Source organism: Cibotium barometz, chromosome 34 (assembly GCF_041138505.1).
Source record: "Cibotium barometz isolate CiBa-2024 chromosome 34, ASM4113850v1, whole genome shotgun sequence".
Classification (NCBI taxonomy): Eukaryota; Viridiplantae; Streptophyta; class Polypodiopsida; order Cyatheales; family Cibotiaceae; genus Cibotium; species Cibotium barometz.
Window position 1 is genome coordinate 42,682,433 of NC_141079.1, and position 72,089 is coordinate 42,754,521.

The following is a 72,089-nucleotide window of genomic DNA, read 5'->3' on the forward strand; positions in this document are numbered from 1 at the left end:
TTAATGGGTTCAAGGGTCAATTTACCCACCTGATTCCATGTCCCAACAACCACCCAACTTTTTGGGTTAACTTCATTGGTTAAGTATGTTTGTGAGGGCAATGCAAGATTGGCTACACAAAGAGGCTTGCAAATCAACATCAAAGTGTTTATTGGTCTGCACAGAGATTGTTAATGATCAAGGATAAAAATATCTCATGGTTAAGTTCTATGTATTAGAACAAGGAGAATGAATGTAAATCTTTGGCAAATATTGTTCATAGTGAACAGGTTCAGAATGTAGAACTTTCAAAGAAGGTGCAAGAAGTAGAGGCCAAAAACAAAAGGCTATCAATGATGTTAGAGAAGACGGTGAAATATGGAACAACTACAGCTTTGGAAGCACGTGAATAAAGAAGGCCTAGGAAATCTCTCATTGAATTAGGAAAAACAGGAGGGCAATACAGACCCCATGTTTATGCAGAGAACCATCGGATGAAAGAAATCCAAGCCAATAGGGGAGATGATATAACTGCAAAAATCCTCACAAAAGATACCATAAGGTATTTGCAAATTGCAAGAGGCGATGGTGAAATTTTACAACATGTTGATTATTGAATGCAGAGGCAAGTTGAATTTTTTCCTTAAGACCTAATCATCTAGATTATATTAGTGTACAAAGTGAAAATGAAATCTAGTGGCTTGCAGCATTTGAGGTTCCCAAGGAGAACCATGAAATCTTGAAGGCCTTGTTCAACTTAACAAACATTCCAAAAGTTGTGCGCAGTCAAAACGTAGGGGAAGTTCTACACATGGACAGTTTTGGTACAATGTGGAGTGGCATCTTGCGGGTGACCTAAATACTTTAAAGTGTATGTTTGGTGTATCCAATTCAGCAAATGCAGAGTTTCCTTGTTTGTATTGCATGTGTTCAAGAACCAGAGGTATGGATGTAAGAAAGGTGTGAAACTTGCTAACAACTCGAGATCAGTTTGTAAGTCGAGGAGGAGCAAAGGTAAGAGTAAATCCCTCCTGGGATGCTATTCTTGACATACCCTTAACGAGGGTGCATATTTGTGCTTTACATGCCTTTGTAAGGATTGCCAAGAAATTAGTATTGAGACGAGTGTCCCCCTTTCATGCATGGGTCCTTAAAAAACTTCCTCAACTTTAACCTCATTGTAAGGCCTTATCAAAAGAGGTGGCAACTCAAGGATCCTCTTCATTTCTGGGTCTCGAATAGGAAAAATATCAAGGACCTAATCGTAACTATACCAAATCTGCCTTAAGTGTTATGTGCACATCATATGATGATGCATATACTAGGAGGCTAACCCACCCTAGGCATGTGAGCATGGGAGCATGGGAACATGCTCTAGTGGGACAAGGGTTCGACCTAACCTTGGGTTGGGGTTAGGGTTAAGCAACCAAGGGTCACACATGGAAATGGAGAGTCAAGAGTCACTTGAGAGTTCTCCTATATAATAGAAGCATGGGGCACTTTCACGGGATATTCTCTTGTGTAGAGCACAGTATCTTATCTCTTGCCATTTCATACTAGAGCTACATGCTGCTAGATTGAAGACATACTTCTTGGTGGTATGGGACACCAAGGTTAGGTATGTGGTTCCTCATTACTTTGATGTGTGCACCCTTGGGCTCGGGGGTGGTCGGGTGGATGAGTATACACATAGATTATGTGTGTTTATGCATAGTGATTAGCTAGAGAGATCTATGGGGTTTTAACAGTGGTATCAAAGTGGTCTTTTTTCATGTTTTTTCTCCTCTTAATTCTCTCATTATACCAAATTTTTAGCATTTTTAAAGTAAATTTTAACGTTTACTAAGCAAAAAATGTTATTTTCTAGTTTGTTTTCGTGGTCTACACATTGGGAACGTCAATATGGCGGTCGAAATGTGATGCTTCTTGACTTGGATGGATGTATCGATGATACGGGGAAATTCCATGAGTGAAAATGATATTTTTCTCTATTTTTATGGTAAAATAAGCATTTTACAGATTTTTGTACCAAAATACCGCACATGCTATTGTGGGTATTTTTTGGTAGGAAGGATTCCCTACATCTCTAAAATTTTTAGGAGTTTTTCCTAATCATTTAGGACCTTTTTAGAGCATTTTTATGGTAATTTCATTTTTTTAACGCTTTTTTGTGGGTTTCTAGCTACAATCTTTGGTTTTCTATTGGAAATTAGCAAAGATGCATTGAACCAATCCGTCAGGATCTCTCCCATATGCGCAGAGGTGTCTCTCTCACTCTTCTTCAAATTTTTCTCTTATTCCCCTTCTCCTGTGTGTGAACACCTCTTAGCGGGGTGGAAAATTAATCATTTTTTTAACACTATGGGTGGTGGTGGGGACGGAGATGAGGAAGTTGGGGGAGAGGCTTAGGACCTCCCCAAGTCTTAGCATCGACCACGGGCACAACCAAGGGGGAGGGGGGGTTTCCAGCCTGCACCCCCCATGATGATTTGATTTTTTTAAAAAGCTTTACATAAGCTTTAATCAAAGCTTTTTTTTAATCATCATTTTAATGATTTTTTTTTAAATCTTGAATCTTTTGTCCTTTCAGGTCCCTTTTTCTTTTACCATTCGCATTCTGAGAGTTGCATGTCTTGGGACCTCCCCCAGTCTCAGCATCGGTCGCGCACACAACCGGGGGGGGGGGGGTCTAGCCTACGCCCCCCCACGATAATTTGAAATTTTTTTAAAAGCTTTACATAAGCTTTAATCAAAGCTTTTTTTTAAATCATCATTTTCATGATTTTTTTAAAAAAAATCTTGAATCTTTTGGCCTTTCGGGTCCCTTTTTTTTACCATTCACATTCCGGGAGTTGCATGTCTTTTCATTTTCCACGACCGTTGGCTGTTCGCATTCCGGGATGACTGTTCGAGTTCCGAAATTTGTGTCTGTTCATATTCTAGTGCGTTCAGGGTATAATTAAATTTTTAAAAAATTCCTAAAATTTTGTAAAAAATTAGACAAAGGATTTTTCTAATTTTTGGAATATCCGGGTTTGTCATCCAGCATGTGGCGTGTCCATTCGAGCTCCTATGACTGTTTGATTTCCTATAAAAATCTATTTTTTTCCAGAAAATTAGAAATTCTATCAAAGTTATAGATTTTAATTGGATTTGAGGATTGTCTAGTGGAATTAAAAAAATTTGTGATTGATGGAATTCTTGGGATAATTTTTTCATAATTACCAGACTTAGGAAAATTTCTAAAAAATTATTTTAGAAATCCTAGAAATTAGTAATTTTTTGTATACCAATTGTATTTTGGCACTAAAATTTTTTGAAAAAAAATAGATTTGGAGTGCCATAAGATAGGATTTAGTGGAGTTCAAAATTAGTAAATTTTGAGACCCTAGAAAAATATAAAAATTAGAAAAAAAAACATGATAATTCTTTTTTCTTGAGAATTTAATATTTTCAGGGGGTTATTTAGTGTTGAAGTACGTTTTCACATGCTGACATTAGATAGATGCGAATTATTCGAATATAATTAATGCGAGTGTGCCTCGTATTAGTAGTTTTTTCTGTTTTAATTCTGGACGGTGTTTTCTTGATTTTTTTACCATTGCTTAGCCACCAAATGCTAATTAAAGCATTTTTTCTTATGTGCACTCAATTCTAGTGAACTAATTTACTAGATCAATTTGGTCAAGGGTGGTGAAGTGAAGTTGGTTTGAGTGAATCGTGATTTTCAGAGAACCTTATTACCATGGCTCACATTGATTTCTCGATCAATGATAATGTCGACGAGATGTGTGATCATCCCAACTCATGAGGGAAGATCTTAAATTCCAAGTTGTTGAAGAAGAGGAGGCTATTGGAAAGAGCGAATTTATGGAAATGATAGAGCGTTTGGAAGCAACTATTGCCAAATGCCATAACGAGATGAAGTCATTGAAGGTGTAGATCTTGACTCTGCAGAGCAAAAGGCTTTTTTGGTGACGCCCCCTTCTCCCACCAAAACAGTTGCTCCGTCATTTGTACCAAAGGTGTACGACAGTGAGAAAAAAGGAGAAGACTCAAGAATGCGTAGATGGTTGGCTCAACACGTGGACTACACACTTTACCTTTCATCCATTTACTGATGCGCAAAAGCTACAAATGGCACAGGGGTTATTGAAAGGGAAGGCATTGACTTGGTGGAAGGATCTCAAATAAGATTTCATTCTTATCACTTGGCAAAATTTCGAAGAACCTTTCAAAAAGAGTTCGTCCAACCAGAGGATAAATTCGAGATAATTGCCAAGCTTGTTAAAAATAGCATGGGGAATCAATCATTTGACAATTATGTGCAAAAGTTTAGACAATTGGCTACCAAAGCCAAATCAGATGATCATACCTCATGTGGGAGGATTTTCATCAACGGTCTAGCTTGTGACTATCAGTATGAGGTTAAAAAAATGCGAAGTCAAAAACGACTGAGGATGTTGTTCAGGGAGCTTAGGTTTTTCATAAGACAATGGTCGGCCGCGCCAACACTTCAAAACCATCGTCTAATGAAGAGAAATCCACGTTCACTTTTATGAAGAGTGGAAAAAAAGGAAGATGGTTTTTACACCAAAACCAAAAAATTTCGACAATGCTAGCAAGAAGACAAAATTTGTGAGTAGGGATAATCTCACATGTTTCAAATGCAAAGAAAAGGGACACACAAAGAAATTTTGTCCTTTGAATGGAGCTGCAACACCTTCGGCACTTGGGCAAAAGGCAACACCGAAGAAGTTTATACCAAATAAATGTGTGCACATTACAGAACTTCAAGGTAAATTTTTTGGAGTTAATATTACGCATCTTGAAGAAAGACAATGTCCAGATTGTACTTTCATTAAAGAAGTTTTTGGTCCAAACGAATTATTTTATATTTATGGAACAATAAATGGACATCAAGTTCATATATTGTTTGATCCCAGTAGTACTCACAATTTTATTAACAACATTTGGGTACAGAGGATGAAGCTGGAAACCACTCAGAATGATCACATGTACAAGGTCAGGATGGCTGGAGGACAAGTCCAATTCTGGGACAAGAAGATGTCAAAGATGCCGCCACTAGACATCCAGTTATACTCAGAAAGACTTTATTTTCATGTCATGAGCTTGGATCATATAGACATCATTTTAGGGACGGAATGGTTTCATCGAAAAAATAAAGATTTTTTTATTGGCTGGGTCAAACATTTGATGTCTTTCCATGACAATGAAAACCTTGTTACTCTTAAGGGAAACATTATGTACCCAAGGAAACTTTCATTAATGAGCTTGAGTTAATGGAAAACCTTTTTAACTATGAACTTTTCCAATTGGTTATGGATCCAGTGTCATCATGTGTTCATTTTGATGTCAACACTATTTCTTTATATGTTTGGGAAAGTGAAGTGTTAAATTCCATTAAGAGCAAATTTCAAGATGTATTTCCTAATGAGTTACCTGAAGGATTACCTCCTAAACAAAAGGTGGACCATAAAATTGAGCTAGTACTGGGTGCAGTACCTGTTAGTATTCCTCTGTAGTATCGGCTTATCCACACTGAGGAAGATGAGGTAGCCAAACAACTAGCTAAATACTTGAGGATGGGTCAGATTAGACCAAGTAAGTCACCTTGGGGTGCACCAGTTCTCCTGGTTAGGAAAAAAGATCAAGGTACCTGGCGGATGTGTATTGATTACAAACGTCTTAACAAGGTTACATTTAACAACAAATACCCATTGCCTAGATAAGACGATCTTATTAATAGGTTTCAAGGAGGAAAGTATTTCACAAAGCTTGATTTACGAACCAGTTATCATCAGATCCGTATTGCAAAAGAAGATGTTCCTAAAACTACCTTTAGGACATGTTAACGGTGGCCATTACAAATTTTTTGTGTTACCCTTTGGTCTCACTAATGCACCAGCAACTTTCCAAAGGATGATGAATGATTTATCTCAGGATCTATTATGAAAATGCGTGGTCATTTTCTTAGATGACATTTTGATATACAGTAAAACTTTGGCTAAGCATGAGGATCATCTTAAAGTGGTTCTAGGAAAGCTAAGGAAGGAGAAACTGTATTGTAAATTATCTAAGTGTGATTTCTTCAAGAAGGAATTGTTATACTTGGGTCATAAATCTCTCGAGATGACTTAAGTATAGATTTGGATCGAATCCAAAAAGTTTTGGAATAGCCAGTTCCGCGTACGGTCAAGCAGTTAAGATCTTTCTTAGGTTTCATGGTGTTCTTCAAAAATTTGTCAAGGATTATTCAAAGTTGACAGTGCCTTTTACCAATCTTCTTAAGGTTAAAAATAAGAAGTCTAATTCTCCGATTGAGTGGAATGAGAAGCTACAGGGAACTTTTGATACTTTAAAAAATAAAGTTTAAGATGCTCCTGTGTTAGCCTTGCCGGATCCTAGCAGGCCTTACATCGTTGAGACTGATGCTAGTGATTTTGCGATTGGTGCAGCTTTGTTCCAAAATGGGAATCCTGTGGCCTTCGAGAGTAAGAAACTCAACGATGCATAGACTAGGTACCTAGTTCTAGAGAAAGAGTTGTATGCGATCATTTATGCTTTAAAGACATGGAGACATTATCTCTACGGGTCTCAGTTTATGGTCTTGATGCAAGACTTTGATTTCATGACAAAGATGGCTAGGTTTTTTATCCACAAAGACAATAGCCAAAGCATCGAGAATTGGCTTATCAATTTGGCGAGCAGCTATTTAGATTGTATGGTCTACCTTCTGATATTGTGAGCGATCGGGACTCTAAGTTCATGGCTCATTTTTGGCAAGACGCTTTCAAGAAATTGGAAACTACTTTGAGTATGAGTTCCTCTGATTACCCACAGTATGATGGGCAAAAAGAGCATGTGAATCAGATTTTAGAGGATATGCTTCGTGCATATATCTCTGGAAAACCATCGAGTTGGGAAAAGTATCTTCCAATGATGGAATTTGCCTATAACAATTCTAAGCATACAGCTACTGGTTATAGTCTGTACATACTTATGTATGGGTATCAACCCAGGGCACCTGTTGATGTCGGTCTCTTAAGGACATTGAGCTTGATGCATCGAGGGATTTTTTGCATGATATGCAAGAAATGCTAACCCAAGCTCAGGATTCTATCAGGAGTGCTCGGGATAGAGCACGGTTTTATGCTATTAGGGGACACTCACCTCGGTCTTTTGAGCTAGGAGCGCTGGTTTATTTGAAAGTTCCTAAAGATTCTCAAACTTTATCAACAGGAAAGTGCTCAAAATTATCTCCTAGATATTGTGGTCCATTCCAAGTTATACGTCGGATTGGCACGGCTCTGCGTATGAGCTAAAACTACCTCTACATGTCAGAGTTCATCCAGTCTTCTCCATGTCAGCAGACTGAAAGAGAAGCTGGGAGGTGAGGATAACATAGTTACTCAACACAAACTCATTGAGGTCAAGGATTTATCCTATCTTTCACATAATCTTGAAAAGGTACTTGAATTCAGGGAAAGAAAACTTTGTAATCGCTTAATCCCTGAGGTTAAAATTAAGTGGAAAGATAGGGAAATCGAGGTGCAATGTTTTGAGAGAGGGGAAGTATGTTATGTGCACGATGTGTGCACCCTTGGGCTCGGGGGTGGTCGGGTGGATGAGTATATGCATGGATTATGTGTGATTATGCATAGTGATTAGCTAGAGATATCTATGGGGTTTTAACATTAGGGACCTTAAGTCCCTATCAAAAATAGTCACACAGTGTGCATGTGTTGCCATATAAGCACAGTCTTAAAAAAACTTGACAAAAACGTCTTCAGTCTCGTAGACTAAAGGCATCCCAATGCCAACACCTGCCATTGTTCTCACAGATTTGTCTCACAGCCCTCTAGAATGACAATTTTGCAATCGCCAATTGCATATACTTATGTGCTTGCAGCATGAGGGGGCACACCCTCCCCCCACGAGAGAGGGTGCCCCTTCATGCAGTGGTGAGTTGGGCAGGTTCCCCCTCACGTTGTGTGGTGAGTTGGGTGTTGTTTGTGTTATCTTTTGCAGTTAGGATTATTCTTCCTTGCTACTTTTGTTTCAGATGGAGAAGTGTGGGAAGAGCAAAGCAACCGGTGTGCAAACATGCTCTCATCATTCCTCGGCAGACTACACCTTCAGAGAGAAAGGAGTCCAACATTGCAACAATGTTCAACTATGATTTTCTTCTCAATGACATTATTGCATCGGCACAGGAGGAAAATTATTGAGAAAGAGTAGGAATTTCGGAATCTCACTTCATCGAGCAAAGTGATTATTGATTCTACGAAGTTTGTACATATCAGTGATTTCAAAATATCTGACTCCCTTGGTTTTAGTCAGAAGATTAATAGGGGTCTTCTTAAGGTGCTAGATACTTTCAAGATGGTGAATAGGATTTGCCCCATCCATGGGTACAAGTGTTGATTTGTCAAGTATGAAAATTGTCTGCTCTGCTTCCTACATGTTGTGTGGGATGATGATTTGATAAAGATGTGCTGATGAGGTCGAGAAAGAAGAAGTTGAGGTTGAAAAAGATGAAGATGAACCTATCAAAGTAGAGGAAGAAATTGATGAGGCCGAGGAGGACAGGGAGAGCCAAATGTTTGATATTGACCACCTCGAGTGTGAAACTTTACCAGTTTCTCAAGAAGAGTGCAATGTGTTTGTCACCAAGGAAGGGGACCATGCCCCCACTCCAGCTCTTCCATCGATTCCTATAGGAGGCTGCCATTATGTTTTGGTATCTGATCTTCAAGAACTTTTTGATCTTAGGGAAGACTCTTATCTTGCAAACATTGCCCAAAATCTTGAACATGAGGTAGATTTTGTTGTGTTGATGAAGAGGATGATAAATATTCATCCCTTGACCTCCATAGCGATGATAAATTTCATTCAGCCTCAGATGCATTGTTTAATGATATTTCAAGATGCTGCTAGCTATGAGAAGCGAGTCTTCCCACAGAAGAAGAATTTCAAAAGATTCAAGAGAGACTCAACATTTCAAACATAGGAAGGAATTTGGAGCAAGGAGAGTCCTCTAGGGGGAAGAGACGGCAACTAGCATCAATCTCTGGCACAATAATCTACTACTAGTGATGAAAATGAGAAGATGAGTGTTCATCATCCCTATCCCTAGCACATAATTTTTTTGTATATCCTTTCAAGGTGACTCTAAACTCTCTGAAGTCCTTTTTTTTGCAGTTGTTTGCCTTTGAGGATGATTTTCTCTATCATGGTGAAGGTAAACGTACTGGTGGGTTTGGAAAGGACTTTGCAATCACCGAGAAGATAAAGTGGTTCAAGTATCCACAGGTTGTTATTTTCCATAAGAAGTTCTCCAAAGACAACACGGCTTTTCCTTTGTTTGCAAATCAAGAACTTGTCAAGATATCTTGGGGGCTATCCAGTTAGATGAAATAGTGAAAAACAATGTTATTAGAGAAACAAAGAGCTCTGAGAATCTTTGGCCAAGGACCACCGACATGCACTGAGAAGTTAGTACTACTACTTGTCATTCGCAGAGCGTATGCATAGCTTGTCAAGGATCCTAGGGTGCTAACAGATTATGGAAAGCACGAGTTGCTTAGAAATGGAAGGAAAAGGTTTGATCCAAGGAAGCAACTTGAGGGCAATGGAGATGATCATCCTTCTTCAAAAAGCATTAATCTTGACAACGATGATACTACAAAGGAACACAATAGTCTTTAAACTTTTGAAAGTTAATGTCAATCCTTTGCATTGTAATACATTCGTAATAGAATTTTCCATTTGTTTGGCAACTGTTGTTAATTTTTTTACGATTGTAATGCTATCTTTTCTTGGATGTTTCATTGGTATATTGATAGATCTTTACACTTGCCTCAAATTTTGGTGTTACATTAGTGAAGCAAACCTTGTTTTTGAAACAAAGTCTAAATAGAAACTGTAATTTGTATTGAAAGAGGTGCAATTACAATCATTCCACTATCTCAAGGACGTGTAGCTCTTTACAATCATGGCATGTCTTACAACTTTCATTTCTAGTTCTAACCTTTCTACCATCTAGCTTAAAGTAAAAATTTTGAGGGGGATTGTTACACATCATTTAAATCTCTTGTCTAAGGAAACTCATTAACCAATGGCTCTCTACATTGATGATGATTAGGTCATGACCCTACCCGATGAATTGCTACATCTAGAGATAGAAGAATGCTCTCGATCTTGCATATCTTGATCCATGCTTAGCCAGCCTCCCTTCCATAGTCATCACCTTCTATATTTATAACGTATGCACAACGTTTGCCTTGCAATGAAGTACCTATTTCAAAATAATTACAAATTTAGTTCTTAGTGTAAGATTCCTCCCTCCATCTTTTTGAGGTGTGCAGGTGTAAGAACCTCCTCTTCTAATCTTATGATTATTTCCCTCTCTGAAATAAAAGAAAGATTTTGTTTTACCTTGTTTTGACCTAGAGAGAGAAAATATCTAGAGAGAGGTAGTCTAAAATTGAGAAATTTTTGGATATAAAAATCCTCCTAGTGTCTAAAATGAATTCCCTTGAAACAGAAATTCAAAAAGAACTTTCCAATGTGCAATTGGAATTAATTGGAAATGGGTATAAAGGACCTTAGCCTAAGGGTCTAGATTTTCAGAAATTTTTGGATTATGGTCCAATTAAGGTTCCTATGGGCCAATAAGATCAATCCATGTGTGGGGAGGAGATAAATCCAATTTGTAAAAGAAAAATACCCAAAAATGAGTAAATTTCCACATAAGATGAAGAGTTGACTATGTACAAGGTTTATTAGTAAAAAACTATGAGTATTACTAAAAAAATGAGATATTTTGGGTATAATGATTCCATTTTGACACATGTGTAAGGAAAGGGGATCCCTTCAAGGAGGCGCCTACTTCACATGCTTGAATGAGTTTTAAACTCAAAAATAATGTGATAGTTTTATCTCTCCTCTCTCTTGGTTCAAACCGAATCAAAAAGGAACCGAACTAGGTCCAAATCTGGTCCAAATTCAACCAAACTAAAATCTAGAAAATTCTAGAAATCAGTTGGTCTTGGTTAGAGCCTCCCTCTCCTATAAATAGAACCTGAGCCTTTGTAAAAAAATAGGAGAATTTTACTATACCAAAATTATGCTGAAATAATGATAATTTTTACTATTCTCTAAAATTCTCTCCAAATTGAAGAAATTGGAGCTTCCCTCTTTCTTCAATCTCCATTGGTGGCTCCATCAACATACCAAACCAATTGATTGGCTGGGGGCCTCTACCGTGATCAAAGAATCAAGCGATTTGTAAGGTAAAGTGTGAATTTTGATCTTTTTTCATAATTTCTCAATGTTTCTCTCTTCTCAACCCCTCTCAAGCTTGAGAATCTTAATTGGAATGGCTTTTGAATGCTATTGAAGTTAATTGATGAATGGTAGTAAAGGAATACATAAATTTCCATTTATGCTTAATTTTAATAATTTTTATGTAATTTCTCTCTCTCACTCAAAGAATAGTCATTCCCATGACCGATTCTCAATCCAAATGAAGCTTCTCATGAAGCTTTTCCCTAATCCAAGAATAAATTCTATGCTTGTTTAATTGGAGGCCAAATTAATGGCTTTTTTATGCTTTTAAGTTAGTTATTTCATGATAATTTATGATTCAATCCATAATGGGTTAATGATCCAATTAGGGATCATTCTAATCATATCTATAATGTTAAAGTTCATTCTTTTAAAATAAATTGAGATTTATCAGTAATAGCAGCGGAGCTATGGCAAAAATTTTGTAAAATTTACACATAAAATATTTTCATTCAAAGTATGAAAAGAGGACTTCCTACCATATTCTAGGAATTATCATCCTAGATTAATTGAAAGATTTTCATAGTAATCATGGATTAATTGAAAGATTTTCATAGTAATCATAGTAATAATTAATTGAAAGATTTTCATAGTAATCATGCAGAAATTGATTTTTATGTTTATGCATAATTATTAAATTAAGAAAAAGAGAAATTTCTAGTAATTAAATTTTATATTAAAAGAGTAATCCCCATGACCTTGGAAATCCATGTATTCCATTGATTTAGAGAAAAGAATTAGAAGGCTAAGATTGTGTATAATTTATGTTTAAAAAAATATCTTTTTGTATAGATAAATTTTTAATGTTAAAAGAGGAATTCCCATTACATTTGGAATTCCATGAATAGATGAGAAAAGAGAATTTCTTATCATATAGGAATTATGGGATAATTTATTTAATTTCAATGATGAAATTTTTAGATAAATTTATTTATCTATGAGAAATATTTAAATGTCAAAAGAGGAATTCGTACGACAATTGGAATTCCCTCATTTAGTTGGGCAACGAGAAATTTCTAACATATTGAAATAATGGATATTTTAATTTAGATGAATTTATTATATGAGAAATACTTGATGGGAAAAGAGGAACATTGGAATGTAATTAATTAAACGCAAAAAGAGGAATTCCCTTGGTAATTGGAAACGTAGAAATTAAAAAGAAGAGGAAATTTTAGTATAAATTCGATTTATGGTTATTTTTACCAAATGAAGAAATATGGGAAGAATTGATTTCTATAAATCCCATGAATTCCTTTATTCAAAAGAAGAATATGAAATAAAATTCAATTGAAGAATTGAGAAACAATATGGAAATAGTCGTCAGAAAAGAATCTTTAATTTAAACCAAGCAAGTGACTGAAGATTAGAAAAAAAAAGTCCTATTATCGGTATCAATCTAGAAAAAAGCTATTAAATAGTAATAACATGTAATAGTGATGTGATAAGATCTGTATCTGATGTGATAAGATGTGTATCGGATGTGATAAGATGTGTAACGGATGTGATAAGATGTGTATCTGATGTGATAAGATGTGTACGGCATGTGATTGGATGAGATGATGCGATAAGATGTGTATGAGATGTGATAGGATGTGATAAGATGTGTATGGGATGTGATAAGATGTGTATGGGATGTGATAGGATGTGATAAGATGTGTTTGGGATGAGGTAAGAAGAAGTGTATCTGATGTGATAAGATGTGTATGGGCTGTGATAGGATGAGAATGGTTGTGTTATAAAAGAATAGATGTGAAGGTGTATGTGAATGTATGAATGTGAATGTAGAAATGGGATGTATGGAATGTGGATGAGGATGTTTATGAATGTGAATGTAAATGTGAATGTGAATGTGAATGTGAGTATGGATGTATAGATCTAGATGTATGGATGTCGGTGTGGATGTATGAATGAGAATGTGGAATTGGATGTGCGAATGAGGATGTGGATGTGGACGTATGAATGTGAATGTGGATGTGGATGTGCGAATGAGGATGTGGATGTGGATGTATGAATGTGAATGTAGATGTGGATGTGCGAATGAGGATGTGGATGTGGATGTATGAATGTGAATGTGGATGTGGATGTGCGAATGAGATGTGGATGTGGATGTATGAATGTGGATGATGTGGATGTATGAATGTGAATGTGGATGTGGATGTGCGAATGAGATGTGGATGTGGATGTATGAATGTGAATGTGGATGTATGGATGTGAATGTGGATGTGGATATGGATGTATGTATGTGGATGTGGATGTATGAATGAGGATGTGAAAATGGATGTATGGATGTAGATGTGGATGTATGGATGTGGATGTGGATGTGTGAATGTGGATATGGATGTATGTATGTGAATGTGGATGTGTGGATATGGATGTATGTATGTGGATGTGGATGTATGAATGAGGATGTGAAAATGGATGTATGGATGTAGATGTGGATGTATGGATGTGGATGTGGATGTATGAATGAGGATGTGAAAATGGATGTATGAATGTGAATGTGGATGTGGATGTATGAATGTGGAATGTGGATGTGGAAGTATGAATGTGAAACGTGGATATGGATGTATGGATGTGAATGTGAATGTGGATGTATGGATGTGGGTATAGATGTGGATGTATAGATGTAGATTTGGAATGTGGATGTGGATGTATGAATGTGGATGTGAAAGTGGATGTATGCATGTGGTGTGGATGTGGAAATGGATGTATGGATGTGGATGTGGATGTGGATATGGATGTATGAATGAGGATGTGGATGTATGGATGTGGATATGGATGTGTATATATGAATGCGGATGTGGAATTGGATGTATGATGTGGATGTAGGAATGTGGATGTGTATGTAGAATAATGAATGTGAATGTGTATGTGAAATGATGTGTCGTCGATATGAGTGAATGGATGAGATGTGATGACATGTGAATTGGGATGTGAATATATGATATGTGATGTGAATGAATCTGAGGTGATGAGATGGAAAATGATGTGATTGGATGAGAATGAGTACACATATGAATGGAATGTGGAATAAGTAATGTGGACTAATGAGGGATAATGTGGAAAGACGAGAGTTCAATATAGAAACTGTATTTGTGACCTGTTTGTAAATGACTGTTTTATGTCAAGAATGCTGGGGAAGCATTTTGACCGTCTTGTGATTAAGGTCGTGGAGACCTAACTGTTAAAGTTGCAACTGCTGAGACGGAGAGTCAATGGAGGACGTCTCGCGTAGCAAGGTCGGCCAAGGTCTTGACCAGCCTCAGTTCAATTTAAATGGTGAGCTTCCGATACGGTGGATGAGGGACCAAGGAAGCAGCCTATGAGTGAAGCGCTAGGTGACCTGCGAAGGATCCTAGAGGGTGCTGACCATATGGTGCTCGGGCTCTGGGTCATCGAAGATACCCACACGTGCATCGTGGAAGATATTGGAACAAGGAGTAAGAGTTATTTTCTGGAACCGGGCATGGATCTGGTTGATTGACCTTGCTGGTCCTCAACAAATGAGTCCATGGCTCTTTTATATGCATCTGTTGGTTGATCTTACTAATCTTCAACGGCGATTCTATATTGATTTTTATAGGTGATTATATTGCTGGGTACTATGAGCTAGGAACTATTGAAAAGGCCCCTAAGTGGACAGGTGGTGAGCGTTCTGGTTGCCAATGATGCCATAGATACTCCGACGAAGGAATGATTGGAAATTAAGATTCAACCGGATATTTTGGAGGATTGTGATCAGTGATACTATGGTTTCATTAAATGATTGTTTTAAAGATGGCTGAATCTGTGAAAAAGGCAATTTCATATTGGGTGTGTAAGTGGCATGACTGGTGTTAAATTTGCATTAATATCCGGCTAGGGGGCCTGGGAACTCTTTTCCCTGGTACCCGGGACAAAACCTAACCAAATTCTAAATTGGATCCCATCACTACAGTGGTTGGTGGGCGGTTGGCTAACCCATGGGACTGGATGGGGTTAGGCTGGACTAATGGATCCGTAAAATGAGACTCCTTTCTATTATTACGATAGATGAAGTAAATCCTGGATAGTAATTGTTCTATGGATAGGAATCAACGGCTGTGCCTCTTGATGGGGAAAAAAGCGTTGATCTCTATGATCCAAGCACAAGTTTCTTCCTTGATATGGCCGAGTATCTTTATAGGTGCGGTCGGATCAATTTGGTCAGTAATGATCTTGACTACGTTAGAGTAAAATTTTATCCTGGAGGAATCGCCTGTGCTTTCCAGGCAAGAGAAGTTTTTCCGAGTTCGATTTTGGAAGAACCGAGGAATTAGTCACCTGTCCGGATATCCGTGGGCGAGGCCCCGAGTGTAGGACCCTGCCCCGCACTAGATGTACTACTTCCACTGTTAGCACCCCAAATCCGCCGTTGCGCGGTGGGGGATAGGGATCTTACACTTAGAATCAGTGAACCAAAATCTTTAGCTATTTAACATATTGCTTCCCACTAGGTACCTAAAAGTAACATCCGATGTTGTAATTCTACACTCAATAACATTGGCACCTTGAGTCATCTCGAGAAGGGAAATGAATTCATTTTCTCAAACTCCCATTACCTCAAAATTCTCAATTTAGTGACGAGAAGTGTGTTTTCAATCATGATGGTATTTTATTAATGTTTTGACACAAATATTATAATGCTTATACTTGATCTTGCGATTTTGGGTGGCAGATCTGACAAAAAGATTCATGTTACATGAATCTTGCATACTTGCATTCTCATTGGTTCAGCCTTTCTTTGTTTAAGATTTAGTTGGAGGGCCCATTTAAGAGTCTGAATTTCTCCTAATGTAAGGAGGCTCAAGGGTTCAAAACCAACATCTAGCTACTACTCCAAGCCAAAAGCTAAGATTTGAGTAAGTTCATTACAGACACCTACGCCTTTGCACATTTTCTCAAAAACTTCCAAGTGGTCATGTGCTATCATACTTCTTCATCAATCTTTGAACTTGTTAAGCTTTTGACCTATGTTGTTCTTCCCAAGGTTCTCTAGGAGCAACGGGTGTGGTCCTTGTCCTCAAACCTTGACCCATAGCTTCTGCAAAAGCTAGCATTTTTTAAGGGATTCTTGAAGCGAATGCTAGTCCAAAAGGAGACATTGGTGACACAAGAGGCACTATGGGGTTTAACAAAATTTTGGGCACGAGATGGAGCAAATACAGGTCTTGGTTGAGATAGGATAGCCATTCTTGGTGGAACAACCATACTAGTCATGGGTATACCAATAGATGCTCTAGTGGTCCAATTTGAGAGTGTAGAATCCCTAAAACTCCCAAGGGTTTATCCCATAATAGATGGATCCATAGAGAGGTTTCTTAAGAAGTCTAAAGTCTCATCATTTGATTGAGAAGTGTGGGGATGTGTTGAACTCACTTGAATGTTAGCAAGTCCTAGCATCGTGGCTTTAAAGATGTCAAAAACAATTCCCTTCACACAAGGAAACTTGAATTTCCCTCTACACACCGAAAAAAAATACATGAAATACCTGTTTCACGGCATGAGACTCCCTGACTTTCATGGTGTAAAAAAGTCCACGTGAAAAAAAACGTGAAGTACCCACTTTCACATCATGAACCAACTTTCATGTTGTGAAAGTTCCCAGCGCGTGCAAAAAAAAAAAAAAAAACAAATGCCCACTTTCACGTCATGAACCAACTTTTACGTCCTAAACTTTCACGTCATGAAAGTTTCCCGTGCGCAAAAAATAAAATTTCCATGAAACCCCTTTCATGCATGAAATGCATTTCACAGCGTGAAAGGATCATGCACTTTCATGGCATGAAAAGGGTCCCGAGGAGGGGGGGGAGGAGTATAGAAAATAGCCCTGTTTGGAGGCTCATATCCCCTAAACCGTGAGGCCGATGAACGCGTGCTAGTGCTCATCGGAAAGCTTGCATCGAGCTCTTCGAAATTGGTCTTTGCATCCGAGAGGGTAAAATCCATCGTTTTGGCCTCCGACCAACATCCTCAAAATTCAACCCAAAAATCGAGGCAAAACGAGCATTGAAGCACTAAAAATTGACTAAAATAGCCTGAAAAAGATCGAGTATCATATTGGGGCTACTTTTTGAGTGTCTAAACGACAAAATCACGAAAAAGTAAGAGAGACAAAGTTGTAGTACTCCAAAAATACTACAACTCTCTCATACAGTGTTTTTCTAAATTCCTTTTTAAAAACGGGCTGTAAAACAAGAAAAATCTTTCTTTAAAAAATTCATCTTGAGACACTAGTGGAAAATAGGTTTTGATACCTCCTCTTCTATCTAGGATGCTACCCACATGCACTTTTTTCAAAAAAGTTCATCCTAAGGGCATTCACATGCGCTTTTAAGACCTCGACTACCATCTGAGACATCAGTGGCACACACTTTTTTCAAAAACATATATCTAAGGTCGTTCACATGCGTAGCGCCTAAGCAAATTAAGGCAAACAAACCGTCATTTGACCCAAAGAAGGGTGCACCAGGCCTCCTGAGGCTAACGGGCTATAAGAAAACCTAAAAAGCCAAAAAAAAAACCACGTGTACGCTTACTCATTAAGGAGCAATTGGCAACGTCAAGATATGGCAATGATAGAGGCAGTACGTGGATCCACACCCAAGCAGAACCCAATGGTTGAAATCTTCAAGCGATTTAGATGCATGCCCCAAATGCACCTCCCAATACTATTTACCATGCCAACAACAAGTGTGTCATCGGGTTTTACATCCCCTGTCACATCAATCCCTCCAGGATTTAGTCCCTTGCCTAGCACTACCACAAGACCTAAACCCTTAGAAGGGCCCAACCCTTTGCAACCCCTAAATGCCCAAACCTTGGACATATTGACTAATCTAGGAAGGGGGGTTGCCCAAGGACTAAATGAGGTCTTAACCACAAGAGCCCCCACACACGGCCTCAGTGATATCCAAAAAAAGAGAAGAAGAAGCAAGTGCATGCAAGGGTCGAATCTGGTGATTTACACTTGGCCAACCCTATTAGGGTTAACTCCCCGATGTGAGGCCACTAAGCTATGGAGATCTCAACCTCTACCTCATGCCAATCGTATATGCAAACAAGACAAGATGGAGAGCAATGCGAAGGCAGTGAAGGAGAGAAGAAAGAGCAACACCATTCCTATTCACATACACCAACAATCATAAGAAAGGAAGCATCACAAGCAAGCAAGCCACCATAAGCTCAAAAGAGAGAGAGAGGGAGAGAAGACAAAACTCCATTGAGAATGGGATTGTCCCTTTTCATATCTCATAAAATGTCTTGTATACATGAGCTTATATTTACAATGTCCGACCGCCCAATTACAAATGGGGGCCCAAAACTAGTCTTCCTAGTTTATGTAGCTTTATGTACATCAATTCCGTATGACTGGAATTACACAAGCCGTAAGCTCGATCATCCCATGTCTTATTTACAATTGGCACTTAGTGCGGTTACAAAAAGATGAATTACAAAGGAAGTATAGTAGCCGCGCGCGAAAGGTCATGTTAACTAGATTGGTTAACATACCCCTCCCGATTGAAGATCCGTCCTCATAACTGGTCGAAGAAGTTATCTGTAGTAGATAGAGTAAGTGTGCGAACAAAGTCCCACCACCAGGTAGGAGCGGGAGGGGCACAATGGAAGACACGATAGCTCCTCCAGAAGGTCGTCTCCATCATGTCTCAAAAGTTTGGAGCCTCCAAGCAGGCATCCACATGACTCGTTTTTGTAGTAGCCAAACACCTGCTTGAGTGTGGGCCCTTTGTTGATGTTGAAGGCAAGGCCTTGGTCTCCCTCGAAGTAATGGTCCCATGTCGGGAAGGACTCTAGCAAGCTGATGATGAGGTTGAAGAATTGAATTGTGGTAATCATCATCACTGGGTCAGCGGGACCTGGTCGTAGCGCGACGGATGAAGTCGTGGAAACGCCTGACCATGGATTCTTCAGTACAGGGATGTTGTGGTGACGGGGGTGCGAACCATGAGAAGTTGAATTGCAACTTCAGGTTCTTCTATTGCTTGTCATGGAACGTCTTCCAGGCCCACCATCTTCTAATGGGAAGATAATCTAGGAGGCTGATCCTCTGTGCGTGGGGCGTGTAACAGTAGATGTCCCAGATGAAGGGTTTGCTAAGGAAGGGCCATTGCCAAGCCAGTTGCTCGCCCATGAGATCGAGCATTATGGGATGACTAGCAGCTAGTGGCCGGTGGTATCTGCCGCCACCACCGGTGGGTTCTAGGTGGGTGATCATGCCGCTAGGTGATGTGCTTAGCATCGAGGTACGAGCGAAGGACATTGAGGTCGAGGTGATCGATGATGCAGGTGATGGGGTGATGTTGGAGCTGTCAACCGAGTAGGATGGTGATGGCCTGCTCGAACTCCGTGCAGTCCAAAGGATCACCCAAACTCAAAGGGTTTGGCGGAGGGTTAACTTCCTTGCGCTCAGACGGTGGTGGTGGTGGGATTTTCCCTTCTTTGAGTGGTGGGTTGGTGGGTGGCGGAGCCGGCAACGAGGGTGGAGGGGGTGTCAATGAGGAAGGTCAAGTGGTGAGGCTCACATCGAGAAAAGGTGGGGGTTTCATGGAGGTGGAGGGGATATCTCAAAATGTTGTGTGCATTCCTAAGTTGAGGGCTAGTGAAATTGGCGAGGGGGGTGTGGGTGATGGGGGTGGAGTGGTAAAGTTAAGGGGGGGAGAAGAAGGTGGGGCACCAAAAAGGGGAAGAGTGGAGGTGCTTGAGGGGGGTGGCAGGGGTGGGGGTTGTGTGTGAGGAGATGCAGATGAGGAGCCTAATGGTGGAGGAGGGGTGGTGGTGAAGAAGAGCTTGGAGGTGGAGGAGGCAAGCCGCCCTGCCCATCAATGCCATCATTATTGTCATTTGGGGGCCAGGGCTAGCTGCAACAACAGCCTAAGGATCATGAGTATAAAAGAAATGGATTGTGGTAGCATCCTCGGCTTTGTTGTACTCCCATGGAAAGGCGATGTGGGTGTCGTCGAGCTGGCATATGCTAGTGGCCTCCATGACTTCGATCTGGATGAAGCAGCGGTGGTAGAAAATGAGTAAGCCAGCTGCCGAGTAGGGTGGTAGAGGATCATTGAGGAGCGAGAGGTAGGCGCCGTGGAGATGACATGATAGCCAGTTGTGCGGAAGTACTGCAATGCCTTGCTCGAGAGGAGGGGGAGATAGGGGTGGGGGCAGACACCATCCGGTAGTAAAGATAAATCAATGAGATCCGATTGGGCTATGGCAGGGAAGCCATATCAAAGTAGTAAGCTCCAGACTGTGAGAGTGGCTTGAAGAGGGTGGAAGGGGAGTTCATAGAGATCATGAGGGTGTTGGAAGGTGAGCAGTCCCTAGAAGAAAAAATGGGGGATGAGAGTTAGGCTATCTATGGGGGATGAGAGTTAGGCTATCTATGGGGAGCTTGAATAGAGCATATACTATTGGTGGGAGAGGGACTCTTCTATATAGATATCGTGTTGGAGAAGGTTAAGGTGGATGGCTCGGAACTGTAGATTAAGGAGCTAATAAGGGTTTTAAGGGGGGGGGATGCCAAAATGGGGAGCTCAATGGCAGTCTTCATAAGTGCATCCACCTTGTGTGGTCGACCAAGCTGGACGAAGGAGCCGATGGAGTGGATGGTGGCTGGGCAACCCGAGCCTCAGCATCTCCGAGCTGCTCATGTAGGCGATGGATGGTGGCCTCTGTTAAATCGCAGTGCTTTGTAAAATCCATGGTGGTCCGGGCTAGAGTATCCTCTGATGTCTAAGCCCAGACCATGGCCTCTTGATGTAGTCCTTCAATGACTTTGTGGGCCATTGTTGCCGCTATATAGGCTTGGTTGACCTATTGTTGGAGCTCAGTAATTCTGTTGACAATTGTGCCGCCCAACTGCTCTATTTGTTGGTCGAACTTTTTTTGCAGCTCCATGAACTGTACATTGGTCTAGTAACACCACTCTCTCCTGGGCTTTGGTTAATAACATTTCCCTCTCTGAAAGTTCTACCACTTCTTGCTGTTGGGAGATGTAGTCTGTCATCTATTGGATGAGCTCTCGTGCCATGTTGGCAAAGCCATGGGCAAATTTAGGCACATCTCTGTGGGCCGCATGGATACTCTCTGCATAATTCTAGCTGGAGCTGAAACTGCCTACACGACGCGAGCCCAACGAAGAGTGTTGACTATGTTATGGGTGTCATTGGGGGATGAAGGCCCAGACTGATCATGAGGAGGCATCTCCATGAACCTCTCAGGGGGTGGGGTCTCATATAAACTCCGGTTAAGAAAATCCTGCCTCTGGCACTCCTCTTCCTCTTCTGCGGCCTTCTTAGCGGCTTTTGTAGCTACAACGATAGTGAGCCCTTCCTGTGTGGGCTTGGGGCTTGGGAGTGAGGCTGTTTTGTAGGAGCGGGTTCATGGTAGGGCCTCTTGGGGCCAGTGGGGAAATAGGAGAGGTGGATGGAGGGTATAAAGAAGAAACAGTAGCATCCGGTCCGCTTAGCTGGATTACCCATGGCAACTCTTCCCATCCCACCGTATAGTAGAGGACCCTAGTGAGTAATGTTGCTGCCCAACTTGCCTTGGGGGTTGGATCAGACTACATGGAGCTCCTAGAAGACGTAGTCAACCCAATTAACCTATTGCCCTTGGTGCACACGAGCTAAGGTTGTTAAACTGCGCCTGTTGAACCTGTCAATCCACCTTCTGGGTGAGGAGAAACTGCAGAGCAAATGCTTGCATCACAAGGTCGTCATGGGAAATGTTGCCCCCCCAATCAACTCCATCTTTGTTAGCATTCCCCCTGTACACAAGTGAGCTTAAGGGCATTGACTAGGCGCACATATGGGGGAGTGCAAGTGCCTCTCGCACAAGCCCTATGATGACCTGGACTAGATGCCTGCAGCCCTCGATATCCAAGATAACACCTGTGTGTTGATTTGCATCATAAAATTCAATGAAGTATAAGGCATTATACAATCTGGCCCCCAAGGCTCCAGGGTGGTCACCTACTATGACAGCTCCATAGTAGGGACCGGTGTAGTAAAGGAGCTTGTGCTCAACTTTACGGTGATTCTTCATCAAGGAATGGACAGTGTGTCGCCACTGGCCTGCTTCATTAGAGCTTCGCCCAGGTGGGAGAGCTGGGTGGGGTGCTTTGCGTACTCCTTGAAGCAGCCGCTGGTAGGCCTCTTCCTCCTCAAGGAAGTATGGTGGAGAACCTCTAGGGAGGAGTCAGAAGCTTCTGACATCCTGAACACTGGCTGTGAGAGTCAGGGCTTGGGGAAAAAATTTGCAAGGGTTTGGCTAGGCTGAGAGTGAAAAGTGAGGAAAAATGGAAGGAGGGGGCCCATATTTATAACCCTGTGAAGAAGACACGGCCGTGGCAAGTTCAAGGAATGGGTGTGTGACTGTAAGAGTACGGGCTTGGTAACTCAAACTGCGAGCAAACGGGCATGGCAAGAGGATCGAATGGCTGTGGCAAGCTGAGCAATGCAGGATCGTGGGACTGGTTGGAATGGCCAAGGGCTTTTGAACAGGGAGTCGGCACAGCCGTGGTGGCAGTGTGCAGGAGAGGGAAAGGCTGTTCCAAACTGGGAACGTCCGGGGCGAAACTTGGAACGGCCACAGGCTTTGTGGTTGAGGGAGGAACAGCCATGGCACTTAGAATTCTGAGAAAGGAACGACCGTGGAAAGTTTTTTCTTCTTTTTTTGTGCACCATGTAATAGGTTTTGTACACACAGAGGCTATGCTACCAACACCCCATTGCGGGTTTTGTACTGATTGCATGCCCAATTTGCCAAACAAAGAGTTTATGCCAATTAGGTAATGGCAAAGTAGGGGGTATGGCACTTTCTAAAGATATTCCGATGTGGGTGGCAAGGGAGTAGCTGGGGCGGCAGAGGGAGTTGAAGGGAGTTTTGCAAGGTCTTATCAAGCCTCTGAATGATAGGCGGAGGAATTGCTGACGTTGAAGGTATATGTGTAAGGAAGTTTGTGAGCAGTAGCTTGGGGGTGATTGTGTCACATAGGACTTTCTGCTTCTCTTTGTCTTGAGTAGTCTTGACTCTGCACATGTTGCCTTGTACCCATTGAAGGGTAGGTGATTGTGGTATGACACAAGGTAGGAGTTTAGGTTGGAGAGGTTTGGGGATCCATATGGTATGATTACCTTCATAGTAATGTTGGGCAAATTTTGGGATCCACCGAAGGGTTGAGTGCGTGGGTTTAGGGTTTGGTTGAGGTTCGAAACGCCTAGGAGAGAGCGTAGGTTTGCATCGATCTTGTACCCTGTCAGCTTGAGGTTGGCAAATGGGGGGCCTACATTGGGGATGAGAAACTATGGGCCTGTTGGTGGTGAGGGGGATGGTGGGACCTTTTGGGGATCCAAAATGGAGATGCTCCCTCATAGTAGCCTTGTCCTGCAAGAAGTTGCTTGGGCACCCTAGTGGTGAGATATCAAACCCTGTGAAGATTTGTTAGTATATGGTTAGCAGTGTTAGTTTGGTTAGTGTAATATGGTAAAGCAGCTACTTGTGCATGTGAGAGCATGCTGCCACTGTGTGTGGTGGTGGTGTGGGTACGAGAGGCGTTGATGTGGATGGCATGTTGAGCGGCCTCTTTTTTGGGGGAACTGAGTGATAAGGGTGAGGTGTTGGGGTACTTGTGGGTGATGGAAGTGGGAGTTCTTAGCATGGGGAAGCAAAGAGAGTTGGCTCTTCATCTATCATTAGAACAGTAACATGGCCACCAGAAGCCAATGTAGGGTGGTTGTCCATACATCCCAGTTGATGTTGCATCTGTTATGGCCCATCCATCCCCTACCAAGGAGGATCTCTTCACGCATAGTTCCTACAGGCATCACATAAAACTTCCCTTCCAAGGGATTATTTCCAATGTGGAATAAAAGTGTGTCTGTGCCAATGCAATGAATATGTTGTGAGGCAACCGTGGTAACAATGGCAGGTGTTTCTTTCAATGTGGGTTCCCCAAGGGAACACCATGTTTCATAAGACAGTAAATTGTAACTAGCCCGTGTATATCAACAAGAGCTAATTTTTGGACAAAGTTGATCAATGTGGTGATTCCCAACCATAACCGAGCTGGCTTCACCTCCTAGTCTTCTTCTTCTAAGTCAACTACTTGGGCCATGTTGACCATGATATGCTTTTTCTTTAGCTTGGCTTGCCTCACTTTGGCCTCTTCTTGCACAATTTTTTTCATATCCTCATGGTCTTGTTTTCGTTGTTTTTTATCATGGATGGCTTTCAAGGTGGCCTCTCAGTGAGAGGGCCATAGTAGCATTTAAGTTTTCTACCCCATTAAAGTAACCAGCCATCTCAACACCATCAAGTGTTTCAATGCGCATAGCGCCTTGTGGTGTGATCTCAGAGACTAGGAAAGGTCCTAAGCCCATGAGCTTGAGCTTTTTCTTATGCGTTTTGGTGCTGAATAAGAGGACCATGTCACCCTCATTCATATGTTTGTCCTTGAGCTGATCATCAAACCATTGTTTACGCCTTAGCTTCTCTATAATTATGTTGTAGACAAACTTGGTCGCCAATGTAGGGTGGCTGTCCGTACATCCCAGTTGATGTTGCATCTGTTATGGCCCATCCATCCCCTGCCAAGGAGGATCTCTTCACGCATAATTATGTTGTAGACTGCAAAGAGGTGGGTTTCATCAAGCTTTCCAAGTTCGAATAGACGACAATTTAAGGCATTTTTAGTGAGTTTTTCGTGCACCGCGACACGTAGACTTGGGACTAAGAACTCCATGGGCATGATTGTTCGTACTGTAGGTTAAACTGAAAAGGGTAGCATTGGTATTGCTGCTTTATATGAAGTTCTATAGGCCCAAAGTGAAGCCGCAACTTTTGTTCCCAATCGTTAGTGGCCGGGCCTCCAGTGTTTTGGTGAGAATGGCACACATGGTTTTGTTTGTGCTTTCAACTTGGCCATTCGCTCTCGAGGATAGTAAGGGGAGGACTTCCTATGGGCGACAAGGAACTCTTGCAAGAGGAATTTGATTACATTGTTGATGAAATGCGTTCCATTGTTGGGCTAACAAACTCGAGAGGACAATTGAAGCGTGTGATTATAGACTCATAGAGAAATTTAGCCGTCGATCAAGCATCAGCTTTGCGGGCTGCACGAGCTTCTACCCACTTGGTGCAGTAGTCCGTGGTGGCAGCAATTATATATCTGGCTTGATTGTATTTGGCTGCCAGACTAATGGGTCCTACAAAGTCTATGCCCCATTTTTCAAATGGCTGCAAGGACACAATGGGGTTCAGGGGGGCATGTGCTCCTTAAAATGAGGGATTGCTACGTGCTGGCATTCATCACATCACTTGACATACTCAACAGCATCATCCATTAAGGTGGGCCACCATAACCCAGCTGGGAGAAACTTACGAGCAGTGATATCTGCTGCTGCAAAGTGCCTGCCAGCACAGGTAGAGTGAGCCTGTTCAAGGAGGAAAGCCATACTCATCTTCTCTAACACAACGTCTTAGGATTTTGTCCTCGCCCTGCTTTTGTAAGGTTGATCCGCAATGAGCTGGTAAGGTGGTCGCCAAAAGATAATGGCAAAACTTCTTAACCGTGTGTAAACCATCGCTAATCCTTTTCTCTCAATTGTGGTGTAATTTCTCTCAGCTTCATTGAGTTAGCAGCGGCTGTCAAAACTAATGGGAGGGAAGTCCATCTTGTGTTCGCCTGGTTGGGCTAGCATGCATCCTATGGCAAATGTTGAGGCGTCAATATGGACATGAAAGATGAGATCCTAGTTAGGGGATCTAAGGATTGGAGTGCTTGCCCCAAGGCTTTTTTGAGTGTGGCATAGGCCCTTTGGCATTCTTTTGTCCACTCGAAAACTATAAGGAGTCCGTAAAGGGGTCTAGCAATATCAGCGTACATAAAAATGAATCATCAATAATAGCCAACATGTCCCATGAAGCGTTGGACACCCTTGAAGTTGGTAGGTGGGGGCAGCTCAAGAATGAGCCGCACCTTGCTATCATCAGTCGATATTCCTTGTCTGGAGACAATGTGTCCCAGGATCACTCCCAAAATTGGCATTTAAGAGGGTTCAACGAGATGCGGTATAGTCTGCATCGCTCTGGCACCTTGCGCAAACATGTCAGGTTCTCCTTCCAGGAAGAATTCTTTTAAGCTATACACATTAAGCGTTGGAAGTTTCCGGGGGCACTGCTCAACCCAAAGGGCATGACTCTATATGCGTATGTACCCCATTTACTAGAGAAAGCAGTTTTGTGATGGTCCTTGGGATCAGCACCTGGTTGTATCCTGAGAATCCATCTAGGAAGCTATAAGCTTCCTTTCCCGCTACTCTCTGTAGCACATGTTCAGTGGTAAAGGATAGTGATCCCTTATGGTGGCCGCATTAACCTTTTTAAGGTCAACATATACCCTGACTTTTTCATTTTTCTTGGGCACTATCACGATTGGTGATACCCACTCCATATGTTCAATTTCATAGATGAATCCGGCATTAATATAAGTCTTTCAATCTCTAGGCATGCCATCTTGGAATATTTGGGGTTCATTGGGTAAGCTCATTGTTTGACTGGCCTAGCTCCATCAACCATGGGAATGGTGTGCCACCATACCACTTCTGGGGGTACACCCTTCATATCCATGGGAATGGTGTGCCACCATACCACTTCTGGGGGTACACCCTTCATATCCATGTACTTCCAAGTGAAGTAGTCCTGGAATCAGTCGAGAGCAATGAGCTCTGCTTCTTCTTCCTTTGAAAGGTCTTCTACCAACAACGAACTGCCAAGTTCACTTCCTTAACCTTGGCTAGTAGACCGTCATATGAGGTCCCAGGTTGCCCACTATTAGACCTTTGAGCTGAATTGTATTGAACAAAGCCATCGACCATTTGAAAGGTCTTAAAGTGCTTAGGCACCTCTCGTGGTTCTTCAACTTTAGCACTTTCCTTGTCAATAAGCCTTTTGGCTTCTTTTTCTACTACGAGTGCTAACTTTTTGCTGCATGCCTTGCGAGCAAAGCAGCAAAGCTTTTTAGGGACTGGTTCTGGTTGAATGGGTTCAATTAGCTGTGGGACATTAGTGTGGACCGAAAGAGAACTGTCTACAAACTCTTTTTGCCACGTTTCATTGAAATGATCATGTGCTTCACGAGACCCACATATTTCAACCAATGGGTTTCAAAATTGTCTGGGAAGATATACCTCTCTGGCCCTAGGGAATCCTTCGGGTGTGTGAGTTTTATGGGAGCGTGCACTCCTTGATGGCTTGGCTCGAACGACCTATTCAAGCTCTTGTGTGGCTATATTGGGCGGCAGATATGCTGAACTAAGCATATATAATGATGTAGGCTCTTTCCCATCTGTTGTGGCAAACCTTGTACCAATTTTTCTAGGCAAGGTGTCTAGGGTAGCAAGGATATGCATCTAGTTCTCAGAGCCTTCCGACTTTGGAAGTGATGCACAATCCTCACTCTCCCTTTCATCTTCCAGTGTTTTATGACATGTCTGGCATAGATGAACTTTAGTAGTTCGCCATGTAGTTGTGACTGAATCCTCTGCAAATGGTATGCCACTCATGGGGTGTACTTTCCACGTGTGTAAATTGATCTTGAAGGTAAGATCTTTCCTCTGAATGTAGATGTGGTCAATATCCCAATCATGGATCATCTTGGACTCTCGCATAAGGGTCTGCCAAGGATGCATTCATATGAAACTAGCTGACATCCAAAATTCATTTGCCACAAAAGTGTGGCAGTAAGGTGGTTCCCATAATCTTAATTTTAAGATCCCTTAGTAGACCAATGGCTCTAGCCGTGGATCCATCAGTGAGTTTAACTAATAATCGAGTGTTATCCAAGGCAGGTGCTCCCCATTTTTCCCAGCATTGTTTGGTCACAATGCTCACTCCAACTCCTCCATCCAAGATTGTAGTGACTTGGTGGCCATCGCGAAAGTTATCGGGCAACCACATTAAGTTTATCGCCTTCAAAGTATATGGGGATGGATGTATGGATGAGGTGGATTGATGTGTGGATAATGTGGATTGATGTGCATGGATGTTTGAATGATGTGGATTGACGTGTGGATTGATGTGGATGGATGATGCAGATTGATGTGTGGATGATGCGATTAGATGTGAGTTGATGTAGGAATGATGTGATGTGATAGGAATCGCGATGAAAATAAAAATAAGATGAAAAAGGATGGGGTCTAATGTGAAAGGATGCGGAATAATGAAAAAAGATAAAAATATTGTTGGAACTGTATTTGTTTGTGAAATCTCTTTTTAAATGACTGTTTTATGTCAAGAACGTTAGGGAAGCATTTTGACCGTCTTGTGAATGAGGTCGTGGAGACCTATCTGTTAAAGTTGTAACTGCTGACGGAGAGTCATCGGAGGACGTCTTGCATAGTAAGGTCGGCCGAGGTCTTGACCAGCCTCGATATGATTAAATGGTAAGCTTCCGATACAGTGGATGAGGGACCAAGGAAGCGACCTATGAGTGAAGCGCTAGGTGACTTGCGAAGGATCCTAGAGGGTGCTGACCATATGGTGCTCGAGCTCTGGGTCGTCGAAGATACCGACGAGTACGTCGAGGAAGATATTGGAACAAGGAATAAGAGTTGTTTTCTGAATTCGGGCATGGATCTGGTTGATTGACCTTGCTGGTCCTCAATGGATGAGTCCATGGCTCTTTTATATGGATCTGTTGGTTGATCTTGCTGATCTTCAACGGAGATTCCATCTGGATATTTTTATGTGATTATATTATTGGATACTATGAGCTAGGAACTATTGAAAAGACCCCTGAGTGAACAGGTGGTGAGCGTTTTGGTTGCCAATGATGCCATAGGTACACCGATGAAGGAAGGAATTTGGAAATTAGGATTCAACTGGATAATTAGAGGATTATGATCAGTAACACTATGGTTTCATTAATGATTATTTTAAAGATTGCTGAATCTGTGAAAAAGGCAAGTCTATATTGGGTGTGTAAGTGGTGTGACTAGTTTTATGTTGCATGAATATCCGGCTAGGGGGCCTGGGAACTCTTTTCCCTAGTACCCGGGACAAAACCTAACCAAATTCCTAATTGGATCCCATCACTACAGTGGTTGGGCGGTTGGCTAACCCATGGGACTGGATGGGGTTAGGCTGGACTGATGGATCCGTAAATCGAGACTCAATTTCTATATAGTACGATAGATGAGAAATCCTGGATGAAAATTGTTCTATGAAAAAGAATCAACGAATGTGCCTCTCAATGAGGAAAAAAGCGTTGGTCTCTATGATCCAAGTACAATCTTTTCCCTGATCTGATTATGGGACTTACGTGTTTGGTCAGATCAGTTCAGCTAGTTCAGGCTTTTGACTACGTTAGAGAAAAGTTATCCTGGAGGAATCACCCGTGCTTTCCGGGCAAGGGAAGTTTTTCCGAGTTCGGTTTTGGAAGAACCGATGAATTAGTCTCTTGTCTGGATATCCGTGGGGGGCGAGGCCCAGAGTGTGGGACCCTGCCCCCCTGCAAGAAGTGCTACTTCCGCTCTGCCAGCATCCCCAAATTCGTTACGCAGTGGAGTCAGGGATCTTACAGCTGGTATCAGAGAAAATTGGCTAATGAGTATCAACTGAGAAGCCAAAAATGTCAAAAATTTATGAAGAAGCAGTAAAAGAATGTAATTGTGTGATAAAATTCATACGAATTAATATTCAAACTGAAATTCGTAAATTGGTAATTGGGTCTTTAGATGGAAGTACCGCAATTGTATGGAATCCCTGACTTGCTTGAGGCCTAGACATGATGGTATTTACCTTATAGTTCCAAGGACCGTGACTTCTCGTATATACCGAGGGTATAACTGCAGCTCTTTACTGGCAGTATATACGAGTAAATGTAAGACTTGAAATTGTAAGCATTAATACTATCTAAATGATGATTTTGAATGTGGTTGATATGATTTTAAATTCTGATTGAGAACTGATGAGTTGATTTGGATTCTCATTGAAAAATGAAGATTTTTGAATTGTGGTGGCTGAATTGTAATAACTAAGCAAAACCACAATAAGGATGAATGGGACGAGTCCCTGTGATAATGTTCGTAGCTGGAATGACGTTAATGACTTAAGCAAATCACTATGAGATTAGTGGATTGTTTTACAGATTGCTGCTGTTAACACTTGACCCAGTGGATCAAGTTAAGGGGTGTCAAATTGAAACTCTGTAAAATTGAAAATTTCCATGGCGGACTGTTCAAATAGAAATCTCGGTCTAATGGACCATTATTGTGATAAGGATTGAATGTTACGATCTGAGTGAATTATTATCTGATGATGAGTTTTATATAAGGGATCTTTATCCTAGGATTCTGTTGGGTTCTCTAGACTATAAGAAACCCAGAATCAGTTGGATCTTAAGGAAAAGAATTCTCCTCTAGCTTTGCGAGATGAGGACATCTCGCATTTTTTAAGTGGGGTAGAATGTAAGATTCCTCCCCAGCCTCTCAAGATGTCTAGCATCTTTCCGTGTAATCAAATCCCTCTTCAGAAATATAAAAGATCTTGTTTCTACCTGCTCTGGCTTAGAGAGAGAAAATATTTTAGAGAGAGGTTATTCAGATTTTGAATATTTTTGGATGGAAAATATCTCTTCTTATTAAAATAAGTTTCCCCGAAACAGAAGTTCAAAAAGATTTTCAAAAGGTGCATTAGAAATCAAGTATAATCTGTTCAAAAGGCCTTATCCTAGGGGATCCACATTTTCGAAAAATTTTAAATTAAGGTTTTTAAGGGGCCAATCAGATTCATCCAAATGTGTGGAGAAGATAAATAGAAGAAATAAAGAAAATCCTCCCAAAAATGAGTAAATACTCACATAAGATAAAGAGTGGACTATGGACCAAAGGAATTCTTAAAAAATGGATTTTTGTCACCTCAAAATGGGAATTCCCCCCCTCATGAATGAGGCGCCTACTTCACATGTGTAATGGAGTTTTAAATCATCAAAAATTGAGATATTTTATCTCTCCTCTCTCCTAATTCAAGTCTAGTTCCAAAAAGTAAGCTAAACTAACCTAAAAATGGTCCAAAAATTGACCAAACTGATCTGAAAAATTCTAGAATCAGTTTGCTTGGTTAGGAGCTCACTTTTTCCTACAAATAGAAGCCTCCCCCTTTGTTGAAGTTTAATAGTGTTTTATGCACTGTTACTCTACTCCTCCTCCCAAGAGCCAAGAACTGTGAATTTCTTAATAATTCACTAGTTTTTTACCATTCCCTCTTCTAAAGAATTGGTGGCCACTCTTGTTGCAAACAAGAGGATCCCTCAAATCATCAAGCCAAAGGAAAGCTCCCAGAATTTTATGTAAGTAAGAAATCTTGGATCTGTATGTGATAAGTATGGATGTGGATGTATGTGAAGAATAGAAGTGGATGTATGTTAAAGAATGGATGTGGATGAGTGTATGTGAAAGGATAGATGTAGATGTGTATGTGATAAATATGGATGTGGATGTATGTGAAAGGATAGATGTGGATGTGTATGTGATAAGTACGGATGTGGATGTATGTGAAAGGATAGATGTGGATGTGTATGTGATAAGTATGGATGTGGATGTATGTGGGAGAATATATGTGGATGTAAATGTGATGGATATGAACGAGAATTGAAGCGATGAGATGTGAAGTAAATTGGATAGATGTGAATGATAATAAGGGATGTGAATGAATGATATAGGATGTGAATGAATGATAAGAGATGTGAATGGATGTGATGTGATGTGAATCAAGATGTGAATGAATGATATAGGATGTGAATGAATGATAAGGGATGTGAATGGATGTGATGTGATGTGAATGGATTTGATGTGATGTGAATCAAGATGTGAATGAATGATAAGGGATGTGAATGGATGTGATGTGATGTGAATCGAAATGTGAATGAATCATAAGGGATATGAATGAATGTGTTAGCATGTGAATCAGGATGTGAATAATAGAGATGTGATGTGAAATGAATGTGATAAGATGCGATGTGAATTGGATAGATGTTAATGTATGTGAAGTGATGAGATATATGGGTAGATACAAGTGGGTGAGATCTGATGAGGAAAAATAAGGAAATAAGTGATGAGATAGAAAAAGATGTGATTAGATGAGAATGGGAATGCTTATGAAATGAGGTGGGATGTTTGAATGATGTGGATTGATGTGCATGGATGTTTGAATGATGTGGATTGACATGTGGATTGATGTGGATGGATGTATGGAAGATATGGATGGATGTGTGGATAATGTGGATTGATGTGGATGATGTGGATTGGTGTGTGAACGATAAGTGAATGATGTGGATGATGTGGATGGATGTATGGATGAGGCGGATTTATGTGTGGATAATGTGGACTGATGTGCATGGATGTTTGAATTATGTGGATTGACGTGTGGATTGATGTGGATTGATGATGGATGGATGATGCGGATTGATGTGTGGATGATGCGATTAGATGTGATTTGATGTAGATATGATGTGATGTGATAGGGATCGATGATGAAAATAAAATTGTGGTGGTAAGATGAAAAAAAGATGGGGTCTAATGTGAAAGGATGCAGAGTAATGAGAAAAGATAGAAATATTATTGGAACTGTATTTGTTTGTGAAATCTGTTTTTAAATGACTGTTTGTCGAGAATGCTGGGGAAGCATTTTGACCGTCTTGTGAATGAGGTCATGGAGACCTATTTGTTAAAGTTGCAACTACTAAGACGGAGAGTCATCGGAGGATGTCTCATGCAGCAAGGTCGACCGTGGTCTTGACCAGCCTCGGTTTGATTAAATGGTGACCTTCCGGTGGATGAGGGACCAAGGAAGTGAAGTGCTAGGTGACCTGCGAAAGATCCTAGAGGGTGCTGACCATACGACGGTGCTCGGGCTCTGGGTCGCTGAAGATACCCACGAGTACATCGGGGAAGATATTGGAACAAGGAGTAAGAGTTGTTTTCTGAATTCGGGCATGGATTCAAATTGTGGTAAGACGAAAAAAAGATGGGGTCTAATGTGAAAGGATGCGGAGTAATGAGGAAAGATAGAAATATTGTTGGAACTGTATTTGTTTGTGAAATCTATTTTTAAATGACTGTTTTATGTCAAGAATGCTGGGGAAGCATTTTGACCATATTGTGAATGAGGTTGTGGAGACCTATCTGTTAAAGTTGCAACTGCTGAGGACGGAGAGTCATCGGAGGAGGTCTCGCATAGCAAGGTCGGCCGAGGTCTTGACCAGCCTCGGTTTGATTAAATGGTGAGCTTCCGGTATAGTGGATGAGGGACCAAGGAAGGGGCCTATGAGTGAAGCGCTAGGTGACCTGCGAAGGATCCTAGAGGGTGCTGACCATACGGTGCTCGGGCTCTGGGTCGCCGAAGATACCCACGAGTACATCGGGGAAGATATTAGAACAAGGAGTAAGAGTTGTTTTCTGAATTCAGGCATGGATCTGGTTGATTGACCTGTTGTTGGTCCTCAACGGATGAGTCCATGGCTCTTTTATATGGATCCGTTGGTTGATCTTGCTGATCTTCAACAGAGATTCCATCTGGATATATTAATGTGATTATATTATCGGGGGTACTATGAGCTAGGAACTATTGAAAAGACCCTTGAGTGAACAGGTGGTGAGCGTTCTGGTTGCCAATGATGCCATAGGTACACCGATGAAGGAAGGAATTGGAAATTAGGATTCAACTCGATAATTAGAGGATTATGATCTGTAACACTATGGTTTCATTAATGATTGTTTTAAAGATTGTTGAATCTGTGAAAAAGGCAAGTCCATATTGGGTGTGTAAGTGGTGTGACTAGTTTTATGTTGCATGAATATCCGGCTAGGGGGCCTCGGAACTCTTTTCCCTAGTACTCGGGACAAAACCTAACCAAATTCCTAATTGGATCCCATCACTACAGTGGTTGGGCGGTTGGCTAACCCATGGGACTGGATGGGGTTAGGCTGGACTGATGGATCCGTAAATCGAGACTCAATTTCTGTATAGTACGATAGATGAGAAATCCTGGATAAAAATTGTTCTATGGAAAAGAATCAACGAATGTGCCTCTCAATGAGGAAAAAAACATTGGTCTCTACTATGATCCAAGTACAATCTTATTCCTGATTTGATTATGGGACTTACGGGTTCGGTCAGATCAGTTCAGTTAGTTCAGGCTTTTGACTACGTTAGAGAAAAGTTATCCTGGAGGAATCACTTGTGCTTTCCGGGCAAGGGAAGTTTTTCCGAGTTCGGTATTGGAAGAACCGATGAATGAGTCTCTTGTCTGGATATCCGTGGGGGGGCGAGGCCCCGAGTGTGGGACCCTGCCCCGTGCAAGAAGTGCTACTTCTGCTGCTAGAATCCCCAAATTAGTTGCGCAGTGGAGTCAAGGATCTCACAGCTGGTATCAGAGCAAATTGGCTGATGAGGATCAACTGAGAAGCCAAAAATGTCAAAAATTTATGAAGAAGCAGTAAAAGGTTGTAATTGTGTGATAAAATTCATATAAACTGGATGTAATTGTAATTGGATGTATGTGAAAGGATAGATGTGGATGTGTATGTGATAAGTATGGATGTGGATGTATGTGAAGAATAGAAGTGGATGTATGTTAAAGAATCGATGTGAATGAGTATGTGGATGTGTGTATGTGAAAGGATAGATGTGGATGTGTATGTGGATGTGTGTATATGAAAGGATAGATGTGGATGTGTATGTGATAAATATGGATGTGGATGTATGTGAAAGGATAGATGTGGATGTGTATGTGATAAATATGGATGTGGATGTATCTGAAAGGATAGATGTGGATGTGTATGTGATAAGTACGGATGTGGATGTATGTGAAAGGATAGATGTGGATGTGTATATGATAAGTATGGATGTGGATGTATGTGGGAGAATATATGTGAATGTAAATGTGATGGATATGAACGAGAATTGAAGCGATGAGATGTGAAGTAAATTGGATAGATGTGAATGATAATAAGGGATGTGAATGAATGATATAGGGTGTGAATGAATGATATAGGGTGTGAATGAATGATAAGGGATGTGAATGGATGTGATGTGATGTGAATCGGGATGTGAATGAATGATAAGGGATGTGAATGATATAGGATGTGAATGAATGATAAGGGATGTGAATGCGTGTGATGTGATGTGAATCGGGATGTGAATGAATGATAAGGGATGTGAATGGATGTGATGTGATGTGAATCGAAATGTGAATGAATGATAAGGGACATGAATGAATGTGTTAGCATGTGAATCAGGATGTGAATGAATGAGATGTGATGTTAAATTAATGTGATAAGATGCGATCTAAACTGGATAGATGTTAATATATGTGAAGTGATGAGATATATGGGTAGATACAAGTGGGTGAGATCTGATGAGGGAAAATGAGGAAATAAGTGATGAGATAGAAACAGATATGATTAGATGAGAATGGGAATGCTTATGAAATGAGGTGGATTGATGTGCATGGATGTTTGAATGATATGGATTGACATGTGGATGGATGTATGGAAGATATGGATGGATGTGTGGATAATGTGGATTGATGTGGATGATGTGGATTGGTGTGTGAATGATGAGTGAATGATGTGGATTGGTGTGTGAATGATGAGTGAATGATGTGGATTGATGTGGATGGATATATGGATGAGGTGGATTGATGTGTCGATAATGTGGATTGATGTGCATGGATGTTTGAATGATGTGGATTGACGTGTGGATTGATGTGGATGGATGATGCGGATTGATGTGTGGATGATGCGGATTGTTGTGTGGATGATGCGATTAGATGTGAGTTGATGTAGGAATGATGTGATGTGATAGGGATCGATGATAAAAATAAAATTGTGGTAAGATGAAAAAAAGATGGGGTCTAATGTGAAAGGATGCGGAGTAATGAGAAAAGATAGAAATATTGTTGGAACTGTATTTATTTATGATTATGTTGCATGAATATCCGGCTAGGGGGCCTAGGAACTCTTTTCCCTAGTATCGGGACAAAAGCTAACCAAATTCCTAATTGGATCCCATCACTACAATGGTTGGGCGGTTGGCTAACCCATGTGACTAGATGGGGTTAGGCTGGACTGATAGATCCGTAAATTGAGACTCAATTTCTGTATAGTACGATAGATGAGGTAAATCCTGGATAAAAATTGTTCTATGGAAAAGAATCAACGGCTGTGCCTCTCAATGAGGAAAAAAGCGTTGGCCTCTATGATCCAAGTACAATCTTTTCCCTGATCTGATTATGGAACTTACGGGTTCGGTCAGATCAATTCAGTTAGTTCAGGCTTTTGACTACGTTAAAGAAAAGTTATCCTGGAGGAATCGCCCGTGCTTTTCAGGCAAGGGAAGTTTTTCCAAGTTTGGTTTTGGAAGAACCGATGAATTAGTCTCTTATCCGTGGTGGTGAGGCCCTGAGTGTGGGACTCTACCCCGTGCAAGTAGTGCTTCTTTTGCTGCTAGCATCCCCAAATTTGTTGCACAGTGGGGTCAGGGATCTTACAGCTGGTATCAGAGCAAATTGGCTAATGAGGATCAACTGAGAAGCCAAAAATGTCAAAAATTTATGAAGAAGCAGTAAAAGGTTGTAATTGTGTGATAAAAATCATACAAATTAATATTCAAACTGAAATTTGCAAATTGGTAATTGGTTCTTTAGATGGAAGTACCGCAAATGTATGGAATCCCTGACTTGCTTGGCCTAGACATGATAGTATTTACCTTATAGTTCCAAGGACCGTGACTACCCGTATATACCGAGGGTATAACTGTAGCTCTTTACTGGCACTATATACAAGTAAATCTAAGACTTGAAATTGTAAGCATTAATACTATCAGATGATGATTTCGAATGTGGTTGATATGATTTTAAATTCTGATTGAGAATTGATGAGTTTATTTGGATTCTGATTGAAAAATGAAGATTTCTGAATTCTGGCTGAATTGTAATAACTAAGCAAAACCACAATAAGGATGAATGGGACCCTGGGATAATGTTCGTAGATGGAATGACGTTAATGACTTCAGCAAAACTATGAGATTAGTGGATTGTGCTGGCAGATTGCTACTGTTAACACTTGACCCAGTGGATCAAGTTAAGGGGTGTCAAATTGAAACTCTGTAAAATTGAAATTTCCATGGTGGCGGACTGTTCAGATAGAAATCTTAGTCTAATGGACCATTATTGTGATAAGGATTGAATGTTACGATCTGAGTGAATTATTATCTGATGATGAGTTTTATATAAGGGATCTTTATCCCAGGATTCTGTTGGGTTCTCTAGACTATAAGGAACCCAGAATCAGTTGGATCTTAAGGCAAGAATTCTCCTCTAGCTTTGCGAGATGAGGACATCTTGCATTTTTTAAGTGCGGTAGAATGTAAGATTCCTCCCCAGCCTCTCAAGATGTCCAGCATCTTCCCCTATTATCAAATCCCTCTTCAGAAATATAAAAGATCTTGTTTCTACCTCCTGTTCTGGCTTAGAGAGAGAAAATGTTCTAGAGAGAGGTTATACAGATTTTGAATATTTTTGGATGGAAAAATATCTCTTCTTATTAAAATAAGTTCCCCCGAAACAGAAGTTCAAAAAGATTTTCAAAAGGTGCATTAGAAATCAAGTAGAATCTGTTCAAGAGGCCTTATCATAGGGGTCCACATTTTCCAAGAAAATTTAATTAAGGTTTTAAGGGGCCAATCAGATTCATCCAAATGTGTGGAGAAGATAAATAGAAGAAATAAAGAAATCCCCCCAAAGGAATTCTTAAAAAAATGCAAAGGAAGAGTGGACTAAGGACCAAAGGAACTCTAAAAAAATGGATTTTTGACACACCTGAAAATGGTAATTCCCCTCATCATGAATGAGGCACCTACTTCACATGTGTAATGGAGTTTTAAATCATAAAAATTTGAGATATTTAATCTCTTCTCTCTCCTAATTCAAGTCTACTTCCAAAAAGTAAGCTAAACTGACCTAAAAATGGTCAAAAATTGACCAAACTGATCTCGAAAATTCTAGAATCAGTTTGCTTGGTTAGGAGCTCACTTTTTCCTACAAATAGAAGCCTCCCCCTTTGTTGAAGTTTAATAGTGTTTTATGCACTATTAGTCTACTCCTCCTCCCAAGAGCCAAGAACTGTAAATTTCTTAATAATTCACTAGTTTTTGACCATTCCCTCTTCTAAAGAATTGGTGGCCACTCTTGTTGCAAACAAGAGTAGATCCCTCAAACCATCAAGCCAAAGGAAAGCTCCCAGAATTTCATGTAAGTAAGAAATCTTACTTTTTCTTATTCTTTTAATGGTTTCTAAATTGTTTGTTATCTTAAAATGATAAACAGATGCTATGCCTTCTTGGAAAGGCTTTCCCCCTCTCTCATTCTTAAATTCAGCCCTTCTTTATCCTAGTTAAGTAATCTAATTGTTGGAATTAAACTTTTCATATTGTTTCTCTTTTAAAAGTGAAAATTGATTAGTTTAGAGTGCTTAAAACCAATTGGGGATAATTTTTGAGTAATTTTAAGGTTGGAAAATTTGGAAAATGGTCAGGCATACAAAGGAGGTTATAGCAAAATTTTCTGAAAATTGGTGAAATAAGTTTTATCTTTTATTATCCAAAAAGAGTAATCCCAACCAATTGTGTATTCTAAAAGTGTAATTTTGATTTTATGCACAGAAAGGTGCATAAAGAAAATTATTTTTATTTCAAAAGAGTTATTCTCATCAATTTTCATTTGATGCATAGAAAGATGCATAAAGAAAGTATTTTTAATTCAGAAGAGTTATTTTCATCAATTTTCATTTTATGCATAAAAAGGTGCATAAAGAAATTTATTTTTTATCTCAAAAGAATTATTTTCATCAATTTTCATTTTATGCATCGAAAGATGCATAAAGAAATTTATTTTTATTTCAGAAGAGATATATTTTCATCAATTTTCATTTTATGCATAGAAAGATACATAAAGAATTCTTTGTTTAATTTCAAAAGAGCTTTTTTCATCAATTTTCATTTTATGCATAGAAAGATGCATAAAGAAATTTATTTTTATTTCAAAACAGTTATTCTCATCAATTTTCATTTTATGCATAGAAAGGTGCATAAAGAAATTTATTTTTATTTTAAAAGAGTTATTCTCATCAATTTTGATTTTATTTCAAAAGAGTTATTCTCATTAATTTTGATTTTATGCATAGAAAGGTGCATAAAGAAATTATTTTTATTTCAAAAGAGTTGTTCTCATCAATTTTCATTTTATGCATAGAAAGGTGCATAAAGAAATTTATTTTTATTTCAAAAGAGTTATTCTCATCAATTTTCATTTTATGCATAGAACGGTGCATAAAGAAATTTACTTTTATTTCAAAAGAGTTATTCTCATCAATTTTCATTTTATGCATAGAATGATGCATAAAGAAATTTATTTTTATTTCAAAAGAGTTATTCTCATCAATTTTCATTTTATGCATAGAATGATGCATATAGACATTTATTTTTATTTCAAAAGAGTTATTCTCAATAAAATTGAATTTATGCATAGAAAGATGCATAAAAGAATTATTTTTATTCGAAAGTGTTATTCTCCTTAAAATTAAAATTATGCATAAATAAATGTGTAAAGAATCTTTATATAAAAAAATAAGGATTCTCTTGCATTCTAAGAATGGATGAGATGGGATGGGATGTGAATCAGATAGATGAGAATGAATAGAGAATAGATGTGATGAAAATTGAAGTAATGAGAATGAGAGGTAAATAGATGTGATGAGATGGGATGCGAATCAGATAGATGGGAATAAATGGATGGATGGATGTGGATGTGTATGTGATAAATATGGATGTGGATGTATGTGAAAGGATAGATGTGGATGTGTATGTGATAAATATGGATGTGGATGTATGTAAAAGGATAGATGTGGATGTGTATGTGATAAATATGGATGTGGATGTATGTGAAAGGATAGATGTGGATGTGTATGTGATAAATATGGATGTGGATGTATGTGGAAGGATAGATGTGGATGTATGTGTATGTGATAAGTACGGATGTGGATGTATGTGAAAGGATAGATGTGGATATATGTGGGAGAATATATGTTGATCTAAATGTGATGGATATGAACGAAAATTGAAGCGATGAGATGTGAAGTAAATTGGATAGATGTGAATGATAATTAGGGATGTGAATGAATGATAAGAGATGTGAATGGATGTGATGTGATGTGAATCGGGATGTGAATGAATGATATAGGATGTGAATGAATGATAAGGGATGTGAATAGACGTGATGTGATGTGAATCGAGATGTGAATGAATGATAAGGGATGTGAATGGATGTGGTGTGATAAGAATCGGAATGTGAATAAACGATAAAGGACATGAATGAATGTGTTACCATGTGAATCAGGATGTGAATGAATGAGATGTGATGTGAAATGAATGTGATAAGATGCGATGTAAACTGGATAGATGTTAATGTATGTGAAGTGATGAGATATAAGGGTAGATACAAGTGGGTGAGATCTGATAAGATGCGATGTAAACTGGATTGATGTTAATGTATGTGAAGTGATGAGATATATGGGTAGATACAAGTGGGTGAGATCTGATGAGGAAAAATGAGGAAATAAGTGATGAGATAGAAACAGATGTGATTAGATGAGAATGGGAATGCTTATGAAATGAGGTGGATTGATGTGCATGGATGTTTGAATGATGTGGATTGACGTGTGGATGGATGTATGGAAGATATGGATGGATGTGTGGATAATGTGGATTGATGTGGATGATGTGGATTGGTGTGTGAATGATGTGGATTGATGTGGATGATGTGGATGGATGTATGGATGAGGTGGATTGATGTGCGGATATTGTGGATTGATGTGCATGGATGTTTGAATGATGTGGATTGATGTGGATGGATGTATGGATGATGCAGATTGATGTGTGGATGAGACGATTGATGTGTGGATGAGACGATTGGATATGAGTTGATGTAGAAATGATGTGATGTGATAGGGATCGATGATGAAAATAAAATTGTAGTAAGATATGAAAAAAAGATGGGGTCTAATGTGAAAGGATGCAGAGTAATGAGAAAAGATAGAAATATTGTTGGAACTATATTTGTTTGTGAAATCTATTTTTAAATGACTGTTTTATGTCAAGAATGCTGGGGAAGCATTTTGACCATCTTGTGAATGAGGTTGTGGAGACCTATCTGTTAAAGTTGCAACTGCTGACAAAGCAGTAAAAGGTTATAATTGTGTGATAAAATTCATACAAATTAATATTCAAACTGAAATTCGTAAATTGGTAATTGGGTCTTTAGATGGAAGTATCGCAATTGTATGGAATCCCTGACTTGCTTGGGGCCTAGACATGATTGTATTTACCTTATAGTTCCAAGGACCGTGACTACTCGTATATACCGAGGGTATAACTGCAGCTCTTTACTGGCAGTATATACGAGTAAATCTAAGACTTGAAATTGTAAGCATTAATACTATCTAGATGATGATTTCGAATGTGGTTGATATGATTTTAAATTCTGATTGAGAACTGATGAGTTGATTTGGATTCTCATTGAAAAATGAAAATTTTTGAATTCTGGCTGAATTGTAATAACTAAGCGAAACCACAATAAGGATAAATGGGACGAGTCCCTGTGATAATGTTCGTAGTGGAATGACGTTAATGACTTCAGCAAATCACTATGAGATTAGTGGATTGTGCTGGTAGATTGCTACTGTTAACACGACCCAGTGGATCAAGGTAAGGGGGTGTCAAATTGAAACTCTGTAAAATTGAAAATTTCCATGGCGGAGTGTTCAGATAGAAATCTCAGTCTAATGAACCATTATTGTGATAAGGATTGAATGTTACGATCTGAGTGAATTATTATTTGATGATGAGTTTTATATAAGGGATCTTTATCCCAAGATTCTGTTGGGTTCTCTAGACTATAAGGAACCCAGAATCAGTTGGATCTTAAGGAAAAGAATTCTCCTCTAGCTTTGCGAGATGAGGACATCTCGCATTTTTTAAGTGGGGTAGAATGTAATATTCCTCCCTAGCCTCTCAAGATGTCCAGCATCTTCCCCTGTTATCAAATCCCTCTTCAAAAATATAAAAGATCTTGTTTCTACCTGTTCTGGCTTAGAGAGAGAAAATATTCTAGAGAGAGGTTATTCAGATTTTGAATATTTTTGGATGGGAAAATATCTCTTCTTATTAAAATAAGTTCCCCCGAAACAGATGTTCAAAAAGATTTTTATAGAAGGTGTATTAGAAATCAAGTATAATCTGTTCAAGAGGACTTATTCTAGGGGTCCACATTTTCGAAAAATTTTAAATTAAGGTTTTAAGGAGCCAATCAGATTCATCCAAATGTGTGGAGAAGATAAATAGAAGAAATAAAGAAAATCCCCCAAAAAATGAGTAAATACTCACATAAGATGAAGAGTGGACTATGGACCAAAGGAATTCTTAAAAAATGGATTTTTGACACCTCAAAATGGGAATTCCCCCCCTCATGAATGAGGCGCCTACTTCACATGTGTAATGGAGTTTTAAATCATCAAAAATTGAGATATTTCATCTCTCCTCTCTCCTAATTCAAGTCTAGTTCCAAAAAGTAAGCTAAACTGACCTAAAAATGGTCAAAATTGACCAAACTGATCTGGAAAATTCTAGAATCAGTTTGCTTGTTTAGGAGCTCACTTTTTCCTACAAATAGAAGCCTCCCTCTTTGTTGAAGTTTAATAGTGTTTTATGCACTGTTACTCTACTCCTCCTCCCAGTGTGAATTTCTTAATTATTCACTAGTTTTTTACCATTCCCTCTTCTAAAGAATTGGTGGCCACTCTTATTGCAAACAAGAGTAGATCCCTCAAACCATCAAGCCAAAGGAAAGCTCCCAAAATTTCATGTAAGTAAGAAATCTTGGATGTGTATGTGATAAGTATGGATGTGGATGTGATAAGTATGGATGTGGATGTATGTGAAGAATAGAAGTGGATGTATGTTAAAGAATGGATGTGGATGAGTGTATGTGAAAGGATAGATGTGGATGTGTATGTGATAAATATGGATGTGGATGTATGTGAAAGGATAGATGTGGATGTGTATGTGATAAGTACGGATGTGGATGTATGTTAAAGGATAGATGTGGATGTGTATGTGATAAGTATAGATGTGGATGTATGTGGGAGAATATATGTGGATGTAAATGTGATGGATATGAACGAGAATTGAAGCGATGAGATGTGAAGTAAATTGGATAGATGTGAATGATAATAAGGGATGTGAATGAATGATATAGGATGTGAATGAATGATAAGAGATGTGAATGGATGTGATGTGATGTGAATCGAGATGTGAATGAATGATATAGTATGTGAATGAATAATAAGGGATGTGAATGGATGTGATGTGATGTGAATCGGGATGTGAATGAATGATAACGGATGTGAATGGATGTGATGTAATGTGAATCGGAATGTGAATGAACGATAAGGGACATGAATGAATGTGTTAGCATGTGAATCAGGATGTGAATGAATGAGATGTGATGTAAAATGAATGTGATAAGATGCGCTGTAAACTGGAATTCATACAAATTAATATTCAAACTGAAATTCGTAAATTGGTAATTGGGTCTTTAGATGGAAGCACTGCAATTGTATGGAATCCCTGACTTGCTTGAGGCCTAGACATGATGGTATTTACCTTATAGTTCCAAGGACCATGACTACCCGTATATACCGAGGGTATAACTACAGCTCTTTACTGGCAGTATATACGAGTAAATCTAAGACTTGAAATTGTAAGCATTAATACTATCTAGATGATGATTTCGAATGTGGTTGATATGATTTTAAATTCTGATTGAGTTGATTTGGATTCTGATTGAAAAATGAAGATTTTTGAATTCTCGCTGAATTGTTGTAACTAAGCAAAACCACAATAAGGATGAATGGGACGAGTCCCTGTGATAATGTTCCTTAGCTGGAATGACGTTAATGACTTCAGCAAATCATTATGAGATTAGTGGATTGTGCTGGCAGATTGCTGCTGTTAACACTTGACCCAGTGAGGGGTGTCAAATTGAAACTCTGTAAATTTGAAAATTTCCATGGCGGACTGTTCAGATAGAAATCTCGGTCTAATGGACCATTATTGTGATAAGGATTGAATGTTACGATCTGAGTGAATTATTCTCTGATGATGAGTTTTATATAAGGGATCTTTATCCCAGGATTCTGTTGGATTCTCTAGACTATAAGGAACCCAGAATCAGTTGGATCTTAAGGAAAAGAATTCTCCTCTAGCTTTGCGAGATGAGGACATCTCGCGTTTTTTAAGTGGGGTAGAATGTAAGATTCCTCCCCAGCCTCTCAAGATGTCCAGCATCTTTCCGTGTAATCAAATCCCTCTTCAGAAATATAAAAGATCTTGTTTCTACCTGGCTTAGAGAGAGAAAATATTCTAGAGAGAGGTTATTCAGATTTTGAATATTTTTGGATGGAAAATATCTCTTCTTATTAAAATAAGTTTCCCCGAAACAGAAGTTCAAAAAGATTTTCAAAAGGTGCATTAGAAATCAAGTATAATCTGTTCGAGAGGCCTCCACATTTTTGAAAAAATTTAAATTAAGGTTTTAAGGGGCCAATCAGATTCATCCAAATGTGTGGAGAAGATAAATAGAAGAAATAAAGAAAATCCCCCCAAAAATGAGTAAATACTCACGTAAGATGGAGAGTGGACTAAGGACCAAAGGAATTCTTAAAAAATGGATTTTTGACACCTCAAAATGGGAATTCCCCCCCTCATGAATGAGGCGCCTACTTCACGTGCAATGGAGTTTTAAATCAAGAGATATTTCATCTCTCCTCTCTCCTAATTCAAGTCTAATTCCAAAAAGTAAGCTAAACTGACCTAAAAATGGTCAAAAATTGACCAAATTGATCTAGAAAATTCTAGAATCAGTTTGCTTGGTTAGGAGCTCACTTTTTCCTACAAATAGAAGCCTCTCCCTTTGTTGAAGTTTAATAGTGTTTTATGCACTGTTACTCTACTCCTCCTCCCCCCAAGAGCCAAGAATTGTGAATTTCTTAATAATTCACTAGTTTTTTACCATTCCCTCTTCTAAAGAATTGGTGGCCACTCTTCTAGCAAACAAGAGTAGATTCCTCAAACCATCAAGCCAAAGGAAATCTCCCAAAATTTCATGTAAGTAAGAAATCTTACTTTTTCTTATTCTTTTAATGGTTTCTAGATTGTTTGTTATCTTAAAATGATTAACAGATACTATGCCTTCTTGGAAAGACTTTCCCCCTCTCTCATTCTTAAATTCAGCCCTTCTTTATCCTAGTTAAGTAATCTAATTGTTGGAATTAAACTTTTCATGTTGTTTCTCTTTTAAAAGTGAAAATTGATTAGTTTACAGTGCTTAAAACCAATTGGGGATAATTTTTCATATTGTTTCTCTTTTAAAAGTGAAAATTGATTAGTTTAGAGTGCTTAAAACCAATTGGGGATAAGTTTTAAGTAATTTTAAGTTAGGAAAATTTGAAAAATGTGTCAAGAATGCTGGGGAAGCATTTTGACCGTCTTCTGAATGAGGTCGTGGAGACTTATCTGTTAAAGTTGCAACTGACGGAGAGTCATCGGAGGACGTCTCGCATAGCAAGGTCGGCCGAGGTCTTGACCAGCCTCCATTTGATTAAATGGTGAGCTTCCAATACAGTGGATGAGGGATCAAGGAAGTGAAGTGCTAAGATCCTAGAGGGTGCTAACCATATGGTGCTCGGGCTCTGGGTCGCCGAAGATACCCACGAGTACGTCGGGGAAGATATTGGAACAAGGAATAAGAGTTGTTTTCTGAATTCGGGCATGGATCTGGTTGATTGACCTTGCTGGTCCTCAACGGATGAGTCCATGGCTCTTTTATATGGATCTGTTGGTTGATCTTGCTGATCTTCAACGGAGATTCCATCTAGATATTTTTATGTGATTATATTGTCGGGTACTATGAGCTAGGAACTATTGAAAAGACCCCTGAGTGAACAAGTGGTGAGCGTTCTGGTTGCCAATGATGCCATAGGTACACCGATGAAGGAAGGAATTGGAAATTAGGATTCAACTAGATAATTAGAGGATTATGATCAATAACACTATGGTTTCATTAAATGATTGTTTTAAAGATTATTGAATCTGTGAAAAAGGCAAGTTTATATTGGGTGTGTAAGTGGTGTGACAAGTTTTATGTTGCATGAATATCCGACTAGGGGGCCTGGGAACTCTTTTCCCTGGTATCGGGACAAAACCTAACCAAATTCCTAATTGGATCCCATCACTACAATGGTTGGGCGGTTGTCTAACCCATGGGACTGGATGGGGTTAGGCTGGACTGATAGATCTGTAAATCGAGACTCAATTTTTGTATAGTACGATAGATGAGGTAAATCCTGGATAAAAATTATTCTATGGAAAAGAATCAACGGCTGTGCCTCTCAATGAGGAAAAAAGCGTTGGTCTCTATGATCCAAGTACAATCGATCTGATTATGGGACTTACGGGTTCAGTCAGATCTGTAAAGTTAGTTTAGGCTTTTGACTACGTTAGAGAAAAGTTATCTTGGAGGAATCACCCGTGCTTTTCGGGCAAGGGAAGTTTTTCCAAGTTCGGTTTTGGAAGAACCGATGAATTAGTCTCTTGTCTGGATATCCGTGGGGGCGAGGCCCCGAGTGTGGGACCCTGCCTTGTGCAAGAAGTGCTACTTTCGCTGCTAGCATCCCCAAATTCGTTGCGCAGTGGGGTCAGGGATCTTACAGCTGGTATCAGAGCAAATTGGCTAATGAGGATCAACTGAGAAGCCAAAAATGTCAAAAATTTATGAAGAAGCACTAAAAGGTTGTAATTGTGTGATAAAATTCATACAAATTAATATTCAAACTGAAATTCATAAATTGGTAATTAGTTCTTTAGATGGAAGTACCGCAATTGTATGGAATCCCTGACTTACTTGAGGCCTAGACATGATAGTATTTACCTTATAGTTTCAAGGACCGTGACTACCCGTATATACCGAGGGTATAACTGTAGCTCTTTACTGGCAATATATACAAGTAAGTCTAAGACTTGAATTGTAAGCATTAATACTATCTAGATGATAATTTCGAATGTGGTTGATATGATTTTAAATTTTGATTGAGAACTGATGAGTTGATTTGGATTCTGATTGAAAAATGAAGATTTCTGAATTCTCGCTGAATTGTAATAACTAAGCAAAACCACAATAAGGATGAATGGGACCCTGGGATAATGTTCGTAGATGGAATGACGTTAATGACTTCAGCAAATCTATGAGATTAGTGGATTGTGCTGGCAGATTGCTACTGTTAACACTTGACCCAGTGGATCAAGTTAAGGGGAGTCAAATTGAAACTCTATAAAATTGAAAATTTCCATGGCGGACTGTTCAAATAGAAATCTCGGTCTAATGGACCATTATTGTGATAAGGATTGAATGTTACGATCTGAGTGAATTATTATTTGATGAGGATTGAATGTTACGATCTGAGTGAATTATTATTTGATGATGAGTTTTATATAAGGGATCTTTATCCCAGGATTCTGTTGGGTTCTCTAGACTATAAGGAACCCAGAATCAGTTGGATCTTAAGGCAAGAATTCTCCTCTAGCTTTGAGAGATGAGGACATCTTGCATTTTTTTAGTGGGGTAGAATGTAAGATTCCTCCCCAGCCTCTCAAGATGTCCAGCATCTTCCCCTGTAATCAAACCCCTCTTCAGAAATATAAAAGATCTTGTTTCTATCTGTTCTGGCTTAGAGAGAGAAAATGTTCTAGAGAGAGGTTATTCAGATTTTAAATATTTTTGGATGGAAAAATATCTCTTCTTATTAAAATAAGTTCCCCCAAAACAGAAGTTCAAAAAGATTTTCAGAAGGTGCATTAGAAATCAAGTATAATCAAGAGGCCTTATCCTAGAGGTCCAGATTTTCCAAAAAAAAAATATTAAGGTTTTAAGGGGCCAATCAGATTCACCCAAATGTGTGGAGAAGATAAATAGAAGAAATAAAGAAATCCCCCCAAAAAGCAGTAAATACTCACATAAGATTAAGAGTGGACTAAGGACCAAAGAAATTCTTTAAAAAATGGATTTTTGACACACCTGAAAATGGGAATTCCCCCCCTCATGAATGAGGCGCCTACTTCACATGTGTAATGGAGTTTTAAATCATCAAAAATTGAGATATTTAATCTCATCTCTCTCCTAATTCAAGTCTAGTTCCAAAAAGTAAGCTAAACTGACCTAAAAATGGTCAAAAATTGACCAAACTGATCTGGAAAATTCTAGAATCAATTTGCTTGGTTAGGAGCTCACTTTTTCCTACAAATAGAAGCCTCTCCCTTTGTTGAAGTTTAATAGTGTTTTATGCATTGTTAGTCTACTCCTCCTCCCAAGAGCCAAGAACTGTAAATTTCTTAATAATTCACTAGTTTTTAACCATTCCCTCTTCTAAAGAATTGGTGGCCACTCTTGTTGCAAACAAGAGTAGATCCCTCAAACCATCAAGCCAAAGGAAAGCTCCCAGAATTTCATGTAAGTAAGAAATCTTACTTTTTCTTATTCTTTTAATGGTTTCTAAATTGTTTGTTATCTTAAAATGATAAACAGATGCTATGCCTTCTTGGAAAGGCTTTCCCCCTCTCTCATTCTTAAATTCAGCCCTTCTTTATCCTAGTTAAGTAATCTAATTGTTGGAATTAAACTTTTCATATTGTTTCTCTTTTAAAAGTGAAAATTGATTAGTTTAGAGTGCTTAAAACCAATTGGGGATAATTTTTAAGTAATTTTAAGGTAGGAAATTTTAAAAAATGGTCGCTATACAAAGGAGGTTATAGCGAATTTTTTTGAAAATTGGTAAAATAAGTTTTATCTTTTATTATCCAAAAAGAGTAATCCCCACCAATTGTGTATTCTAAAAGTGTAATTTTGATTTTATGCACAGAAAGGTGCATAAAGAAAATTATTTTTATTTCAAAAGAGTTATTCTCATCAATTTTCATTTGATGCATAGAAAGATGCATAAAGAAAGTATTTTTAATTCAAAAGAGTTATTTTCATCAATTTTCATTTTATGCATAGAAAGGTGCATAAAGAAATTTATATTTTATTTCAAAAGAATTATTTTCATCAATTTTCATTTTATGCATCGAAAGATGCATAAAGAAATTTATTTTTATTTCAAAAGAGTTATTTTCATCAATTTTCATTTTATGCATAGAAAGATGCATAAAGAATTCTTTGTTTAATTTCAAAAGAGCTTTTTTCATCAATTTTCATTTTATGCATAGAAAGATGCATAAAGAAATTTATTTTTATTTCAAAAGAGTTATTCTCATCAATTTTCATTTTATGCATAGAAAGGTGCTTAAAGAAATTTATTTTTATTTTAAAAGAGTTATTCTCATCAATTTTGATTTTATGCATAGAAAGATGCATAAAGAAATTTATTTTTAATTCAAAAGAGTTATTCTCATCAATTTTTATTTTATGCATAGAAAGATCCATAAAGAAATTTATTTTTATTTCAAAAGAGTTATCTCATCAATTTCTGTTTTATGTATAGAATGATGCATAAAGAAATTTATTTTTATTTCAAAAGAGTTATTCTCATTAAAATTGAATTTATGCATAGAAAGATGCATAAAAGATTTATTTTTATTCGAAAGTGTTATTCTCCTTAAGATTAAAATTATGCATAAATAGATGTGTAAAGAATCCTTATATAAAAAAATAAGGATTCTCTTGCATTCTAAGAATGGATGAGATGGGATGGGATGTGAATCAGATAGAATGAATAGAGAATAGATGTGATGAAAATTGAAGTAATGAGAATGAGCGGTAAATAGATGTGATGAGATGGGATGAGAATTAGATAGATGGGAATGAATGGATGGATGGATGTGGATGTATGTGAAAGGATAGATGTGGATGTGTATATGATAAATATGGATGTGGATGCATGTGAAAGGATAGATGTGGATGTGTATGTGATAAATATGGATGTGGATGTATGTGGAAGAATAGATGTGGATGTGTATGTGATAAGTACAGATGTGGATGTATGTGAAAGGATAGATGTGGATGTGTATGTGATACGTATGGATGTGGATGTATGTGGGAGAATATATGTGGATGTAAATGTGATGGATATGAACGAAAATTGAAGCGATGAGATGTGAAGTAAATTGGATAGATGTGAATGATAATAAGGGATGTGAATGAATGATATAGGATGTGAATGAATGATAAGAGATGTGAATGGATGTGATGTGATGTGAATCGGGATATGAATGAATGATATAAGATGTGAATGAATGATAAGGGATGTGAATGGATGTGATGTGATGTGAATCGGGATGTGAATGAATGATAAGGGATGTGAATGAATGTGATGTGATGTGAATCAGAATGTGAATGAATGATAAGGGACATGAATAAATGTGTTAGCATGTGAATCAGGATGTGAATGAATGAGATGTGATGTGAAATGAATGTGATAAGATGCGATGTAAACTGGATAGATGTTAATGTATGTGAAGTGATGAGATATATGGGTAGATACAAGTGGGTGAGATCTGATAAGATGCGATGTAAACTGGATAGATGTTAATGTATGTGAAGTGATGAGATATATGGGTCGATACAAGTGGGTGAGATCTGATGAGGAAAAATGAGGAAACAAGTGATGAGATAGAAAAAGATGTGAGTAGATGAGAATGGGAATGCTTATGAAATGAGGTGGATTGATGTGCATGGATGTTTGAATGATATGGATTGACATGTGGATGGATGTATGGAAGATATGGATGGATGTGTGGATAATGTGGATTGATGTGGAAGATATGGATGGATGTGTGGATAATGTGGATTGATGTGGATGATGTGGATTGGTGTGTGAATGATGTGGATTGATGTGGATGATGTGGATAGATGTATGGATGAGGTGGATTGATGTGCGGATAATGTGGATTGATGTGCATGGATGTTTGAATGATGTGGATTGACGTGTGGATTGATGTGGATGGATGTATGGATGATGCAGATTGATGTGTGTATGAGACGATTGGATATGAGGTCATGTAGATATGATGTGATGTGATAGGGATCGATGATGAAAATAGAATTGTGGTAAGATGAAAAAAAGATGGGGTCTAATGTGAAAGGATGCGGAGTAATGAGAAAAGATAGAAATATTGTTGGAACTGTATTTGTTTGTGAAATCTATTTTTAAATGACTGTTTTATGTCAAGAATGCTGGGAAAGCATTTTGACCATCTTGTGAATGAGGTTGTGGAGACCTATCTGTTAAAGTTGCAACTGTTGACAAAGTAGTAAAAGGTTATAATTGTGTGATAAAATTCATACAAATTAATATTCAAACTTAAATTCGTAAATTGGTAATTGGGTCTTTAGATGGAAGTACCGCAATTGTATGGAATCCCTCACTTGCTTGAGGCCTAGACATGATTGTATTTACCTTATAGTTCCAAGGACCGTGACTACTCGTATATACCGAGGGTATAACTGCACCTCTTTATTACTGGCAATATATATGAGTACATCTAAGACTTGAAATTGTAAGCATTAATACTATCTAGATGATGATTTCGAATGTGGTTGATATGATTTTAAATTCTGATTGAGAACTGATGAGTTGATTTGGATTCTCATTGAAAAATGAAGATTTTTGAATTCTGGCTGAATTGTAATAACTAAGCAAAACCACAATAAGGATAAATGGGACGAGTCCCTGATAATGTTCGTAGCTGGAATGACATTAATGACTTCAGCAAATCACTATGAGATTAGTGGATTGTGCTGGCAGATTGCTGCTGTTAACACTTGACCCAATGGATCAAGTTAAGGGTGTCAAATTGAAACTCTGTAAAATTGAAAATTTCCATGGCGGACTGTTCAGATAGAAATCTCGGTCTAATGAACCATTATTGTAATAAGGATTGAATGTTACGATCTGAGTGAATTATTATCTGATGATGAGTTTTATATAAGGGATCTTTATCCCAGGATTCTGTTGGGTTCTCTAGACTATAAGGAACCCACTTTGTGAGATGAGGACATCTCGCGTTTTGTAAGTGGGGTAGAATGTAAGATTCCTCCCCAGCCTCTCAAGATGTACAGTGAATGAATGATAAGGGATGTGAATGGATGTGATGTGATGTGAATCGAGATGTGAATGAATGATAAGGGATGTGAATGGATGTGATGTGATGTGAATTGGAATGTGAATGAATGATAAGGGACATGAATGAATGTGTTAGCATGTGAATCAAGATGTGAATAAATGATATGTGATGTGAAATGAATGTGATAAGATGTGATGTAAACTGGATAGATGTTAATGTATGTGAAGTGATGAGGTATATGGGTAGATACAAGTGGGTGAGATCTGATGAAGGAAAAATAAGGAAATAAGTGATGCGATAGAAAAAGATGTGATTAGATGAGAATGGGAATGCTTATGAAATGAGGTGGATTGATGTGCATGGATGTTTGAATGATGTGGATTGACGTGTGGATTGATGTGGATGGATGTATGGAATTTATTTTTATTTCAAAAGAGTTGTTCTCATCAATTTTCATTTTATGCATAGAAAGGTGCATAAAGAAATTATTTTTATTTCAAAAGAGTTGTTCTCATCAATTTTCATTTTATGCATAGAAAGGTGCATAAAGAAATTTATTTTTATTTCAAAAGAGTTATTCTCATCAATTTTCATTTTATGCATAGAACGGTGCATAAAGAAATTTACTTTTATTTCAAAAGAGTTATTCTCATCAATTTTCATTTTATGCATAGAATGATGCATAAAGAAATTTATTTTTATTTCAAAAGAGTTATTCTCATCAATTTTCATTTTATGCATAGAATGATGCATATAGACATTTATTTTTATTTCAAAAGAGTTATTCTCATTAAAATTGAATTTATGCATAGAAAGATGCATAAAAGATTTATTTTTATTTCGAAAGTGTTATTCTACTTAAAATTGAAATTATGCATAAATAGATGTGTAAAGAATCTTTATATAAAAAAATAAGGATTCTCTTGCATTCTAAGAATGGATGTGATGAGATGGGATGTGAATCAGATAGATGAGAATGAATAGAGAATAGATGTGATGAAAATTGAAGTAATGAGAATGAGAGGTAAATAGATGTGATGAGATGGGATGCGAATCAGATAGATGGGAATGAATGGATGGATGGATGTGGATGTATGTGAAAGGATAGATGTGGATGTGTATGTGATAAATATGGATGTGGATGTATGTGAAAGGATAGATGTGGATGTGTATGTGATAAATATGGATGTGGATGTATGTGAAAGGATAGATGTGGATGTGTATGTGATAAATATGGATGTGGATGTATGTGAAAGGATAGATGTGGATGTGTATGTGATAAATAGGGATGTGGATGTATGTGGAAGGATAGATGTGGATGTGTATGTGATAAGTACGGATGTGGATATATGTGAAAGGATAGATGTGGATCTGTATGTGATAAGTATGGATGTGGATGTATGTGAAGAATAGAAGTGGATGTATGTTAAAGAATGGATGTGGATGAGTGTATGTGAAAGGATAGATGTGGATGTGTATGTGATAAATATGGATGTGGATGTATGTGAAAGGATAGATGTGGATGTTTATGTGATAAGTACGGATGTGGATGTATGTGAAAGGATAGATGTGGATGTGTATGTGATAAGTATGGATATGGATGTATGTGGGAGAATATATGTGGATGTAAATGTGATGGATATGAACGAGAATTGAAGCGATGAGATGTGAAGTAAATTGAATAGATGTGAATGATAATAAGAGATGTGAATAAATGATATAGGATGTGAATGAATGATAAGGGATGTGAATGGATGTGATGTGATGTGAATCAGGATGTGAATGAATGATAAGGGATGTGATGTGAATGATATAGGATGTGAATGAATGATAAGGGATGTGATGTGATGTGAATCGAAATGTGAATGAACGATAAGGGACATGAATGAATGTGTTAGCATGTGAATCAGGATGTGAATGAATGAGATGTGATGTGACATTAATGTGATAAGATGCGATGTAAACTGGATAGATATTAATGTATGTGTAGTGATGAGATATATGGGTAGATACAAGTGGGTGAGATCTGATGAGGAAAAATGAGAAAATGAGTGATGAGATAGAAAAAGATGTGATTAGATGAGAATGGGAATGCTTATGAAATGAGGTGGATTGATGTGCATGGATGTTTGAATGATGTGGATTGACGTGTGGATGGATGTATGGAAGATATGGATGGATGTGTGGATAATGTGGATTGATGTGGATGATGTGGATTGGTGTGTGAATGATGTGGATTGATGTGGATGATGTGGATGGATGTATGGATGAGGTGGATTGATGTGCGGATATTGTGGATTGATGTGCATGGATGTTTGAATGATGTGGATTGATGTGGATGGATGTATGGATGATGCAGATTGATGTGTGGATGAGGTGGATTGATGTGTGGATAATGTGGATTGATGTGCATGGATGTTTGAATGATGTGGATTGATGTGCATGGATGTCTGAATGATGTGGATTGACGTGTGGATTGATGTGGATGGATGATGCAGATTGATGTGTGGATGATATGGATTGTTGTGTGGATGATGCGATTAGATGTGAGTTGATGTAGGAATGTTGTGATGTGATAGGGATCGATGATAAAAATAAAATTGTGGTAAGATGAAAAAAAAAGATGGGGTCTAATGTGAAAGGATGTGGAGTAATAAGAAAAGATAGAAATATTGTTGGAACTGTATTTGTTTATGAAATCTCTTTTTAAATGACTGTTTTATGTCAAGAATGCTAGGGAAGCATTTTGATCGTTTTGTGAATGAGGTCGTGGAGACTTATCTGTTAAAGTTGCAACTGCTGTGAGACGGAGAGTCATCAGAGGATGTCTCGCGTAGCAAGGTCGTCGGCCGAGGTCTTGACCAGCCTCGGTTTGATTAAATGGTGAGCTTCCGGTACAGTGGATGAGAGACCAAGGAAGTGAAGTGCTAGGTGACCTGCGCAAGATCCTAGAGGGTGCTGACCATACGGTGCTCGGGCTCTGGGTCGCTGAAGATACCCATGAGTACGTCGGGGAAGATATTGGAACAAGGAGTAAGAATTGTTTTCTGAATTCGGGCATGTATCTGGTTATATGACCTTGCTGGTCCTCAACGGAGTCCATGGCTCTTTTATATGGATCTGTTGGTTGATCTTGCTGATCTTCAATGGAGATTCCATCTAGATATTTTTATGTGATTATATTGTCGGGTACTATGAGCTAGGAACTATCGAAAAGACCCCTGAGTGAACAGGTGGTGAGCGTTCTGGTTGCCAATGATGCCATAGGTACACCGATGAAGGAAGGAATTGGAAATTAGGATTCAACTAGATAATTAGAGGATTATGATCAATAACACTATGGTTTCATTAAATGATTGTTTTAAAGATTGTTGAATCTGTGAAAAAGGCAAGTTCATATTGGGTGTGTAAGTGGTGTGACAAGTTTTATGTTGCATGAATATCCGGCTAGGGGGCCTGGGAACTCTTTTCCCTGGTACCAGAACAAAACCTAACCAAATTCCTAATTGGATCCCATCACTACAATGGTTGGGTGGTTGGCTAACCCATGGGACTGGATGGGGTTAGGCTGGACTGATGGATCCGTAAATCGAGACTCAATTTCTGTATAGTACGATATATGAGGTAAATCCTGGATGAAAATTATTCTATGGAAAAGAATCAACGGCTGTGCCTCTCAATGAGGAAAAAAGAATTAGTCTCTATGATCCAAGTACAATCTTTTCCCTGATCTGATTATGGGACTTACGGGTTCGGTCAGATCAGTTCAGTTAGTTTAGGCTTTTGACTACGTTAGAGAAAAGTTATCCTGGAGGAATCGCCCGTGCTTTTCGGGCAAGGGAAGATTTTCCAAGTTCGGTTTTGGAAGAACCGATGAATTAGTCTCTTGTCTAGATATCCGTGGGGGCGAGGCCCCGAGTGTGGGACCCTGCCCCGTGCAAGAAGTGCTACTTTCGCTGCTAGCACCCACAAATTCGTTGCGCAGTGGGGTCAGGGATCTTACAGCTGGTATCAGAGCAAATTGGCTAATGAGGATCAACTGAGAGGCCAAAAATGTCAAAAATTTATGAAGAAGCAGTAAAAGGTTGTAATTGTGTGATAAAATTCATACAAATTAATATTCAAACTGAAATTCGTAAATTGGTAATTAGTTCTTTAGATGGAAGTACCACAATTGTATGGAATCCCTGATTTGCTTGAGGCCTAGACATGATAGTATTTACCTTATAGTTCCAAGGACCGTGACTACGCGTATATACCGAGGGTATAACTATAGCTCTTTACTGGCAATGTATACGAGTAAATCTAAGACTTGAAATTGTAAGCATTAATACTATCTAGATGATGATTTCGAATGTGGTTGATATGATTTTAAATTCTGATTGAGAACTGATGAGTTGATTTGGATTCTGATTGAAAATTGAAGATTTCTGAATTCTGGTTGAATTGTAATAACTAAGCAAAACCACAATAAGGATGAATGGGACCCTAGGATAATGTTCGTAGATGGAATGACGTTAAATACTTCAGCAAATAACTATGAGATTAGTGGATTGTGCTGGCAGATTGCTACTGTTAACACTTGACCCAGTGGATCAAGTTAAGGGGTGTCAAATTGAAACTCTGTAAAATTGAAAATTTCCATGGGCGGACTGTTCAGATAGAAATCTCGGTCTAATGGACCATTATTGTGATAAGGATTGAATGTTACGATCTGAGTGAATTATTATCTGATGATGAGTTTTATATAAGGGATCTTTATCCCAGGATTCTGTTGGGTTCTCTAGACTATAAGGATCCCAGAATCAATTGGATCTTAAGGCAAAGAATTCTGCTCTAGTTTTGCGCTCTAGTTTTGCGAGATGAGGACATCTTGCATTTTTTAAGTGGGGTAGAATGTAAGATTCCTCCCCACCCCTCAAGATGTACAACATCTTCCCCTGTAATCAAATCCCTCTTCAGAAATATAAAAGATCTTGTTTCTACCTGTTCTAGCTTAGAGAGAGAAAATGTTCTAGAGAGAGGTTATTCAGATTTTGAATATTTTTGGATGGAAAAATATCTCTTCTTATTAAAATAAGTTCCCTCAAAACAGAAGTTCAAAAAGATTTTCAGAAAGTGCATTAGAAAACAAGTATAATCTGTTCAAGAGGCCTTATCCTAGGGGTCCAGATTTTCCAAAAAATTTTAATTAAGGTTTTAAGGGGCCAATCAGATTCATCCAAATGTGTGGAGAAGATAAATAGAAGAAATAAAGAAATCCCCCCAAAAAGGAGTAAAGACTCACATAAGATGAAGAGTGGACTAAGGACCAAAGGAATTCTAAAAAATGGATTTTTGACACACCTGAAAATGGGAATTTCCCCCCTCATGAATGAGGCGCCTACTTCACATGTGTAATGGAGTTTTAAATCATCAAAAATTGAGATATTTAATCTCTCCTCTCTCCTAATTCAATTCTAGTTCCAAAAAGTAAGCTAAACTGACCTAAAAATGGTCAAAAATTGACCAAACTGATCTGGAAAATTCTAGAATCAGTTTGCTTGGTTAGGAGCTCACTTTTTCCTACAAATAGAAGCCTCCCCCTTTGTTGAAGTTTAATAGTGTTTTATGCACTGTTAGTCTACTCCTCCTCCCAAGAGCCAAGAACTGTAAATTTCTTAATAATTCACTAGTTTTTGACCATTCCCTCTTCTAAAGAATTGGTGGCCACTCTTGTTGCAAACAAGAGTAGATCCCTCAAACCATCAAGCCAAAGGAAAGCTCCCAGAATTTCATGTAAGTAAGAAATCTTACTTTTTCTTATTCTTTTAATGGTTTCTAAATTGTTTGTTATCTTAAAATGATAAACAGATGCTATGCCTTCTTGGAAAGGCTTTCCCCCTCTCTCATTCTTAAATTCAGCCCTTCTTTATCCTAGATAAGTAATCTAATTGTTGGAATTAAACTTTTCATATTGTTTCTCTTTTAAAAGTGAAAATTGATTAGTTTAGAGTGCTTAAAACCAATTGGGAATAATTTTTAAGTAATTTTAAGGTAGGAAAATTTGAAAAATGGTCAGCCATACAAAGGAGGTTATAGCGAAATTTTTTAAAAATTGGTCAAATAAGTTTTATCTTTTATTATCCAAAAAGAGTAATCCCCACCAATTGTGTATTCTAAAAGTGTAATTTTGATTTTATGCATAGAAAGGTGCATAAAGAAAATTATTTTTATTTCAAAAGAGTTATTCTCATCAATTTTCATTTTATGCATAGAAAGATGCATAAAGAAATTATTTTTAATTCAAAAGAGTTATTTTCATCAATTTTTATTTTATGCATAGAAAGGTGCATAAAAAAATTTATTTTTTATTTCAAAAGAATTATTTTCATCAATTTTTATTTTATGCATCGAAAGATGCATAAAGAAATTTATTTTTATTTCAAAAGAGTTATTTTCATCAATTTTTATTTTATGCATAGAAAGATGCATAAAGAATTTTTTTTTAATTTCAAAAGAGCTATTTTCATCAATTTTCATTTTATGCATAGAAAGATGCATAAAGAAATTTATTTTTATTTCAAAAGAGTTATTTTCATCAATTTTCATTTTATGCATAGAAAGGTGCATAAAGAAATTATTTTTATTTCAAAAGAGCTATTCTCATCAATTTTCATTTTATGCATAGAAAGGTGCATAAAGAAATTATTTTTATTTCAAAAGAGCTATTCTCATCAATTTTCATTTTATGCATATAAAGATGCATAAAGAAAATTATTTTTATTTCAAAAGAGTTATTCTCATCAATTTTCGTTTTATGCATAGAAAGATGCATAAAGAAATTTATTTTTATTTCGAAAGAGTTATTCTCATCAATTTTGATTTTATGCATAGAATGATGCATATAGACATTTATTTTTATTTCAAAAGAGTTATTCTCATTAAAATTGAATTTATGCATAGAAAGATGCATAAAAGATTTATTTTTATTTTGAAAGTGTTATTCTCTATAAAATTAAAATTATGCATAAATAGATGTGTAAAGAATCTTTATATAAAAAAATAAGGATTCTCTTGCATTCTAAGAGTGGATGTGATGAGATGGGATGTGAATCAGATAGATGAGAATGAATAGAGAATAGATGTGATGAAAATTGAAGTAATGAGAATGAGAGGTAAATAGATGTGATGAGATGGGATGCGAATCAGATAGATGGGAATGAATGGATGGATGGATGTGGATGTATGTGAAAGGATAGATGTGGATATATGTGAAAGGATAGATGTGGATGTGTATGTGAAAGGATAGATGTGGATGTGTATGTGATAAATATGGATGTGGATGTATGTGAAAGGATAGATGTGGATGTGTATGTGATAAATATGGATGTGGATGTATGTGGAAGGATAGATGTGGATGTGTATGTGATAAGTACGGATGTGGATGTATGTGAAAGGATAGATGTGGATGTGTATGTGATAAGTACGGATGTGGATGTATGTGAAAGGATAGATGTGGATGAGTATGTGATAAGTATGGATGTGGATGTATGTGAAGAATAGAAGTGGATGTATGTTAAAGAATGGATGTGGATGAGTGTATGTGAAAGGATAGATGTGGATGTGTATGTGATAAATATGGATGTGGATGTATGTGAGAGGATAGATGTGGATGTGTATGTTATAAGTACGGATGTGGATGTACGTGAAAGGATAGATGTGGATGTGTATGTGATAAGTATGGATGTGGATGTATGTGGGAGAATATATGTGGATGTAAATGTGATGGATATGAACGAGAATTAAAGCGATGAGATGTGAAGTAAATTGGATAGATGTGAATGATAATAAGGGATGTGAATGAATGATATAGGATGTGAATGAATGATAAGAGATGTGAATGGATGTGATGTGATGTGAATCGGGATGTGAATGAATGATAAGGGATGTGAATGGATGTGATGTGATGTGAATCGGAATGTGAATGAATGATAAGGGACATGAATGAATGTGTTAGCATGTGAATCAAGATGTGAATGAATGAGATGTGATTAGAAATGAATGTGATAAGATGCGATGTAAACTGGATAGATGTTAATGTATGTAAAGTGATGAGATATATGGGTAGATACAAGTGGGTGAGATCTGATGAGAAAGAATGAGGAAATAAGTGATGAGATAAAAAAAGATGTGATTAGATGAGAATGGGAATGCTTATGAAATGAGGTGGATTAATGTGCATGGATGTTTGAATGAGATATGGATGGATGTGTGGATAATGTGGATTGATGTGGACGGATGTATGGATGAGGTGGATTGATGTGCGGATAATGTGGGTGTGTGAATGATGTGGATTGATGTGGATGGATGTATGGATGAGGTGGATTGATGTGTGGATAATGTGGATTGATGTGCTTGGATGTTTGAATGATGTGAATTGACGTGTGGATTGATGTGGATGGATGTATGGATGATGCAGATTGATGTGTGGATGAGACGGTTGGATGTGAGTTGATGTAGGAATGATGTGATGTGATAGGGATCGATGATGAAAATAAAATTGTGGTAAGATGAAAAAAAGATGGGGTCTAATGTGAAAGGATGCGGAGTAATGAGAAAAGATAGAAATATTGTTGGAACTGTATTTGTTTGTGAAATCTGTTTTTAAATGAGTGTTTTATGTCAAGAATGATGGGAAAGCATTTTGACCATCTTGTGAATGAGGTTGTGGAGACCTATCTGTTAAAGTTGCAACTGCTGTGTCATCGGAGGACGTCTCGCATAGCAAGGTCGGCCGAGGTCTTGACCAGCCTCGGTTTGATTAAATGGTGAGCTTCCAGTATAGTGGATGAGGGACCAAGGAAGTGGCCTATGAGTGAAGCGCTAGGTGACCTGCGAAGGATCCTAGAGGGTGCTGACCATACAGTGCTCGGGCTCTAGGTCACCGAAGATACCCACGAGTACGTCGGGGAAGATATTGGAACAAGGAATAAGAGTTATTTTCTGAATTCGGGCATGGATCTGGTTGATTGACCTTGCTGGTCCTCAACGGATGAGTCCATGGCTCTTTTATATGGATCTGTTGGTTGATCTTGCTGATCTTCAACGGAGATTCCATCTAGATATTTTTATGTGATTATATTGTCGGGTACTATGAGCTAGGAACTATTGAAAAGACCCCTGATGAGTGGACAGGTGGTGAGCGTTCTGGTTTGCCAATGATGCCATAGGTAAACCGATGAAGGAATTGGAAATTAGGATTCAACTAGATAATTAGAGGATTATGATCAGTAACACTATGGTTTCATTAAATGATTGTTTTAAAGATTGTTGAATCTGTGAAAAAGGCAAGTTCATATTGGGTGTGTAAGTGGTGTGACTAGTTTTATGTTGCATGAATATTCGGCTAGGGGGCCTGGGAACTCTTTTCCCTGGTACCCGGGACAAAACCTAACCAAATTCCTAATTGGATCCCATCACTACAGTGGTTGGGCGGTTGGCTAACCCATGGGACTGGATGGGGTTAGGCTGGACTGATGGATCCATAAATCGAGACTCAATTTCTATATAGTACGATAGATGAGGTAAATCCTGGATAAAAATTGCTCTATGGAAAAGAATCAACGGTTGTGCCTCTCAATGAGGAAAAAAGCGTTGGTCTCTATGAACCAAGTACAATCTTTTCCCTGATCTCATTATGCGACTTACGGGTTCAGTCAGATCAGTTCAGTTAGTTCAGGCTTTTGACTACGTTAGAGAAAAGTTATCCTGGAGGAATCGCCCGTGCTTTCCGGGCAAGGGAAGTTTTTTCGAGTTCGGTTTTGGAAGAACCGATGAATTAGTATCTTGTCTGGATATCCGTGAGAGCGAGGCCCCGAGTGTGGGACCCTGCTCCATGCAAGAAGTGCTACTTCCGATGCTAGCACCCCCAAATTCGTTGCGCAGTGGGGTCAGGGCTCTTACAAAATTCATCACAGTTGTGAGGCTCCATGGTTTCGTGCATGCCTTGGCTTGAGACATCCCCCTATCCAGTCTTTCAGGTCATTCCATAGGCTTAGGCTACCTTAGAGCAAGGTGCCGATAGGAATTTAGACCTAAGAAGCGAGGAAAGAAGAGAGACCTGCAATGTCTCTTGTTGGAACGGAGGCTATCCATTGAGAAAGGCCAGGTCTGCTTTGTCTCAAGCTTTTTGAGGTGTATGGGATGGGAACAGGGATTTTTGCATTGGTTCTCCTATGATGTTCATCTCCCCAAGTCTCTAAGATTGTAAGATTCCTCCCTAGCCCCTCAAGTTGTCTAGTTTCTTCCCCTGTAAATAATCAATCCCCTTTTCATAATAATAAAAGATCTTGTTTCTACTTGTTTTGGCCTAGAGAGAGAAAATATTCTAGAGAGAGGTAACTCAGTTTTTAGATATCTTTGAATTGAAAAATATCCTTTCTTATTAAAATAAATTCCCCCAAAATAGAAGCTTAAAAAGAATTTTCTAAGGTGCATTAGAAATAAATTATAATCTGCTCAAAAGACCTTAGCCTAAGGGTCCAGATTTTCTCGAAATTTTGGATTAAGGTTCTAAGGGACCAATAAGATTAATCCAAATGTAGGGAGAAGATAAATTGAAGAAATAAAGAAAACCCCCCCAAAAAATGAGTAAATACTCACATAAGATGAAGAGTGGACTAAGGACCAAAGGAAACATTAAAAAAATGAATTTTTGACACCTCAGAGTGGGGATTCCCCCTCATGAAGGAGGCACCTTTTTTCTCATCATTGCTTCCCTTTTTAAATCAATAAAATGAGATATTTCATCTCTCCTCTCTCCTATTTCAAGTCTAGTTCCAAAAAGTAAGCTGAACTGACCCAAAAATGGTCAAAAATTGACCAAACTAATCTGGAAAATTCTAGAATCAGTTTGCTTGGTTTGAGGCTCACTTTTTCCTATAAATAGAAGCCTCCCCCTTTGTAAAAGCTTAGTAGTGTTTATGCACTGTTACTCTACTCCTACCCAGAGCCAATTACATTGAATTCACTTGATAATTCAATTGTTTTTTACTAAATCCTCTCCAAAAGAATTGGTGGCCACTCTTGATCCCTCAAGCCAAAGGAAAGCTCACAAAACTCCATGTAAGCTAAAAATTCTACTTTTTAATTTCAAATCTATGGTTTTCTGATTTCTTTGTTTTTTTTGTTGATTAAAGTGAATCTTGATGTTATGCCTTGATGAAAAGGCTACCCTCTTCTCTTCCTTAAGAATCCAGCCTTTCTTTATCCTAGAATGAGTAATAAATAAATTGATTAAACTTTTCTTATTGTTTACTCACTAGAAAGTGAAAATTGAGTAGATTAGAGTACTTTACTTCAAATTGGGATTAAAATTAAATTGATATTAGAATGTTAAAAATTGAAAAATGGTCAGCCATACAAAGGAGGTTAGGGCAAAATTTTCTTGAATTTTGTGGAAAATAAAGTTTATTTTTATGTTATTCTAAAAGAGTAATCCCCACCGTTTGTGCATTCTAAAAGAAATATTTTTATTTACTCCATGTACATATTCACCTATGAATATGCATGGATATCATTGATATTAATTATTGAATTTAATTTCTATGCATAGAAAGATGCATAATATAAATTTTTTTATTATAAAAGTGTTATTTTCATTAAAGTTAATTTCTATGCATGGAAAGATGCATAATAGAAATTTTTTATTATAAAAGTGTTATTGAATTTCCATGCATGGATGCATAATAGAATTTTTTTTAATTATAAAAGTGTTATTTTTATTGAATTTAATTTCTATGCATAGAAAGATGCATAATAGAATTTTTTTTATTATAAAAGTGTTATTTTCATTGAATTTAATTTCTATGCATGGAAAGATGCATAATAGAATTTTTTTTAAATTATAAAGTGTTATTTTCATTGAAATTAATTTCTATGCATAGAAAGATGCATAATAGAATTTTTTATTATAAAAGTGTTTTATTAATTGAATTTAAATTCTATGCATAGAAAGATGAATAATAGAAATTGTTTTTATTATAAAAGTGTTATTTTCATTGAATTTAATTTCTATACCTAGAAAGATTCACTTTAATCTTATTGGTCCCTCAGAACCTTAATCCAAAATTATCAAAAAATCTGGACCCTTAGGTTAAGGTCTTTTGAGCAGATTATAATTTATTTCCTGAGCAGATTATAATTTATTTCTAATGCACCTTAGGAAATTCTTTTTAAACTTCTGTTTCGGGGGAATTAATTTTAATAAGAAAGGATATTTTTCCATTCAAAGATATCTAAAAATTGAGTCACCTCTCTCTAGAATATTTTCTCTCTCTAGGCCAAAACAGGTAGAAACAAGATCTTTTATTATTTAGAAAAGGGGATTGATTATTTACAGGGGAAGAAACTGGACATCTTGAGGGGCTGGGGAGGAATCTTACATTCTCTCCCACTTGAAAAACGCAAGATGTCCTCATCTCGTAAACTAGGGGTAACCCCGCATTAGTTCGGCTTCTTTCTTCCAGGTGGCGTCTTCAAAAGGATAGAACTTCTATTTGACTAATAATTCTCTTAGAATTCTATTCCTAGAGAACCTTCTCTCGAACATCAAGGATTTCTTCAGGTTGGAGTTCCATTAGCCCTTGGGTTGAAGAAGTTAAGAGTTCATCATTAAGCACATGATTCGGGCTTGGTACATACTTCTTAAGTAGGCTGACAAGAAATACATTATGTACTTTGAGATAAGGAGGCAGAAGAAGTTCATAGGCTAAGTCACCTACTTTCTTTGTAATTAGATATGGCCCACAGTATCTGGGGGATAACTTCTTGTACTTCCCAAGAGATAGAGAACTTCTTTTGGGGCGTACTCGCGCGGCGAATGAAGACCATATCTGTTTCTTCGAACTTTCTGTATGACCTCTTCTTATCTGCATACTGCTTCTGTCGATCCTGGGCAGCTCTTAAATCTTTGCGGATTGACTGCTCCATGTCGTCAAGCATCTGTCTGGATATCTCGATCCTAATCAATGGGTCGGACCAAGTTAATGGTGTTAGGCAGTCTTGTCCATACAAAGCTTTGAAAGGGCTCATCCCGATGCTTCGGTGATAAGAGGCATTGTAGGTGAGCTCAACTAGGTGCAGATAGCTTAGCCACTTCTTGGGTTCTCTACCACAGCATGACCGAAGTATATCTTCGATTACTTGGTTCACCCTTTCAGTTTGACCATCGGTCTCGGGGTGGTAAGCTGTGCTGAGATCCAAGAAAGTTCCTACTGCTTCAAAAAATGCAGTCCATAATCTTGATGTGAACTTGGGATCTCGATCACTTACTATTCTCTTGGGGGTAGGCCATGCAATCTAAAGATTTCCTTGAGGAACACTCTGGCCACATCCATTGCAGTGTAGGTTTCTTTTATTGGAATCAGATGGGCAACTTTGGTTAGTCTATCAACTACCACGAAGATGGAGTTGTAACCTGATTGCACTGAAGGTAGTCCAGTAATAAAATCCATACTGATACATTCCCACTTCATTTGGGGGATGTCTAATGGATGTAACTTCCAAGGCATTTTTACTCTCTCTGCTTTGACTTTCTGACATATCATGCCGCATTGACGTACATGATTAAGTACATCCTTTTTTAGATCAGGCCAAAAGAAGCTTTTCTTTACAGACATGTAGGTCTTGATGAAACCTAGATGTCCTGCAATAAGGCTGTCACGGGCTTCATTCACAATTTGACCCTTAGTTCCCTCATCATTGGGAATGCATAGCCTGCTATTATAATACATAATTCCATCATCCAGGCTGTACCATTGAACTCGGTTCAACTCCTATACCCTTGAACTCGGTTCAACTCCTGAGGAGTTCCTGCGTAAGTAGGGTAGTAATAGGGCCAAAGAATCTATCCTGTATGATCTTCTCTCTTGCTTCATTGATTAATGGATTTGACACCACTGTGATTACAAGCAAGGAGGCTTTTCTGCTGAGGGCATCTGCTACCACATTTTCTTTGCCTGGGCGGTACTTGATTTCAAAATCAAATTCTTGCAGGGTCTGCATCCATCTTCTTTGGCGCATGTTGAGATCCTTCTGAGTGAAGATCCACTTTAAGCTCTGATGATCTGTCATCAAAGTGAATCTTTGACCCAATAGGTAATGTCTCCATAACTCCAGGGCATATACTACTGAAAGTAGCTCCATGTCATGGACATCATAATTTCTCTCATGCGTTCCGAGTTTTTGGGATTCATAGGCCACTGCATGGCCTTCCTGCATGAGTGCACTTCCCAGGGCAAAACCACTGGCATCAGTTATTACTACCTCAAAGGGTAGAGAGAAATCTGGCAATTTCAGAACGAGATTGGTTACCAAAGCGGTCTTCAGCTTATCAAGCGCTCTGACACCTGGCAGACCATTAGAGCAAGATATTCTTCTTGAGAAGATTAGTCAGGGGGGAAGCTATGAGAGCATACTTAGGTATAAAAATTCTATACCAACCATTTAATCCCAAGAATCCTCTTACTTCTTTCACTGTCTTTGGTTCAGGCCAATCTATGACTACTTGGACTTTTGTGGAATTTGGAGAAATTCTGTCTTTGGATACCAAGAAGCCCAAGTATTCAACATGGTCGATAGAGAAAGTGCCTTTGCTCTTTTTTGCAAAGAGTTGGTGCTTCCTTAGAATCTCAAGAACTTTTCGGACGTGAGCTTCATGGTCAGCTGCATTCTTTGAGTAAATCAGAATATCATCAAAGAAAACAAGAACAAAATCATCCAAGTATTCTCTGATGAGAATGTCTTGCATTAGGAAATTGAATGTAGCTGGGGCATTTGTCAATCCAAATGGCATGACTGTAAATTCATAGTGCCTATATCGAGTATTGATGGCTATCATCCTACTCATTAATCTTGATCTGGTAATACCCTGATTTGAGATCTATCTTGGAACTAGAGTTCAAATAGGAGAGAGGAGAGATGAAATATCTCATTTTATTGATTTAAAAAGGGAAGCAATGATGAGAAAAAAGGCACCTCCTTCAAGAGGGGGGAATCCCCACTCTGAGGTGTCAAAATTTTATTTTTTTAATGTTTCCTTTGGTCCTTAGTCCACTCTTCATCTTATGTGAGTATTTACTCATTTTTTGGGGGGGTTTTCTTTATTTGTTTAATTTATCTTCTCCCTACATTTGGATTAATCTTATTGGTCCCTTAGAACCTTAATCCAAAATTTTCAAAAAATCTAGACCCTTAGGCTAAGGTCTTTTTAGCAGATTATAATTTATTTCTAATGCACCTTAGGAAATTCTTTTGAAGCTTCTATTTCGGGGGAATTTATTTTAATAAGAAAGGATATTTTTCCATTCAAAGATATCTAAAAACTGAGTTATATCTCTCTAGAATATTTTCTCTCTCTAGGCCAAAACAGGTAGAAACAAGATCTTTTATTATTTTTGAAAAGGGGATTGATTACAGGGAAAGAAACTAGACATCTTGAGGGGCTAGGGAGGAATCTTACAATCTTAGAGACCTGGGGAGATGAACATCATTCTAGAATAAAGAAAGGCTGAATTCTTAAGGAAGAGAAGGGGGTAGCCTTTTCATCAAGGTATAACATCAAGATTCACTTTAATCAACTAAAAGTGTTATTTTCATTGAATTTAATTTCTATACCTGGAAAGATGCATAATGAAAAAAAAATATTATAAAAGTGTTATTTTCATTGAATTTAATTTATAGGCATAGAAAGATGCATAATGGAAATTTTTTTATTATAAAAGTGTTATTCTCATTGAATTTAATTTATATGCAGAGAAAGATGCATAATGGAAACTTGTTTTTATTATAAAAGTGTTATTGTCATTGAATTTAATTTATATGCATAGAAAGATGCATAAAGGAATTTTTTTTATTATAAAAGCATTATTTCTATAAAAATTGATTTTTATGCATAAATAGATGCATAAAGAAATTCTTTTTATTTTAAAAGTGTTATTCCTATTAAATTGATTTTATGCATAAATAGATGCATAAAAGGATTTTTCTTTTATATAAAAGTGTTATTTCCATTGAAGTTGGATTTTATGCATAAATAGATGCATAAAGAATTTTTATATTAGAATTCTCTTTAATTCTATGTTTAATTTCTACGAGTATTTGATAAGTGAATAAGTAAATACTTTGAGAGAGGAATTTCTATCGTTTTATATTCACTCAGATTGTAAAGAGAAAATTCAAGAAATCTATCAAAGTCGAAATATTCAGATAAATGATTAATTTATTCCTCATCAGAATTCATGATTAATTTAGAAATCAGTTAAGTGAATATTCAATTAAATGAAATTCAGTAAAATAGTAACTGAAATATCACCCCCTTTTTGAGAAAGATAGTTTAGGAAGAACCTTATCAGACTCAAACCCTGAATCAGACTATGACCAAGACCAAACTCTTTCGTCAGTTTCGAGGAAAGAAGATATGACCAGTTCAAGAAAATACACTCAAATCTCCCACCAAATCTGAAACTAAGTTAAGACCCTTCGAATTAATCTGAGGATCAAGGTTACAGAATTCAAGGAATTCTGTTTTGAAATTCAGTATTACGATTATGAAGTTTTGGGGATACTGATTTAAGATATACTGATTGTATTCAAAAGAAAATCAAACTGAAAACTTGCATCGAAAGAAAATCAAACTGAAAACTTGCATCGAAACCCTGTTTTCTTAAAGGACTGTCTTACGCCAAAATGCTAGAGGGAGCATTTGGTATGTGTTTTTCTAAGGGAAGTTCGGTTGCAATAGCTGGCGGGGAGTGTTCAAAGGACAGCTCACGCGGCAAAACCTACCCAAGTCTTGACTAGCCTCGGTACGATTAAAATGGTGCGCTTCCGGTACGATTAAAATGGTGCGCTTCCGGTACGATGAATGAGGGCCGATAAAGCGATCCCCTGAGTGAAGTGCCAGGACACCTAAGGAGGATCCTGGAGGGTTCTGACCAGGTGATGCATGGGCTCACGGTGCCGAGGACATCCATGCATATGTTGTGGAAGATATTGTATGATGGACCAATGATTATTGTAATCTGTTTTTGGATCTCATTTTGCTGACGAGCTAGTCTCAATGGAGAGTCCAGAGTGATACTGTTTTTTTTTAAGAAACAAGGATTGGATGGAAATTTTGAGTTATGACATCTGTAATCAATAACTGTTTGTCAATGGATTGTTTTATAAGTTAAAGTTTAAAGAGGAGTATGTGCGTATCTGTATTCGAAAGCAAAAGTCAAGAAAGGCATTCAATTATGGGTGGATGAGTAATTGTCTGGTTCTACCAATTCTAGTGGTTGGGCGGTGGCTAACCCATGGGCTGGATGGGGTTAGGCTGGAATCAGTAGAGTTTTAATAATGAAATTGAATAATAGGAATACGCTTAGAACTCGAATAATTAAATAATAACTTGAAGACTTCTCAAATGAATAGATCAACGGCTGTGCTTGATTTCAGTTAGGAAAAAAGCGTTGATTTCTTCAAGTTAAGTCTATAATAGTTTTCCTTCTATCTGGTTTAATCAGGTGAAGGTTAGTTTAGTCTCTTGACCCCGTTAGAAAATTCGTTAAGGAAATCAAAAAGGCGGAATCGTCCCCATTTTTCGGGCAAGGGAAATTTTTCCGGTTTTGGTTTCGAAATGACCACCAGATTAGTCTCGTTTTCGGACATTCAAGGGTGAGGCCCCGAGTGGGAAACCCTGCCCCGCGCAAGAAGAAGCTACTTCCGCTCTGCTAGCAAACCGGGAATCCGGTGCGCAGAGGGGGTAGTGGGATCTCACAAAGATATTTCGCCACCCCACCTTTCTGTTGGGGGTGGCTTTTTCTTCTGTTAACTCTTGCAGGAGTGGTTGGTTTGGAAGTTCACAAGGATAAACCTGAGCATCATGAGCAGGTCTCTAGTTTGAGACAAACGGGCATGGTTCGAGGTAGGCAGTACGAGGATCCAGCTGAGCTTGGCACTCATGAACTAACTCTTAGGTGGCTTGGAGCCTTTCTTTTTCCTCAATAGGATTCGGATACACCATAAGCTTTTTGGGTAGCTGATGGGGGTCAATGGGTTCTTGGGTGTGGGCTACAGCACGTAGCATATCTTCTTCTTCAAATGAAGAAGTTGAAGGATGAGTTGTTGTGCCAGAGTTAGAATCGCTTTTGATAATCACTCGGCTTTCACCCTTCCCAACCTTGGTGGCTTTCTTTCGTAAGTGCCAAGTTACTCAGGCTTATTCAAGGGCTCTTGCTTGGTCCTAGTTTTGAGAGGTTGATGCCTCTACAGCTGCATGTGCTATTGCCCTTTTTTGGTTCTATAGTCTGGTTATACTGCATTGAGGGGGACTACTCAAATGAAACCATTTCTAACACTTAGCAGGTTTAGGCTGGTACTGGATTAGCTTCATGAGCCTTTCCAATTGTTCCTAGTCTTAGCGAGTAGTCTTTATACATATGATCGATACCACATCCAACACACAGTGGAGTCATGTGGTGGGAGCACCTGCAGGGGCACTCACCATTCTATTCCTGTTGGGACACTCAGCTACTCGGTGAGGTCCACCACAATCATAACACTGTATGGGTGGTCTTCTCGTTATTCAATTCATATCCCTAGCATGCTATATCGGGGCTGCTATAAGTACACAGGGTACATTTCATCACCCTCCCTCCATGACATAGTGACTGAGAATTTGTGAGGGCGGGCTCATGGGCTCTTGGGTTTTGTAAGTGGAAGTCTCCAGGATTTGTCCCTCATTCCCATCCTAAAAAATTTCTGTCAGGGTTATCTTACGAACTGGTGCGACTCTAGGTAACAGCAGGGGCTATGGTGGGAGAACTGGGGGTGGTAAGGGCATTTATGGTACCCTAAGGATTCCTCTTTGGGCCACTTCTTGGCCAGGTTGAGGAGCGTTGTGATTAGCAAGAGCTAGCAAAGCCAACAGTTACCTAGGGTTGGCGACAGTACATAGCTCGAGCTAAAGTAGCCTTGTGATGGTAGCAGTTAGAGGTCTTGTGGTTGCCCCACTTCACACAGAAAGTACAATAGAGACTTGGGCAGGGTCTCAGATGAGGACATTCAGTGCCAATATGGTTTTCTTGACAGGTCGGGCACCATACAAGTTCCCTTTTAGGATAAAGATGTGGATGGCCCCCTCGATCCCGGCCTTGGTTGATTATCCATTGTTGGGTCATTTGTTGCATTAGGGCGGTGGCCAGTTGCTCCACACTTTGTTCAAATGTGGACTCCTTGCCCTTTTCATTAGGCTTTGTGCTCGTGGTCTTGAAGGAGGCTTCTGATGCGCCTTTGTGGAGTTGCCAAGAACGTGTTCCCTTGAAGTTATCCTCACATTTTAGAGCACTCATGTAGCATTGTTCAAAAGAGGTGTGTCCCCAAGC